The sequence below is a fragment of the Saccopteryx bilineata genome, chromosome 4 (assembly GCF_036850765.1).
Source record: "Saccopteryx bilineata isolate mSacBil1 chromosome 4, mSacBil1_pri_phased_curated, whole genome shotgun sequence".
Lineage (NCBI taxonomy): Eukaryota > Metazoa > Chordata > Mammalia > Chiroptera > Emballonuridae > Saccopteryx > Saccopteryx bilineata.
Window position 1 is genome coordinate 158,265,662 of NC_089493.1, and position 71,659 is coordinate 158,337,320.

Sequence of the window (71,659 nt, forward strand, 5' to 3'; positions counted from 1 at the left end):
TCTGCAACCTCTCCCAGTATGAGCCAACCTGTGGCCCCCAGACACTCAGTGAGTGTGATGGGTAGACGTTGTCCTGGACCACTCAGCACTTTCCCTTTCCCATCAGGCACCCTCTTTTTCACCTCTCCTTCCAGGTGGTTTCAGGGTGGGCCCCAACTGCCAGATCCCAGGACTGGTCCATGACTGGGGGAGTAAATTCACTTCTTACCCCTTACCAGGGTGGCTCATTATATAGACCCCAGCCACCAGGACTGGGCACCCTGGCTGAGCCCTGAGATCACACAGAGTCAGGCTAAGTGAAAGACAGCACCATGAAGACAGTGTCTGAGCCCTGGGATCTATTTTCTCAGGAACAGTAAATTTCCTTTCTTTTTTTTACCTAAGCTGATGTCTTGGCTCAGGCTGCTATAGCAAAATAACCATAGATCAGGTGGTTCAAACAACAGACATTTATTTCTCACAGTTCTGGAGGTTGGGGAAGTCAAGATCAGGTGTCAGAAGATACGATTCTTTTGGTTCTTGTTGAGGGCTCTGTTCCTGACAGACAGCCACCTCCTCTCCGTGTGCTCACACAGCCTTCCCTCAGTGCACACATGCGCAGAGATCTCTCTGCTCCTCTTCCAGTAAGTGCACTAATCCCCCATCTAACCCAATCACTTCCCAAAGGCCCCCTCCCTCCAAAGATCATCACAATGAGGTTAGGGTTTCAACATATGAATTTTAGGGGAACAATAACTTTCAGTCAAATAGTTTGAGGGGCGTTCCTGCTCCATGAACTGAGCAGAGGTCTGAGACCAGCACAAGTGGGACTCCAAGCTGGCCTCTTGGTTGAGGTGGGGGTTGGGGGACAGAGAGGGTGGTGTATCTAGTCAGAGTCCTCAAGGTCCCGTCACAATAAGCCATTGAGGTCACTGATGTACAAAGATTTTCTTGACTGCAAATGGCAGAACACCGTGTCCAAATTATCTTTTGTCACCTGGGATAAAGTCACATAAAAGCCATGGGCCCTGGAACAGGGCGGTCTTCATGACCTACCTGTGTGTTTGGAGTCAGTGAGAGTTAAAACAGAGTTAGAGTGTCCCTTCCCAGAAAGGCTTCTGTGGTCTCTGGGTATCAGTATCTTTGCCACAATTCCATCTGCGCACACAGATATGCCAGACTGGATGGCTAGGAATCTGGATGTGGGTCTATTTTCATTTATTTTTGCTCACCAACATCTACAGACCCACAAGAAGATCCAATGCATTACAGTTTACTGACTGAGATTAGTCAGCTTTGTGAGTGGGACAATTTGCATTCCTAGAGGACACAGAGCCCTTGTTCTAACTGTCCTGGCTTTCCTGTGCCAAGAGGCCCCACACTTCAGCATAGCAGATGAGTGCAGGTGGATGAGGTACCAGGGGCCACAGACACTTCTGTCCTTCCAAAGAGCTTGTGAAGGCCCCAGAATGCAGGGACATGGTTCCCAGAGAGCTTGCACGTGCTCCATAGCCCAGAGTCTGAGTTACGTGCCTGTACCAGCCACTTTGCAGGCAAGACAGGAGGCCTACACTGCTCCTCCAGGCCAGGGCTGGAGCTCTGCTTCCCAGGACTCCAGGCCCTTTGGACTAAGTGCCTTTCCTGCCAGGCTTTGGAGGTTCTTGATTTGATATTTGCAGGAGGCTGATGAAAATGTTCTCAAATTGGTTGTGCTAATGGTCATACAACTCTGAATATACTACAACCATTGAATTGTGGGCTTTGAATGGGTGAATTGCATAATCCAGTGGTCAGCAAACTCATTTGTCAACAGAGCCAAATATCAACAGTACAACGATTGAAATTTCTTTTGAGAGCCAAGTGTTTAAACATATAGGTAGGTACATTCCTTATCGAGGTAGCGCCCGCACGTGGTATTTTGTGGAAGAGCCACACTCAAGGGGCCAAAGAGCCACAGTTTGCCAACCACTGGCACAATTGATGTATTATAGCTTAATAAAGCTATTACATATAAAACAATACACAATGATGATTATACACTCCACAGCAGCTTTGCAGCCCTCCTTCCCTACTAAACAGCACAGCCTGTGCACACCTGTGCGATCATCTGATTTTCAGGGCTGCCCATCATCTCAAGGTGGATGTGTCCTACTCTTCTGCAACTGGTCCCCTGAAGATATATATCTCCAGATTTCTCTGAAGAAGGTTGTATCCATTGACACCTTCTCGGGAAGTGTATGAGAGTGCCTGCTCTCTCAATTTTGTGGAAGCCCACACCTTGAGGCTGCAGATAGCCAGGGCTCAAACCTAGCCAGTCTACCCCAGACCAACGCACCCTCTGCCTCCCTCCCCCTGCTGCCTCTGTCTTGTGCTGGCGTCGCCGTTCCTCTCTGCTCTACACAGCTCCTGCTAGGACCTTGGGGCTGCCGCTCTTCCAGCAGCACATGGTCCCTGTACAGCATCATGCCTGCTCTGAACCTTGAAGAAGAGCCGTCTGAAGCAGCATCGTTATGCGGGTCCTTGCAGGGTATAAAAATAGTTGCTAATATCAGGCCATCCCAGAGCAATGGCATGAAGGAGGTGGTGTACATTTTATGAATTATATATTTAAAAGTCTCAGAGGCAGCTAAAGGCAATGTGTAGACACTGTTGGTATCCTGATTTGAACCCACAAGCTATATAAAAAGACATTTTTGAGACAATTGAGAAATATTGAATGTATTCCAGTATTTATCAGTCCATATTGATATGAAGTGAGTGTTAGATAATATTAAGGTATTGCTGTTAATTTTGTTTGGTGCAATACTGGTATTGCAGTTGTAGAGTCTGTATTGGTAAATACATATAGTAAATTATTAATCAAATCATATCATGACGTGTTCCAGCAAAACCAAACCAAGCAAAGGCTGAGGTAGGTGAGGCAAGGTGGAGTAATTGTCAAGGATTGTTGACTCCGAATGATGAACATTAGACCATTTTTGAAATTTTTCCTAAGAAAAATAGTTGTGTACATGCATGTGTGAGACATATCTGCTAAGATCAAAAAGATTTTCTAAAGATAATACTGCTAAGGGAAGGAAGTTAAAAACTGCACACTCTGGTTTCTATTTATAAGAAAAAAAAAGATGGTAGTTGGGTTAAGGTTAGAACATATGCAGGACATCATTGTGCCAACAGAACAGAAAGCACTCTTATTGTCTCTGTCATCTTGTCTCTGAAGGAGGCATTTAGCAACTAGAGACATCAAGGACCCCCCTCGTTTTGACTTGGGCTGGGCAGAGCAAACTTCTGTCCGTAGCAACAGAGGCAGCTCATTGTTGCAAAGAGGGCAGACACCAGCAGGCAGCCTTGCGTTCTTGGCAGGTTTCCTGGAATACCATAAGCTGTAGGACCCCCCCCCCCCACTCCCCACACTCCACTGAAGTTCCAAGTTATGGTAACAATGAGCTCACAGGTGATATAAACAGGTGATAGCACTACCCTCATTCTGTGAGAAACTCAATGTCTTCCACATAGATCAGTCCTTGACGGGTCCACCACCACAGTACACTGCATGGAAAGGTAATGCAAGCCTACTCAGTGACTGGGCAGGTTACCTGGAAGCCCCCAAACCCGGCCAAGCATTAAGCAGCTGGGGCCAGAGAAAGCACTGTAAACAGTGCAGTTGCCCCTGGGGGAAAGGGTCAACCAAACCAAGGAAGCTAGGAACCCCACCCAAGCATGAGCAAAAGGGCTGGACCCAGGTGCATAGATCTGTTTTCCTCTGTTTTATCTCTACACTTGGATTCTTCCCACTGTAGTCAAGCCAGCCACAGTGACATCTCAGTCTTACATTCTAATACTTTGGTAACTTCACTGGGGGGGAAAAAGCTCTTTTTTTCTGATAGGTCCAGCAAAGCTTCTCCAGAATGACAGTCACTGGACTCCCTGGCCTGATTTAGGTCTCTAGCCCAGCTCAAACTTAATTCATATGTTTCAGAGTATGGTGCCCTCATTGTCCAAGCCTGGGCCCTCCACCCCAGGAGCCAGGAGACAAGCCAGCCCCATGTGACCCAACAGGTTGAGAATAGAGAAAGGGTGATTCCACAGAGGAATTCAGGGTATTGTCCCCAGAGGGAAGAGAACCAGGCCAAGATGGCCCCTCTTTCCACTGGTCATTCTAGAGGGTGCCATTGCCTGCATGCCCGGTAAACATCCAGGCAGCCCTCTTGGGAGCCTCTTTCCCATATCAGCAGGGCTTGGAGGGTCTTATGTCCACACTGACTCAACAAACTTGGAAAGGAGAACAGGCATGCTCTGGGGCCCATACCCCTGCCCTGTGGGGCTGGGTGGACCTTTTGTAGGATCCCCTCTGTTGCCTTGTCTCTATGGCCCACCCAGAAGCTTTCTCTTTCCATTGCCTGATACAGAAGGACACCAGAAAAGTCTTAGACCTCAAACATTTGCCCTCTGCCCTTGCTGTGGGCCTGAAGAATCACAGACAATTTTGAGGGTACATTCACCACCACCCTCAGAGAACCCCTCCTCTGTCCTCCCTCAGGGAATCTGGAAGGGGCAGCAGTGTACAGAGTAGTGGCTCAGCTTCCTGCGGGCCAGGCAGGAAAACCAGGCTGGTAGGACAGCCATTATCAGCCTGAGGGAGGACAAGAGAACGTGGAGACAAGCCCCTCTAAGGACACAGACACACTCAGCTCCAGGCAACTATTGTCCCTCAGGTTGGGGCCAACTCTTCTAATTGGTTCTGAGAACCTGGAAGTCCAGGACACAGCCTGGAAACTTCTAAATCTCAGTTTAGGAGACAAGAAGGCAAGGAAGGAAGTGAGAATGTAGGGTCAGAGTCTCTGCAGGAATCGTCCCAGTTTACCCAGGACTCAGGTCCATGGGAACTTCGGTGCTAAAATCAAGACAGCCCGGGCAAACTCAGCCGGTCACCCTGGGTGACCCTCAGACTGGGTGATTGAGAGTGTTTTCTGAAGGGAGTGTGCAGGGTTAAGAGAGACCAGTGGATTGACTCAGCCTTGGGATGTCCAGGCAGAGAATAACCACCCCAAGACCTGAAGGTGCTGAACTCAGACAGGGCTGCTATGGGGGTGCCACCAGATAGAACCTGAGGCTCTGGGGAGATGGCAGCCCTGACCTCTAATCTCCTGCTGGCTGTCTCCATTCACTGGAGTCAACCAGAAGTCTGGGATCCTAATGAAGCCTAATCCCTGGGCCACAGAGGAGAGAATAAAGAGTAGACCTGCAGGGAAAAAGGTTTACTCTGCCAGAGGCAAAATCTACTTAGCCAGAAGCAAAATCTACCTAGCCAGAAGCAAAATCACCAGAGATGACAAGATTGGACACAGGCCCCACAGAAGGATGCAACTTGCCTAGGCAAGGTCCATTTGATCCTTGACCTCTATCCCTTTCAATCACGTGATGGCTCAGTGACCCAGGCAATTCTGTGCTCCCCAGCTTGCGTCAGAAAGCTCCTCTCAGGAGGATGTGCTCTGGTAAGCCTTGGGTTCCCCATACTTGGGGCTCCTTCCCCAGGGGTCTCCTGGACAGAGCTGCTCTGATTCCCTCTCCCAAACTGCCTGCAGAACAGGCTCAGCAGTATGCATGCACCTTTCTTGGGAAAGCACATAGACCTGGTCCTCTCCAGGCCATGGTAGCCCTTGTGCAGCCCAGGAGTCCGTTGGCACATTTGGGAAGACTCTGACAGCCTGGCTCCCCATGAACCCTGCTCATTTCCCGAGTCTGCTTCTCAGGACTTCCCATTGAGTATGTCAGCTCCTCACCCCACCAAGAGCAGCTGCAGTCGGTGTGGGCTGTACACACCATGCAGCGGACCAGTGCAGCCATGCTCTACTAAGCACTGCCATCACAGCACCAGGCAGCTAACCCATCCCAGAGGCCAAGCCCTGGCCCTGGCTTGTCTTCATATTCCCAGCAAGCTAAGAATGGCTTTCATATTTATAAAGGATCATAATAAGCAAACAAAAAGAATATGCAACATAGAGAGCTTCTGTGGTTCACAAAACCTAAAATATTTAGATAGTCAATTCTCTGCTGTGTCACTGCCCAGCTTTAAGCCACAGGCCAACCTTCCAAGTCAGGCCAGCCACAGCCTGGGATTGCACAGGGAAATGCCCCCAGCAAGGAAGAGGCTCTGATAGAGCAGGGGACCAGCGTGCACTGCCTGCCACCCCCAGCTTTCTGAGTGTCAAACTGCAGGGCTTTCCTGCTGCTCTTTGGGACAGCGCTTGCCACCAGAGCTCTGTTCCAGAAGCACCCTGCTTTGGCTTTCCAGGAAAGACCTGCTTATAAATAAAATCTGAAACACCTACTGTTGTTGGTGAAAACAGGACTCTTCCATGGCGTCACAAGAAAAGCATTTCGGTGATCCAAGCATGGGTGTAGACTGAGGATGTATTGGTAAGATTTATTGGAGTAGAAATAAAAGACTTCCTCCTGGTTCCCAGGATCTTGTCCATGGCCAGGTGGCTTAGTTCCATCCGCTGTGGAAGATGTTCAGCTCTGTCTTCACTAAGCCCAGAAAAGGACCAGCATCCAGAAATTCTGTGCCACTGGTTTGGCATGGGCAGGGTGTAGTTCAGTTCAGTCCATGCCAAAGCTTAGTCCAGCTCAGTCTCTGTCCCCATCCAGCTATCTTAGTCTCTGTTCTTGGCTGTGCTCTGGTCAGCTTTGTGTTGCTGTACCCAGGCCCACACTTGGGCCCACGCAGCTGCTACAGAGAGAGAATGCACCAATAAATGGGCGAACGCATGCTACCAGAGAGACCTTTGTTAGCTTTGTTATATTACCTCTGGCTTGAGAAATTAGGAAAGACCAGGTGCTTTTTCAAACTAACTAATCTTTCTCTTTCTCTCTCTCTCTCTCTCTCTCTCTCTCTCTCTCTTTCTCTCTCTCTCTCTCTCTCTCTCTCTCTCTTTTCTGAGAGAGCAAGACAGATAGGAAGGAGGGGAAATGAGAAGCATCAACTCATAGTTGTGGCACCTTAGTTGTTCATTGACTGCTTTCTTATACGTGCCTTGACTGGGGGGCTACAGCAGACCCAGTGACCTCTTGCTCAAGCCAGCGACCTTAGGCTCTAGCCAGCAACCTTGGGCTCAAGCTAGCAACCTTTGGGCTCAAGCCAGAGACCATGAAGTCATGTTTATGATCCCATGCTCATGCCAGCAACCCTGTGCTCAAGCTGATGAGCCTGTGCTCAAGCCGACAATCTTGGAGTTTTGAACCTGGGTCCTCAGCATCCCAAGCCCACACTCTATCCACTGTTCTACCACCTGGTCAGGCACCACTCTCTTTTTCAATCCTCTGTGAGCTTGTGCTGGGCTTTCCCCCTCATCAATCTGGTCTTTTCCCCAGATTGGACACCTCTCCTTTATGGCCACCATCTTGGTTCTTACTGCACATGCCTCAATAGAAGCACCTCTCCCTGTGTCCCTTTGGCTTCTACTTGGCATGTGCCTAGCAGAGTAATTTCCTCTTTATTGTTTTATCTCTCCCTCGGTAACCCAGGGTAATGGCCTGCTGTCTCACCCCCCTCAACGCCTCCACCCCCAGAAGATTAGAAAGCCTGCAGAGAGGATGCAGTAGTCTCCTGGGAAGCCTGAAACTATAACTTCCAGACTTAATTAAGCTTAGCCAGTTTTGCTCCCTTCTCTTTTGTTAATATCTAAGTAGCTACCTATGCTAACATTACCTTGAATTATTTTTAAAAAGAGCCTCTTACAAGCTTTTGGGTCCTCCTTTCCCTAGTTGAACTCTACATGACCAATGTGGATGAAAAAGGGCCGCGTGCCAAACCTGACAAGCTCAGGGGAGGCCTGCATAGTGGCCTTACAAACTCAGAGACCTAAAGTAACCACATAGGATGGTCTGAAGTTAAACCTTCTTAACTAAAAATGAATCATGGCAGGTGGTCATGTCCTAGATCAATAACTTCCCTGACAAAGATCAGTCTTTACCTTAACTGAGCTTGTCCATTGTCATTTTGCATCTACAATAACATACCTTTGGAATGTCAAAGTAATTTCTTTCTTGGACCTCTCAGGACATAATCACTGCACCACAGTGCAGACCAAAGAACCCCTTATTGCTGTTATCATGGTAATTATCCTATGTCACCAATGTAACAGAAGTACAGGGTGGGCAAAAGTAGGTTTACAGTTGTTCATATGAAAAATAATCAATAATTAATAAATAATAATACAAGAATAAATTCTGTGGTTTGCATACTCACAACTGTAAACCTACTTTTGCCCCCCATAACTGTCTCTCCATTTTACGTTTTATTGAGTCTCAGAGATTTCCCCTCTTTGCTTTCTCCCATCTCCCTAATCTATCACCAGTGGATTTCATATAACCTAGTTAACCTTCTCCTTTGATTTTAATGTATAAAATAAGGTACAAAACTGCTATTCTCAGGATCATTTTCTCAATTGATTGAGATTTTGCTTCCTGGCAATTGTTGTCAGTTTATGAGTTAAACTTATAAAAATTTTCTGCAGGTTTGGACAGTTCTTATGTGGACACCAGCTTCATGTCTTTTTTTGGTATCAGGAAACATTATTCTGGTGTCTACAGTTCCCACGGTTCTCCATCATCCCGTCATCTCCTTATCTCCATTCACCTTCCTTACTGCGTTACCTGCTTGGACCTGGTGCACTAGTCCTAAACAAGGTGTAGCAGATTAACGATTATGCAATCCTTACTTCTTATGCCTCATGTGCTTTTCCCACCCCTGGGTCTTTGCATGTGCCATCCCCTCTTCCTGAAATGTTCTTCCCCACTAACTTGCCAGTTCACTTTCTCAACTTATACAATTCAGCTAGAATCTGAACCCACCTGCTATTTTCTCTGTGTGTGTGTCTGTGCATGTGTATGTGCATGTGTGTGGTGGTGTATGTGTTTAACCATGAAGACTATGAGATCTTCCAGGATGGACACACAATTGGTCTCCCCTTTGCACCCCCTGGCTTAGCACAGAGCAGGCATGAGGAAGTGTCAAGAACATTTGTGGGATAAATGCCTAACCGTGCTTTATTTCACCTCATGGTCATGAATATGAGGCCTCCGCCAGCTCTGGCAGGATCCCCAAGATGTGCCTTTGACACTGAAGAGATATGTGTCTGAAAAAATTGAGCCTGAAATATTGCACTGCTTGGAGTGGGGTGAGTGTCCGTGGTACCATATAGGCAGGCACAGGCAGCCATCTCCAGCCCCTGCATTTCCACCAGAGCCTCGGGGCTTGTTTGACGCTCCCCACTGCTTCCCACTCAAGGCTGGTCCAGTGCTCAGTGCAATCTCAAATTTCTGATTGTCCCACTCAGACCTCCACCTTCTCCCAGCCAGCTGAGCTGAGCAGAGCAGAGCAGGGACCCAGGTCTCCCCGGGTGCAGTGGCGTCAGCGGTGCAGCGGAGACAGCGCTGGCATCCCTGGGCCAGGGCCAGGCTTTGCAGCCCAGCTTAAAATTCTAGTCAGAAACCAAACTCCAGCTTTAAGACAGTATTTACAGTATGACCATATTGTTGTTTAAATAATGACTCTGTGCAAAGAATAGCGTTTAGGGAGTATAAAAATTGACAGAGATTAACCTTAAATTTTTATTTTTTTCCTAAAATGAATATTCATATCTTCTGTGAGAAAAAAAAAAGTTATACAGGTTGATAAGTAGCCTTATATTTTTTTAAAAAAACTTAAAATCATAAAAGAACACTTTGGTCCGGCCTTGGGGCAGACCTCCTGTACTGAAGGGGAGGGAGGTCCTCTTTGGACTCAGGGCTGGGCTAGGCTGAGTGTGGGGTGGAGCCATCTGGAGCGAAACCCTGAGCTGTGTGGCTTTCCCCCTTTACTGTGTCCTAGTCAAGCTCCTGAGGCCCTCATTTTTTGAAAGAAGTCCTGCCTCAGTTTCCCACTCAACTCTCCATTTCTGGCTGTCCTTAAACCCTGGCCAATCTCTCAGACCTTCCCTAACCATGGGCCTTTTGCACCTCACCCACTGCCTACCCACCCCATCCCAGCTCCACAGGAGGGAGAGGGGAGAAGGCCAACAAGGTGGCTTCCTACCTTGCTATTCCTTGTCCTCCCCATCTGAGGTCTGAGCTAAGGGTTAGTGGCTCCATATGGGTCAGGACACTTGGGGTGTCTGGCCTGAAGTCCCCAAACCCCATGCACTGTGAACACCATTTGAGGACCCACTAGAACCTCCTGCTCAACCCAGATGAAGTGATCCAATGCAGGGCTCCCAGCTACAGGCCTCAGCACATTGCGTACCCATCCCCCTGAACCCTCTACTAAAGCCCAGGAAGCCTTGTGCTCCATGGCTTTGGGCTGAGTTTCTGGACTAAAGGAGCTGCCACTGAGGTCTGCCTGGCATTTATGCTTTCAGAGAGGTATAAAGAGATCAGGAGGAACAGGTGACCACCCCTGATTGTCCAGTAGCAATGCCCAGCTGAGGCAGTTGGAGACTGGTGGGATAGACTCTAATGACAACATAGGAACTTCAAAGCCCAGTCAGGACTCCCACAAGGAGTTAGAGGACAGTTCTCAACATCCATGGACCCTCCCCAAACCACAGTGGAAATGTCACAAGGAAAAACAGCTGAACAGGGCCTGCGGCAGAGTGATAGCAGGTACAGTCCATATCTATAGGACCGCCATGGGGCTTAGACAGACTAGGGGTAGATGTTAGGGGAATAGATCCCTGAGTGGTTTGGTAGAAGCCAGATCAATGAACAAATGTCCCAACTATATAAAATCTTTACTTGAGGTTTGAAAAAAAACTGCAGGTGAAAAAGACATGTCTGTGACTGCTATTTGAAATTCCCAGAGTGTGGCCCCACCCTCCTAGCTAGAGGGGTCAAAGGTCATTCTTGAAAGTGGGGCCTGAGCCAGACATGGAGAGCATCCTTGATGCCTACACCACAACCTTCCCCATCAGGTCTGTGGGGCCTCTGTCTCCAGCGGTTCAGGCTTATTCTCCTGGAAGCACGAGTGTGGGGCCAGGCTGGGGGAGGCATTGATACCTGGTCCCACGCCTGGCCTCCTGACCAGCCCAGCCCATTACTTCCCAAGCATATGACTTTGGGCAGATTGCTTAATATCACCAAACCCCAGGGTTTGCTTGGACTGTACCAGGACAGGTCCCTGAGAAGTTGGAGGTCAGGAAGGAGGCTTCAGCTTGTTGGACCTTATGGGTTGTTGCCACCACCTGCTTAACCAGTTTCCTTAGACCTCAGCTTGCAGTTCCAGTAGGTTGAAGGAATCAGGACTCTACTTGGTTGCAAATAATAGACGTCATTTCAGAGTGCCTCAGACAGACAAGAATTTACTGAGAAGTTCAGGGATGCATCCTGGCTTCACATCTGGCTGAACCCAGGGCCACCAAAAATGACAAGAAGATCCCCAGCATCACCACCTACTCTGCAGCCACCATGAAGGGGACAAGTTCATATTTTCTGCTGGTTTCCCTCATCAGAATAGCAGGGAGATCTAGTGGCTACGTAGCCCAGCCAGGCCACTGTCCTCCCAAAAAACTCTCAGGGGTTGGTCCCCATAGTCGGGGAGATGCTGGGCCAGCAACAGTTTCAGTTACCACCATAAGGGGTCCAAGCATTCATGCCACTCCCATTGGGGAGCTATGAATCCCAGAGAAAGATAGGGGACAGATCTGGACCCTGTTAGAACCTCAAGGTTCCTGGTGTCTGGGTTCTGGAGGAAGGCCTGCAGACATCATCCTGTCCTCACTCAGTCACAGAGAGTGGAGGCTGGTCTGGGGCAGAAAAGCCTGACAGCAGATTCCAGTTCTAGCCCCCAGCATGGGACCTTTGCACATGCCTCTCTCCCACCCCTCCATTCGGAAATCTCTTCCTCTGGTAACTGTCCTGGCTCAGCTCTCACCTGCACCAGCCTCAAATCTAGTCCAGTCCTGGAAGAACCTGGCAGCATCCCCATCAGCCCCACCTGCCTCTTACTTGTATTCCACCTGAAATTGTCTGGCTCTGTGTGACACTGGACTAGTGTTTGCTTCCCACCACTTATAAAGTGCCAAATGGGCCCAGGCTGGATCTATTTCCACTCAGTACTAAACCCCTAGCACCAGAAAAGGCATGAAGCTGCAGCTCAGGAATGAGGGTGACCCTGAAAATGGAGGCTGAGTTCGAATGCAGAGACTCCTGAACGAGCTGCGCCATCCCCCATCAGGATGATACAAACCAGACTCCCTCCTTACTGTCACCGAACCTCAGTTTCCTCGATAGGCAAATGTGTACAATAGGCACCTCCTCCCCCCAGGGCCTGTTGAGCCAACGTGAAGATAATTAGAGATTACATCGGTAAACGCTCTAGACACGACGCAAAGCTTCGTTTTGTTCTCTAACATGAATGGGAGGATCTGTTTAGAGTTTCAGGATTTTTTTTTTTAAGTAAAGTAAAAAACACCAGATGGCTTCAAAGTACGCAAGTGCTGGGCCAGTCCTCGTGACCTCCCACAGGAGACCGAGGCCCGGAGAGCAGTGGGGAGGGGAGGGGACAGCCGGGAACCAGGGCGGAGAGCGTGGGCCTCTGTGAGTCACCGCGGGAGGGATTGGGGCTTTTGGCCCTGGGATGGAGGAATCCCTGGTGCGCGCCGGACAGCTGCGCGGAGGGCAGCCCTCCCTGTATGCTCGGAGGTGGGGCGGCTTCCTGGGTCGTCACAGCCTGGCTCTGGACCGGGGAATCCCCGCCTCCGAGTTCCAGTTCGGCAGCAGAGAACGGGTTCGAATTCTGCCACCACCTCCACTGCCCAGTTTTGTCAAAGTCCCTTTCCGACTCCGAGGAGCCTCTGTTTTCTTATCTGTCGACCAGGCGCCGGAGTTCTCTTCTCAGAGGGTGAGGACCGGGTTAAAGGCCACCGTGTGCCGCATCTCAGGTGTCGTGAGGAGTCTCGCCCGCAGAGGGGCGCACACCGGACCCCAGAGCCCGCGTCTCATGCCCGACAATATGCTCTGTGTCTTATACAGACTGTCTCAATCCTCACCGCGACCCAGAGTTCGGTTCCATTGTCACCCCCTTTTACAGACCGGAAAACAAGCACCTCCCCAAGGTCCCGCGCCTTCAGTGTTTGAGGCCAAGTCCGCCGTCTCCTCGCCCTGCGTCCCCCAGCCCCTCTCCAGGACCCAGTGCCCAAAGCCCGCTTTCCAGACGGGATTGGCGCCTGCAGCGGCCCCTCGTCCCCTTCTTTGACTCCAGGGGGCCCAGTCCCGCCGTTGTCACGACAACCTGAGGCCAATGGGGAACAAGGAAGGGAGGAAGCTCCGCCCCGGCCCCACCCGGCCCCGCCCCTGACGGAGAGATCCTGGCCTTAAGGGCCGGGGCCAAGCGGCCGGAGCTAGTCCGAGAGCGCTAGGCGTGCGCTGAGTGCAGAGTGTTTACAGAGCGCAAAAGCCGGGAGCCCGGAAGGGCGCGAGCAGCGGCCACCATGTGCGGTGAGTGCGACCCCTCCTCCCTGGTAGCCACGAGTTCCGGCGCCCCAGCTTCTCAGCGCTTGAGCCCGAGAGTGGGTTGCCGGGGACCTGAAAGCGTCGCGGGACAGGGGCGTCGATAGACCTAGGCCCCCGAGGGCGTGTCCCAGGGTGGTGGAGTGAGGGGAGTGCCCAATCCCGGTCTTGCATTGGTGAGGGCCACCCGGCTTGGTCCACACAGAAGGGAGGGAATTGGTTCTATCCTGATCCTGGACGTTTGCAACACAGTGGAATCCGCATCCCCTATCCAGTGGCGCTTTTCTCTGCTTGCCCCAAGTCTCCCACAAAGGCAGCCGCGCGCATCTCCGGCGCGGGGTGTCCAAATCAGCTCTCGGTGTCCCGCGCCCATCCCGATTCATACTTGCCTCAGTGACCCCATATGCGCCCTCGCGGCAGTGTTGAGAGCAGCCTCTGGTGCGCTTGGGACAGGCCTATGCGCCCTCCTTGCGTCCCAACATGAACCCCTTGTCCCAAGAAGTGTGGATTCTGTGTTGCTGCCTCTTTGCTGGAACGGGCTCTGGGCGAGACACGGGGAAGAAGTAGCAATGATCGCGAGCCCAGGACCAGGAAGGGGTCGGGCTCTGGGCTTCCTGATCTGTCCGGCGATGTAGCTCTGCCTTGGGGAGGGCAGTCGCGGCCCTGCGTGCACATCTGCAATCCCTTACTCCTCTGTATGTGCCGCCTCCGTGGACGGCACATAGAGCTGAGAACTTCTGTTGGGACAAAAGGTCACTGTGCCCTTTTTTTTCCTTGAGTAGGATTCAGTTACCCATTCCAGCCTCTGGTGGCTGGAGGACCTGGTGGAACTTTTGAAGCCATGAAAGGCCTCTGTTTCACTTCGCGGAGGCCTGCGGGGTGCGGTGTGCCAGCCTGAGCCTTGGGCCAAAGTCTGTACAGACCTTGTTCTGAGACCAGACTCTTCTGAAAAAAGTGAAAAGGGAACAACCAACCAAGGAGCAGGCATCCGGCCCTGGGTTGTTACCTTCCCCAGGCTGAGGAGGTATCAGTTTCAATTCCTGAAGCCTCCACTGAACTCTAGGGACTCCCAGCATCATCTGTAATTTGTAGAGCTGTCTGTGGGTAATTGTGGGGAGAGAGATGAGGCAAAGGTGGTAGTTTTGTCACCATCAGGTTCTAAATCCATCGATGTGGCATTCGAGGCCCTTGGCCAACTGGTAACCTGAGAACAAACTAGTGTACCAAGACCCTGGCACTAGGAGGATCCGTTCTCTAGTACCAGAAGCTACTGTCCTTCCTCTTCCAATGCCCTCCACCCCCATGACAGCTTAACCTTCCATCCTGATTCATAACTTGCATCCACTTTTCTCCCTGTTTTTCTTTCTGAGTCCTGGGTGGGGGGAGGCTCTACCTTGTCCAACTCTCAAAATCAGAAGTTTTGTTCTGCTTTTTAAAAATGCTACACGTTTTGTCTGCTGGGGAAAAAGATGAATGTGAAGTCCAAACTACCTGTGTCCTTACATGAGAGCACCATGCCAGCACACCCCACCCTGCAACCCTCAGGGAAGTCAGGGAGCCACTGTGGAATTCCCACATGATAAAGTTATTTGCCTTTCCAGTAGCCAGGAGAATGTCTCAGCTGGGTGTTCCTGTGTCTTTTACATCTCTCTGACACCCGCCTAGCACAGAGGAAGCTCCCCACTCAGAGCTCACAGCAGCAGCTGGCTACACTTGGACAAACTGGTTTCTTTGCATTATGGTTTGTGTATGAATGGCAAATGATGTTGCTTTTCCTTTTACGTTTTTTTTTTTTTTGTAATGAATCCATTTAAGTTTTCAAAATACAGAAAATCATTGGTACAAGGATACTGCAAAATTGCGAAGATGCACCTGGAAATAACGACTTACACTCTTCACCTTACATTTGGGGAAATTGAGGCTCAGAGAGGTCTCCGCACACCTTGTCTGAGCAGGAGTGGTTTGAGCTCTTTTTTCTGGGTTGGCAGTGGCCATGCTGAGATCTGCTGTTTCTGGGATGTTCCCACAAGGATCAGCAGGAGTCCCACCCATGGCCTTTCCTTGGTAGGTACTGATGACCATGCTCAGACTGGCCCTGCCTGTCCCTTCTCTTCACTGCTTCTCCCACAGACAGCTGGTCCCAATACTACTTAGTCCCCCACACACTAAGCAGATGACCCTCAAAGCTTTCAGTGCATTGAGCATGTAGTTGAAATGGCAGCTAGAAATTCATGGTGGTTTTGTTTACATCTGAGAGTTGCTGGCATTTTGCTGGCTTTTTGCCAATGGATAGGTTACTATAGTTCCATCCTACCTTCGTTCCCTCCTTTCTTCCTTCTTCACTCAGCCACTACTGGCTGAGACCCTGTGTTTTCCAGGCCCTGGGGCCTCATGGGCATGATCCCCCCCTTGGAAAAGGGATAGGCAGTTGAAGGGGGATTCCAGAGGCGGGTCACTGAGCAGGAACCAGGGAGCTCCTGAGGTAAATGCCATCACAGAGGCAGACCTCAGGATGAGCCACAGCCTGGCAGCCCTGTGCCAAACTAGCAGGCAGACCTCTCTCTCTTTGGTGCATAGGACTTAAACTTCATTTTTTAAATTAGTTACCAAATTATAGAATTGGGAAGATTTCACATGAGAAGGTGGACTTTTCTACTTCTCTTTAAAAAATTTAGAGGTGAGCAATCCTGAGTTTATCTTTCTGACTAGTGCACAGTGACCCTTAAGGGGGGGAGGTGCAAGCTCCTTAACTCTCCCAGCTCCCACCCTGCAGATGGTGTCCATGCAGTCTGAGCTTGGGACTCTAGCATGGTGGAGGTAGGGAGCGCCGACTGGCCTAGGCAGAGAGGGGATACCAGGGGCACTACCATAAAGGACTAGCTTCAATTCAATAAGAGCTCCACAGAAAAGAAAGAGTGACAGACTGGTATGCCAGGACAAGGGTTGTAGCATGTGCAGGGTCATGGCAGCATGGAGCATGCACGCATGGAGGGCTGGCTGACTTAAAAGGATTTCAGTTCCTAGCCATTAATTCTTAAGTCTTGTCCTTCACTGCTGAGGGGGGAAAAAAAAGACTTGGTTATGGAGAATTGGTGAATTCTTAGTTTTTGCTAAAGGGTAAAGCCCTTGCCTTGAATTCATCATCTTTGATCTTGTTTAGTATGTTAGTTTCCTCTGGCTGCTGGACAAATTACCACAAACATGCTGGTTTAGGTCCTGGCCAGTTGGCTCAGTGGCTAGAGCATTGGCCTGGCATATGGATGTCCTAGGTTCAACTCCTGGTTAGAACACACAGGATAAGTGACCATCTGCTTCTCTTCCCCTCCCGCTCCCCCTTCTATCTCTTTTTTCCTCTCTCGTAGCCAGTGGCTCAATTGGTTTGAGCGTGGCCCCAATTGCTGAGGATAGCTTGGTTGATTCAAGCATTGGGCGCAGACAGGGGTTGCTAGGTAGATCCTGTTTGGGGCTCATGCTGGAGTCTGTCTCTCTCTCCCTTCCTTTCACTTAAAAAAAAAAAATATATATATATATATATTTTAAAAACAACAGTTGCTGGTTTAAAGCAACATAAATTTATTCTCTCACAGATATGAAGACTAGAAGTTAAGAAATCAGTTTTACTGGGCCAAAAGCAAGCTGTCAACAGAGCCCCACTTCCTCTGGAAGCTCTAAGGAAGAATCTGTTCCTTATCTCTTCCAGCTTCTGGTGGCTACCAGCTTTCCTTGGTTTGTGGTTACTCACTCCAATCTCTGCCTCTGTGGTCAAACCACCACCTTGTCTTGCAGGTGGAATCTCCCTCTTATAAGGACACTTGTGACTCTATTTAGAACCCAACCAGATAATTCAGGATACTCTTCCATCTTAATATCCTTACCCTAATCACATCTTTAAAGACCTTTTTTATATAAAATTTCATATAGAGATGCTAGCAATTAGGACCTGATGTCTTTGGAGGGCATTAATCATCCTGCAACAGTTGGGTTCTTGCTTTCAAGTGCCTTTCCCAAGAATAGCAGAGGGCTGCCAATTCCAGATGCTCAAGCCATGGCCACAGAGACATTGTCGGGACCCTGCGCCCTCCACCTGTCCCCAAGTACACCAGGCCCAGCACTGTCAGAAAGTGAGCCTAGGCATCTGTTAAACACCCTGTCCTTCACTGGAATGGTATAACATACACAGTTTGACCAAATAGTTTGTCTCTGTGTCATAAATGTGGCTGTCACAGCACCTTGCCCTTCAAACATGTACATACCCTTCCCACTCATCTTTTCCCTGCAAGAAGCAGGCATAGTTTTATCTCTCAGAATCAAGTGGGCCAGGACGCCCACACACAGTCTGTTGCTTGTACAGCGGTCTTCAGGGAACTTGTCAGGAGTTCACGGGGTTTCGCGTCTGGGCTCAGCTGAGGAAACAGCAGTCCACGGAGATGACATGACTCAGGGGAGAGCTCACCCTTTTGTTCAAACACTCGGGAAAAAATTTTGAAGATTAATTCAGTGCGCAAACAGTTAAGCAATTTAATCTGATCATCTGCTTTTTCATTTGCAACGGAAGTATTTCTCTCACTGAAAATAAAGTCTGGCTTATTTTATAACCAAATTTTGGCAGTTTAAACAAGACCTCTATTTTTTTTTCTTTACATTTTAAAGTATATGTTGCTTCCCCTTTGATGTTGGTGAAATCCTAACCTGACAAAGACACTAAGAGCTTTTTTATTAAAAATAGAAATGCCTTGCCCATGCTTACTACAGGAAGCAGTCTCCTGTTATCTTAGGGATTCCTGTGGGGCCCTAATGTTAACCCCTGGAGTCCCAAGGAGGCCTGGGGCAGTGCAAGGCTGTCCCTAGAGGGGCCAACCCCCTCTTGACCCTGAGCCACTGTATAAGACCCCCTCCCCCCCACTTGTGGGCCCTTTGCTCTCTATTTGAGAGGATGCAGGAGGAATTTTCCCCACTTCATGAAGACAGTAGCACTCCCCAGTCTGTGTGAGTGAAGACTGGACCGCCAGAGAGCCTGCAGCCTCCTCTGCAGCCCTTGCGTTTAGCCCAGTAGCCTCCCCTTCCTGGGGCCTCACCCAGAAGAGTAGATAGCCTTACCTACCCCGGCATGCTACACACGTACACACTCACACACATACACACTCACATACGTACACTCTCATACACATACACTCACACCAGGCATCCGGCTGTCTCGGTCCTCAGCCACCACAGACAGCACAGAGCAGCTGCCTTCATGGGAGCACACTGGTGTCTCTGCAGAGGTATCTGTTGGAGACAGTCCTAAAAGTACAACAGCTACAACAGCTCTGGTCAGCAGATGTGCACCTTTTAATTTTGAGAGATTGCCAAATTGCCTTCCCAAGAGGGTGCACAAATTTAAACTCTCACTTACTGTCAAACTGATCTGTACTGATCTCATAGGTAAAAAATGGATTCTCATAGTAGTTTTTATTATAGACGGAAGGGATTTTAGCAGGGAAGGGATTCTGATGTTAATAGTACTGAGAAATTCCCGGGAAGGCAGCTTTATTTCATTATTTTTTAAAAAACAGTAAGAGCACAGTGTAAAAAGGCTTGTTTATTCACTTCATCACAATAGAGGGCAGGGACAGTCAAGAGGGTGAGCTGCAAGGGGAGAGATGCCGTGCTTAGTTAATGAAAAGACTTACTGAATAGAAGTCGGCATGCCAGAGAGTTTATGTTGAAAATTATATTAATGGTTCCTTGTGCAAAGACCTCAAAAACCAATCCTTGGCAGTAATCTTTCAAATGGTGCCCTCTTTGCTGCTGAGACTCCCAACTAGGTGTGGACACACCTGGTGATCCCAAGGACAAGGACACTTTAACTGTCCCAGCCCACAGGGGGCTGTGGTGGCAACCCCACCCCCAACAAGGAGGCTGTTCTGGGTCTGAGAGCCAGAGCTCTGTTGAAGAACATACACGCCTGCCGTGAGTTCAGAGTGGAGTTTGGCCCAGAAGGAGGGAAGCGCCAGGGAGAACAGGGGAGCAGTGTCATGGAGCGCTCTTGTAAATGCATCAGATGTAGAGCCTTTCCAGAGTTGGTGCATGGGCCTCTGAACCATCTGCAGTGTCTTTCAGCTCCCCTTCTTGAGGTGCAGGGGTAATTCTAGAACAATTTCTAGAAGACCAACAAAGATCCATAGCTTAAAAATGATCTTCAGAAATGATCTGAGTTGCTCCTTCCTTCCTGTAACCATCTCCCAGAGCTAGGTGGTCTTTATAAGTGATTGGAATTTGATCATGTCACCCCAGTGAACTTTCTGAATTTTTTTTTTTTTTTGTATTTTTCTGAAGCTGGAAACGGGGATAGTCAGACAGACTCCCGCATGCACCCGGCCGGGATCCACCCGGCACGTCCACCAGGGGGCGACGCTCTGCCCACCAGGGGGCGATGCTCTGCCCCTCTGGGGCGTCGCTCTGTCGCGACCAGAGCCACTCCAGCGCCTGGGGCAGAGGCCAAGGAGCCATCCCCAGCGCCTGGGCCATCTTTGCTCCAATGGAGCCTCGCTGCGGGAGGGGAAGAGAGAGACAGAGAGGAAGGAGGGGGGGTGGAGAAGCAGATGGGCGCTTCTCCTGTGTGCCCTGGCCGGGAATCGAACCCGGTACTTCTGCACGCCAGGCCGATGCTCTACCACTGAGCCAACCGGCCAGAGCCTGAATTTTTAAAGAAACGTTAATGGTACACAAAGTTTCACCTAAACATAGATTATACTGATAGTTGTACAACTTTGTGAATATGCTAAAAAACCATAGTGTCTTTTTTTTTTTTCATTGCAACACCTTAGTTGTTCATTGATTGCCTTCTCATATGTGCCTTCACTGTAGGCCTTCAGCAGTCAGAGTAACCCCTTGCTCGAACCAGCAACCGTGGGTCCGAGCTAGTGTGCTTTTGCTCAAACCAGATGAGCCCACGCTCAAGCTGGCGACCTCAGGGTCTCGAACCTGGGTCCTCAGCATCCCAGTCCGATGCTCTATCCACTGCGCCACCACCTGGTCAGGCAAACCATAGTGTCTTGAGTTTTAAATAGGAAACCAGTATGGTATGAGACCTGTATCCCAATAAAGCTCTTAACATTTTTAAAATGTTTATATTAAAAGATAATGCCTGACCTGTGGTGGCGCAGTGGATAAAGCGTCGACCTGGAAATGCTGAGGTCGCCGGTTCGAAACCCTGGGCTTGCCTGGTCAAGGCACATATGGGAGTTGATGCTTCCTGCTCCTCCCCCGTCTCTCTCTTCTCTCTCTCTCTCTCTCTGTCTCCCTCTCTCTCTCCTCTCTAAAATGAATAAATAAAAAAATTAAAAAAAAAAAAAAGATAATTACCATTTTTCTCTAAGTGAAATTACGATACATCCCCTGCCCAGCTGTGTTCAGGTTTGAAGTGTAGGGCAGAGGGTGAGCTCCTGAGAAGCTCAGCAAGCACTTTTGTTGGGGAAGCATCCGAACTGCACATACAGCCCTTATATTCTGCACCTCTCACCTGAGCTCCAGTCAGCCGGGGAGACAAAAATAGCAGACTGTCAAAATTACCCGTGGCCATTTTTTAACAGAAAATGTCTGTAACTGCTCAGAAAGCACAGTGTGCATGTTTTTAAATATAAACTCTGTCCCTTAAGATGTGTGTGAAAATATATTCTGTGCACAGTAATGTACAGTACATAAAAATGCAAAATATTTTAGTACTGTTTAATTTTATCACCTATTTTTAACTGAGTGTGTCTAGATGAATTTTAGCAATTTAAATGTTCATGTGATTTGACCGTACTTAACTGCTTAGACATATAACACTCATTTAGTTGAAATTTAATCATTCATTCAGATATACCATATTGACTTAAATCAACAACTGGAGATATTACAGTTGGTTTTTCAGCCCTCTAGTAGCTTCAGGTAGCCCTCGGGTAGATAATCCTCTCTGAAGTCATCAAAATAATTACCACATTGCGATTATTTAACATTCATCACCTAACATAGTTAAGATTTTTTTCCTTATTAGAACTTTTAAGAGCTACTCTTTCAGCAACTTGGAAATGTATAGTGAAGTATTAACTATAATTACCATGTTGTACATTACATCTCCAGGACTTATTTATCTTAGAACTAGAGGTTTATATCTTTTGACCACCTTTACCCACTCCCACCTCTGGCAATCACCAATCTGATCTCTGTATCCATGAGTTTGGTTTTTTTAGATTCCATATACATGTGAAATCATAGAGTATTTGTCTTTCTCTAATTAGTTTCACTTAGCATTATACTTTCAGTGTCCATCCATGTTGTCACAAATGGCAGAATTTTTTTCTTTTTATGTCTCAGTAATATTCCATTGTATATACAGTGTGTCTGTAAAGTCATGGTGCACTTTTGACCGGTCACAGGAAAGCAACAACGGACGATAGAAATGTGAAATCTGCACCAAATGAAAGGAAAACTCTCCCAGTTTCAGACCTATTCAGTGCAGTTCGATGTGGGCTCACGCACAGAATTTTTAGGGTTCCTTGGGTAGCTATCCCGTATAGCCTCTACAGACTCATCACTGACTGATGGCCTTCCAGAACGGGGTTTCTCCACCGAACTGCCGGTTTCCTTCAACTGCTTATTCCACCAAGTAATGTTATTCCTATGTGGTGGCACTTCGTTATAAATGAGCCGATATTCATGTTGCACTTTGGTCACGGATTCGAATTTAGCGAGCCACAGAACACACTGAACTTTCCTCTGTACTGTCCACATCTCGACTGGCATGACCGTGGGCTGCTCTGCTGTATACACGGTGTTACGTCATCTGCGCATGCGCACATGCTGCCACATCACCCTACAGAAATTGGAAGGGTTTTCCTTTTATTTGGTACAAATTCCACATTTCTGTCGTCTTTTGTTGCTTTCCTGTGACCGGTCAAAAGTGCATCATGACTTTACAGACACACTGTATGTACCACATTTTCTTTATCCATTCATCAATGGACGTTTACAATGTCTTGACTATGTTGAACAGTGCTGCAGTGAACATGGGGGTGCAGATATCTGGCAGGTTTTTAATTTTGGTCAGATTTTTTTGTCATCCCAGAAAAATATTGGGAAAATAAATAAAAAATTGTCAACCAATGGTCATTGGCACCAATTCAATGCCAACAGAATCCCTAATTTGGAGTGCAATGAAGAAAATTTTATTTAGTGCAGACAGCACAATTGTGATACAGCACAGCTGTGGAACAGCTCAATAATATTACAGCGCAATTATGTAACAGCGCAGCGTGAGGTGGTCCTGGGAGGCAGCCTTGGGGCAAGGTCCGTCTCTGGCTAGACAGTTCTACTCTGGTCTGCCTGCTCTGCTCCACAAATCTGAGCCAGTCTGCTCTGCTCTGCTCAGCTCTGGTCTAGTGAGACAGTTTGGTATTTCAGCTCCAGCCAGGAAACTTGGTCTTCAGTCTTCAGTTGAAAAGGAAAAGTGCCCTCTTGGAGCCAGAGGGGAGCTGGCTTATATAGACAGAAGTCTCTACCCCAGTCTGATTGGTCCATCCTCATGCAAGTAGGAACCTAAATCCTTGGAACTTTAATGGTCCAAAAAACACTGTCCTGACTCATCAGAACGGAGCTGCTCTGATTGGTTGTTGAAGATGCTAATGGCGATATAGCTGCACAGCTCTGATTGGAAGAGGAAAGCCTCAGTCCTATTGGTTGAAATATGATTCCAGGAACTCCTTTATAAGGGTTGGCACAGCCAGTAACACAGTGCAGGCAGGCAGTTCAGTGCAAGCTACTTTCTGAACTGTAGCTTGCACGAGAGGCCCCTGTTTGGAAATGACTACTAGGCTCTGTTTTATTTATTTTTAATTTGACCCCAGTTAGCCACCAGAAACCCTTTTTAGTAGGTATCATCTTTCCCAAAATTAAAATTGGGAAAATAAAACTTTTAACTCTACCCATCCCTTAGGCAGTGCAGTCCAGTGCTGGGAACATTTAAGTCTTTTTTTTTTTTTTTTTTTTTCCATTTTTCTGAAGCTGGAAACAGGGAGAGACAGTCAGACAGACTCCCGCATGCGCCCGACCGGGATCCACCCGGCACGCCCACCAGGGGGCGATGCTCTGCCCATCCTGGGCGTCGCCATGTTGCGACCAGAGCCACTCTAGCGCCTGAGGCAGAGGCCACAGAGCCATCCCCAGCGCCCGGGCCATCTTTGCTCCAATGGAGCCTTGGCTGCGGGAGGGGAAGAGAGAGACAGAGAGGAAAGCGCAGCGGAGGGGTGGAGAAGCAAATGGGCGCTTCTCCTGTGTGCCCTGGCCGGGAATCGAACCCAGGTCCTCCGCACGCTAGGCCGACGCTCTACCGCTGAGCCAACCGGCCAGGGCCAAAGTCTTAAAGTCAGGTCTCCTCGGTTCTCTTCCTGATTCTGGCCCAGTCATAGCCTTCCAGGCTTCTAAGTTTGCAATGAGCTTTAATTGACATCTGTGTAGGAATGCTTGGCCCAGTGTCTGACACATAATAAGTTCTCAATAAGATGAGGTACTACAAATATGCCTGAAGCCCAGTAACTTTCATGATCCATACTATTCCTTCCCTAATTAATACAGATTCAGGGTTGCTCTATTCCACAGTTATTGAACAAGGACCATGTGCTGAGATACAGTAATAAAGATAGGAGTGCCAGCCTGTGTCCCTGTTGGGGTACATTGATGTCCCAGGATTTCAGAGCACTGAGGTGGTCCTGTGAGTGTAAGAGCCAGGGCCTAGACAAGCCCGCCCTGAGAGGTGGGGTTGGAACTAAGCTTTGAGGAGGGTAGGAGGATGCAAGACAAGGATGACCAGATGGGACACTCACAGGGCAAGATAGAGACAGACCAAGAGTCTGTGGAGGAATTTGGAAAGACCTAGCATGACAACTGTTACTTCCTATTTAGGACAATATTATGTTGCAATAGGAATACAGAAAATAAAGCCAAACAAAATCTTCTTGGCTTGTGGTCCTCCCTGAAAGATAAGGATTCTCTAGGGGCCAAGAGATGGTTTTACTCTTGCTGTTGTCAAGTGGTGCTGATTGATCCAAGCAGCGGGGCTGAGTGGAAAGTGGAGCAAAGGCCACAGGGCCAGTTCCCTCCTACTACAGGAGGCTGCTGTGGCCTCTGTATGACTTTTCCCCGGTGTAGTCTGTGCCAGCCCAGGAGTCCACGTAGGTGGGAACTCCCAGATGTCCACGGGTTGTTGGGTTGTTTTGTTGCTATTTGCTGTTATAAATGTTGCAGTGAAAGCCTCATCTCCTCCATCCATTGAAAGCTTCTCCTTGGTGGAATGGCAAGTCCAAGAGGTGTGCAGGTGTTCTTCACCTGCCGCATAAGTCTTTTTGTCACAGAGGAAGGGATGACACCCTTCCCAAAGCAGGAGGAGAGCGTGACTCTTCCTCTGTGTGCAGCCTGGCTGCACTCTGGGGTGCTGCCTGCGGCCACAGGCCCAGACCATGTTCTAAACACAATCCAGTGTTTAGTAAACGTGTAGTGTCTCCCTCTTTTAACAGGAATCTTTGCCTACATGAACTACAGAGTCCCCAGGACCAGAAAGGAGATTTTTGAAACCCTCATCAAGGGCCTGCAGCGGCTTGAGTACAGAGGCTATGACTCGGCAGGTAAGCCCTGCAGGCATCCTGCAAAAGAAGTCTCATCCAGAGTACCCCGATTGGTATCTTATTGGTATCTTTGTGTCCCTCTTCTAGTCATTGTTAGGGTGGTCTCGGGGTGAGGGTGGATGGTGGAGGTGTGATGCATAGAGATTTTTGTTTTTACCTAATCATAATTATAGAATTTTGTATTTTATATTTCTTCCACTTATCTCAACATTTTCCATTATCCTAAATTCCTCCTAACGATCTTCCTAAGTGACTGCATAATCTGCTGGGCGACTGTCTCCGAGTTTACTTTGCCACAGCTGCCTGACTGGTGGACATTTAGTCTGTTCCTCTGTTTTTAATTAACCTGCCTCAGAAGAGAGAGAGTCAGATCATTCTACATGCCTATCAGTGCTTAGCAGAGGCAGGCGGCCCTGCGAAAGGCTAGGGAGATGCCAACAGCAGAGGCACCAGCTGAAACTACAAGGTGCCCACTGCCCTCACTGGTGGCCGCGGTGGTACCTGTCCCCACAGCTCCCAAGGGCCTCCCCCAGTAACTGCCGGGGTCCAGGCACACATTGCCTGCTGGCTGTTAAGTGTTGCCACAGTTACAACCTCCTCTTTCCAAGTCAATTAAGCGACATTTCTGGGGAGCCAAAACTAATAAATCATGCAGCCCTCACCCTGGATGGTGCCCTGTAACAAAGTCTGCAAGACAAACCCTAACTTCCAATACAGAAAATCATGTTTGCCTACAGGTGTGGCAATCGATGGAAATAATAATGAAGTCAAAGAAAGACATATCCAGCTGGTCAAGAAAAGGGGAAACGTCAAGACTCTTGACGAAGAACTTTACAGTAAGTGGGAAACACGCCTCTTCAGAGCAGTGAGCACAGCGTGGGTCACTTGGAAACCTCTTTTTCCCGACAGTATTTGAAACAAAAACTGACTTGTCTGAGCATGGATAAACAGAAGGAGGATTAAGCTCATGCTGTAAAACTGTTTCCCAAAGTACGGATGGTTTCTTTTAGGTGGTGGTGCATGAATAAATGGTATTTAAAAAAAAAATTGGGGCCCTGGCCGGTTGGCTCAGTGGTAGAGCATCGGCCTGGCATGCAGCAGTCCCGGGTTTGATTCCTGGCCAGGGCACACAGGAGAAGCGCCCATCTGCTTCTCCACCCCTCCCCCTCTCCTTCCTCTCTGTCTCTCTCTTCCCCTCCCGCAGCCAAGGCTCCATTGGAGCAAAGTTGGCCCAGGCACTGAGGATGGCTCCATGGCCTCTGCCTCAGGCGCTAGAATGGCTCTGGTTGTGACGGAGCAATGCCCCAGATGGGCAGAACATTGCCCCCTGGTGGGCATGCTGGGTGGATCCCGGTCTGACACATGTGGGAGTCTGTCTGACTGCCTCCCCGTTTCCAACTTCAGAAAAATGCAAAAAAAAAAACAAAAAAAAAATTGGTACTTACGTATTTTTTCAATTTTTCTGGCAAGTGATACTGCTTTTTTCTACTTGTAGTAGTGATATATAATTTTCTTCTTAAAGTAAGTTTATTTCAATTAAGTGAGTTAGGTTACTAATAAGTGCTATGAAACAATAAGGGGTCTGGCAGCAACACCAGGAAGGGCAGGGCCCTGTACCATGGCTCGTAGGGTGTGCTGATGGGTCTCTGTGTAGTGATTCCACCTCCGCATGTCAGTACTGTGTCAAAGGGATTTTTCTTTCATCTAGAGCAAGACAGCATGGACTTAGAGGTGGAGTTTGAGACCCACTTTGGCATTGCGCACACACGCTGGGCCACCCATGGGGTTCCCAGTGCTGTCAACAGCCACCCGCAGCGGTCAGACAAAGGCAATGGTATGTATCAAGGCCCTACTCCCTGTCCTGAGGGTTCTGCCTGGCCCTGACCCATGCCAGTTTGATCCATGCCCACCGCCAGAGGGTTTCTCAACCATCCTATCATCCCCAAGGATCCAACTGATGGCACCAGCCCCAGATAGGAGGCAAATTCAGCTGATTCCGCTAGGCACCCACAGGAAAGTGAAGGCACTCCTGAGAGTCCTCTGGCTCTTGGGAACCCAGCCTGAGGGGACTTGGCATCATGAGTGGGTGAAAGGCCTAGATGTTGTTCCAAAACAAAGGACTGAAGTGTCCTGGAGGACTGGGCCCTTGAGGAAAGATAGGGTTTCGTCCTCATCCCTAAACGCACCCTGCTGTGGAAGAGCGCAGTCCTGGGCACAGGCAGGGGGCATGGCTCACTGAGGCTTAGGTGCCCGCTCTAAACTGGCCCCTGCACTGAGGGCTTGAGGTTTGGAGGAGAGGCTACAGCTGGCAGCCCAAAAGCTCCTCCCAGCAGCAGGACCCTCCATGTGACTTGGTTGACATTTATAAAAAATGAGGATGATTGTGTGGGAAAGTCCAGCCTTCTGGCACCCCTTGACAAACTAGAAGGTATGGTAACTGGCTCACAGAACTTCAGACTTCCACTGACAGGCCAAGGTCACAGAGCAGGGACCCACCACTGCTCATAGCAATCATAGGGACACCAGACCCTCTTTGGTGGGCTGTAGGCTCCCCAGTTCTCCCAACTGACCCCACCATGTGCCAGGCCAAGCTCATGGGTCCTCAGCACTTGCCTGGTCCTTCAGGACAGTTCTCCATGCCATGGTTCTTTTAAATGATGCCCCACCCCCTTTCGTGGGGTAGATTGGTAGATCTGGGGCTCCTGGTGGTAGCTCTTCGGGACTCTGTGGTTAGCCTCAGGGTTGTTGGTCTTTCTGCAATAGGACACAGTAGGCATGTGAGATAGGGACGAGCATAGCCCTTGACTCCTCCCAGAGCCCAGGCAAGAGCTTGAGAAATCGTTTAGGCCTTCATGGAGGTCTCCACTCTAGGTTGGGCCTGGTCAGGTCAGGAGCACCAAATGCTCACACCTGGGCATGACGGAGGAAGGTGTCCAATAGAGATAATGTTTCCTGGAGTCAGCTGGGACCCCGCTCTGCAACATCCCCTGGCATAGTGCAGATTCTTGTGGAGCCCTATAGCAAAGTAAGGATCAGACACATCAGACAAACTCTGGGTGCTGTCAGTAGGCACTTAGTTGAGGATCAAGAACCACTGCAGTTAATCTTCTGGAAATCGAGCCACAGGAGGGAGCCACACCTCCCTGCTCAGTGTCCTTTGCCCCCTGTGGACACTGGTTTCCCAAGGTAGTTCGCCCTGCCCAGCTGGGAAAGGAAGGCCCCCTCTGGACAGCAGGAGAGCCCACTGCACCTCTCTCAGCAGAGCAGCCACTGCAGCGCTGGGGCAATGCTACATCTGTGTCCACGTACTCAGTTCCCGGCAGTGAGGTTGTTGCTGAGGACTTTTCCCTGGATCTGGTCCATGCCCTGGACCATAGGGCATTCCACTACTGGGACAGGCACCTTATACCCAGGAGGGAGGCAGCAGACCCCATGTTGCTAAGGACCTAGAACATATATCCAGTCAAACCCCGAGCTAGACACAGGGGTTGGTCCCTGGAGCAGCAGTTTTGGAATCATTTCTAGGTAATGAAGGATTAATCGTCCTCACCAACATAATAGCAAAATTATTTGGTGGCACTATAGGCCACAATTAGAGCTGGGTGTGTGGTCAAGTTGGTGGGTGCTTTCTATTGCCAGAGGAATGTGTATTTCCTCAGGAGGAACAGTAGTCACAGCAGACGTCAGCCCTAGTAACCATAAGTGATATTTGCACAACAGACATCCTGTAGGAGTGAAGTTTGCAGGGTTTCAAATTGCATAATTGTTTCCCTTCACATCTGACTTGAACTTCGCTTCTTTGTAGCATTTCTTTCTTGACAAAACTTTTCTTCTAGAATTTGTTGTCATCCACAATGGGATCATCACAAACTACAAAGACCTGAAGAAATTTCTGGTAAGATACTTCTCCTGGGTAGCATCTAAGTCAGGTGGTATTGATTCCCCAGAAACTTTCCAACCAGCTCATTTCCCTCCGGAAACAAAGGCAGAAGCTGAGTGAGAGCCACTTTTGGCCCTGACACCACACTGGACACAAACCTCAGCCCAGTTCAGCCACCTCTTCAGATGTTAGTGGAGGAGAGAGCAGGGCATCCATGTTCGTGGGCTACTACAGAGTCACCAAATCAAAAGGACATGAACTTTCTCTTATTAAAGTGTCTCCACTAAATTATCAACTCATATACCAAATGGAATGTGGGGTGGGAAGGCAGATGGCTAGTGTCTAAAGTATGAATAGGTTGTGTTGACTGGGATGTGGGTGGATTTGACTCAACTCATTTGATCACTCTGACTGCTATTATTTTGCAATGTCCAGATTCATGGCAGGAACAAGCTTCTGAGGTGGGGCGATCTTGGGGAATATTGAATGACTCAGCTGTGTTGCACTGGGTGATTCTGGCAAACATTTCCCATCCTTTTCAAATTTTTCTTATTCTCTTTTTAAATCACTCTGAAGGCAAGTCATAAGGGGAGAGAGGGAGCTGGGCAGGCCAGCATTTCACAATGAACATTATGTGACACTCTGTCCAACTAAATATTCCAGGAAAGCAAAGGCTACGAGTTTGAGTCAGAAACAGACACGGAGACCATTGCCAAGCTGATCAAATACGTGTTCGACAACAGAGAGGTTGAGGACATCACATTTTCAACACTGGTTGAGCGAGTCATTCAACAGTTGGTGAGTTATGAGTCCCACTTGTCTAAATCATCCCTTCATTTTTCAGAAGCATTTATTAGGTACTGAGGATTCAAGCATCTGGTTTTAAGGTGTTACATCCTTAAAACATTTGGACAAGTTCTGAGGTTTGGGTGGTAAACATCAAATGGAAGTGCTTGCTTCATTTTAACTACTCTGAAGTTGGGAGCGGCCTCCAAACTGTGCTTTCTTACAATCTCAGGTTGTGTGCAGGACCTTGGTGGTGGTGGTTCACATTGGCATCTTTTCAGTTAAATTGTGCCATCAGTTACATAACCCAGATGCATTTCACTGACGTTGACTTAGGATTTTAGTCTTTTGTACTGTTCCAGTAAAGCGATTATCTGTCCTGGGAGAGAAATGGCCCACGGTCCTTTCTGAGTGCATTGAAGGAAGGAACAGAGGGAGGGAGGGGAGGAGGAAAGGAAGGAAAAGGAAAGGAGGAGGAAGTCAAGAGAATTGGTGCAGATTGTCAAGAAGTGTGATTGGAGAGGAAGGGTCTAAAGATCTGGCCCAGGGACAGGGAGGCTTTCTGTTCTAAAAGAGGTTGTGCTTTTGGGATACACATCAGGTCAAGTCTGTGTGCAGAAAGGAATGATCCAAGAGAGAGATTCATGACGTCCCAGAGGGTTGGAGCCACAGAACAAAATTCCTGCTAAGGGGCATATGCTGAGGGAATTATTCAAAAGAGGCCCCTCCTTGAAGGAGGAGGTAGAGCAGATCCAGGGCCCTCAGAGGATAATGGGGAAGAAGAAGAGGTCTCCAGACTTTCCAGAGCCCATTCTTGGGCATCAGTGTTGCCCAACTGCCCCTCCAAGATGGGGCCAGCCTGGAGACAGTGTTCAGACTGAGAATGTGGAACACCTGCAGTCAGAGGCTACTGTGGCTGCAACTGTGGTTTAAAATATATTACCCTTTGCTGTTTTCAGAGTCTTTTTTATAATTTTTTAAATTTTTTTATACAGGGACAGAGATAGAGTCAGAGAGAGGGATAGATAGGGACAGACAGACAGACAGTAATGAAGAGAGATGAGAAGCATCAATCATCAGCTTTTTGTTTTGACACCTTAGTTGTTCATTGATTGCTTTCTCATATGTGCCTTGACCATGGGCCTTCAGCAGACCGAGTAACCCCTTGCTAGAGCCAGTGACCTTGGGTCCAAGCTGGTGAGCTTTTTGGTCAAGCCAGATGAGCCCGTGCTCAAGCTGGTGACCTCGGGGTCTCGAACCTGGGTCCCCCGCATCCCAGTCCAATGCTCTATCCACTGCACCACCGCCTGGTCAGGCCGGAGTCTTTTTCTTTTTTTCTTTTTTTAATAAGTCTACTGTGGAGCTCTTTGCTCTGTGATTCCCATTTGGGGGGTTATAATTTAGAGAATGTGCTCATGAGTAAGAATATGACCCGTATGTAAAGTACAGTACACTGTGTAATGTGCGGTAGGATGATCTGGCGTGGCAGCACAGTGTTCTCTCCTTTCCATTTGTAATTCTAAATTTCAGAAATACTTCCTCAGTGGTGGCACTTTAAACCCCAGGGAATGAGAAGCATATTCTATTCAGTCTTACTTTGTTTGCAGACCAGTAATTTTCAACCAGAGCATCACAAGAATTTTTAAAACATGCAATACAGATGGTGCTTGACTTACGATCACGATTGGTTTCGACAGACCGGTCGTAACACGATTTGGTCATAAGTTGAGTAGGCTATATGTACAGTACTGTGAAATGATGTTATAAAATTCTTTAAGTCATATTTTATCATAATTTTCTTTCGTCATTGTTATATATTATAATTTTCTTTGTTCATTTTATGCCATTTATATCATCTCTACACCATTTTGTTTCTCAGTTTTACATTTGTCAGGTTTACGTAAAACATTCCCAGTACAACTGGTTTAATATTTGCAAAGACAATTTTCTCTTGGTAGACATCTTGGGAGGGGTTTGATGAAAAATATCCAAGACACAAAACACAAATTGCTGTACCGAGTCTGGGATAATAGTTGAAATGGTGCACGCAGAGATGGTAGTGCTGCCGGAAGCTGGTCCTCACTGTCGTATGCCCAGCTGGGCAACACTTGCGCTGCCAGACGCGGAGCAGTCGTGGCTAGCGATCGTGGTTGTAAAGTCGAATGGTCGTAGTTGCATAGGTCATAAGTCAATCAATATTTATACCTGACTAGTCAGGGCACTGACGTCTTTTCCCTTAGCTTGTCAAATAAAAAAATGAGAACAGCCAATACAACAATAGCCACCTGGTATGAATGAATCGGAATACCTACTTTTAAAAGATTTTATTTATTGATTTTAGAGAGAGGTTAGAGAGAAAAGAGAAAAAGGGAGAGCAGGAAGCATCAACTCACAGTTGCTTCTCATATGTGCCTTGACCAAGCAAGCCGGGGTTTCAAGCCAGCAACCTCAGCGTTCCAGGTCAACTCTTTATCCACTGTGCCACCACAGGTCAGGCAAGATTATACATATTTTTGTTGTCATGTCAGCAAAAAATATATTTTTGGTGTGCTGCAGAATTTTAGTAATTAGTTTATGTGTGCCATGAGATGAAAAAGGTTGAAAATTGGTGGTGTAATGTCAGGCTGCTGATGGTCTGCCTGACGCCCCTTTGTGTCAGGCTGTGTGAAGCCCTTACAGGCCTGAGGACACTGGCGGAGATTGTTTGACTGAAATGGCAAACCGGCTATCGCACGCTGGCTGCACGGGGCCTCGGATCTACCCAGGGTTCCAAACCTTGAAGGGTTCCACATCAAAATGCAGATGTATAGCCGCTCATTCCAACCAAAGTCGGCTAGGGTCATGGCAAATGAGTGCAGGATGGTCAAAATGTAAGAGAGAATTATGCACCAAGGATTTAAATGGAAAGCATTTGGAGTCTTGAGGTAGGAGAACTGGATTCCAGTTCTGGTTTGTACTAACCAACAAACGGAAACATAGGGGACAGTTCTCACCATAGAAATAACAATAATTACAGTAATAACAGTTCATGCTTCTGTTGGGTTCTCTATGTGGCAAGCCCTGTTATAATGCACTGGTTCACAGGAGCCACACAAGGTAGAAATAGTCTCATTGTCACTCAGCCCAAGGAAAATGGGGCACAAAGAAGGCCACAGTATTGCCAGGTTGAATCCAGGCTCCCATCTGAGTTGAGCTAAGCACAGGTCCGGAGCATTAGCCCCTTTAATCCTCACAGGAGCTCCCTGAATAGGTACTGTCCCAGGTGGCAGAGGCCCTGGCCTTGGCCCTCACCTGGTCACTGGTTCTGATGCACCAGTCCACCCATTTTATTGCAGAGCTGGGACTCATTTCTCATGGGCCTTGACAGGTGTGGTTGCCATTGCTCACAAGGAAGTCCACAAGATCTGTCTTTGTAATTTGGCATGGAACTGTCTGTCACTTTCCTCCTAATGTCATCCTGCTGTCCTGTATTTGGTGCCCCGAGTGAGCATTGCCAGTGTGACCCCAGGAGCACTCACAGTGAAGAGGGCTCAGGGAGACCGGTTGGGCACAAGCCAGGCTGCAGTGGCCTGGCTTAGCCAGCATGAGTTGTTCCTCACTTTCTTTCCCTGTGTTTCAGGAAGGAGCATTCGCATTGGTTTTCAAGAGCATTCACTACCCGGGAGAAGCTGTTGCCACAAGGTAAGGCAAATGCATTGGTATTTCCAATAGCAAATAACTAAAATATAATCACTTAGCTTGAAGCACAAGGGGCCATAGAGCCTCTGGAAAACTGAAAGGTACCTGCTATATCGGAAGGAGAGCTTTAGCCTAGCCACAGAGAATGCACCCCATCGTCTCTTTGGGCAAAGCTTCTGCTTTTTTAAAAAGAAAACCCAGAGTAGGATTTTTATTTGAAATCTTTTATTTTTAGAAGTTGACAAAATATTCAAATTTAAGATAAAATGATATAGTAAAGGCTGATCCAGCTTTCATGGGGCTTAAAGCCTATATAATTCCTTTAGGAAAAGCATGCAAAATTATGAATATGAAACTAGGAACAAAAATGAACGTTGGTTTGAATCCAGTAAAGAAGAAGCCTTACAGGTCCAGAGCTCAGGTTTCATCACCTTCACGGCAGGGTGTCCAAGCAATCAGCCAAGAGGCCAGCTTCAGCCTACATGCCCTTCTGTTAGAGCCCCCCAGGGTCCCCAGCACCGTGGATTTACACAGGCAGGTGTGTGAATGCATTCTGTTGTTTTATATTCAGATGGGTTGGTTATCTGTCTGTCCATCCATCTATTCATTCATCCATCCATATCCATCTTTCCATATATCCATCCATCCATCATCCATCTGTCCATTTATCTATCCATCCAGCTAATATTTGTTGAGCATTTACTATGTATGTGTTGGACCCTGGAGACCTGGTGACACCAGACCTGGTCTTTCCCTTAAGGACTAGACATTTGTACAGGAGGCCAGAGCTGGGCAGAGATGGTGATGCTCTGTGATAAGGGTATGGGGCAGGAGGAAAAGCTCAGTGGGTCTTGGGGGGAGCCGTGTCAGCCTGGGGGAAGGGAGCAAGGGGACCAGTGTGAGGAAAGGCAAGGAGGCCAGAGCAAGCATGGCCCTGCTGGGACCTACAGTTAGGCCAGGATGGGGGTGGGACTAGTGGGACTCGCTCTTGCGGCCTCAGTATGTACTTAATGACATCTGCCAGGCATGGGGGACAGCAGCGAACAGAACAAGGTCATGTGGACACTCAAGGGTTGGTGGGAAATGGGAATGTGGGCAGAGGTCCTGCTCTGCAGGGCCTCAGGTGCCCAGTGGGATGCAGACTTTTTCCAAAGCCACTGGGGAGCCATCAGTAATATACATACAGCCCTGGGAGACTGGGCCAGAGAAGGAGAGTCTCTCCCTTGCAGACTGTCAAACTCTCTAAGCAAGAAACGTATCATGATTTTATTTTTTTTCTAAGACAGGAATTAATTTATCATTTGGAATTTCATTCCCTCAAATCATAGAATTGTATACAGTGGGTCCTCCGGTTACGACACAGTTCTGTTCCTACGACAGTTAACATAACCCAAATTTTGGTGAAGGTCAAAACTCACCCTAGCCTGAGTCACTTAGCTAACCTAACACAGTTGTAAAATCATAATCTAGCCCTGGCCGGTTGGCTCAGTGGTAGAGCATTGGCCTCGTGAGTGGATGTCCTAGGTTCAATTCCCAGTCAGGGCACATGGGAGAAGTGCCCATTTGCTTCTTCACCCCTCCCCTTCTCGCTTCTCTCTCTCTCTCTCTCTCTCTCTCTCTCTCTTTCTCTCTTTCCTGCAGCCATGGCTTGATTGGAGCAAGTTGGTCCCAGGTGCTGAGGATGGCTCCATGGGCTCCACCTCGGGTGCTAAGAAGAGATTGGTTGCTAAGCAACAGAGCAATGCCCTGGATGGGCAGAGCATCACCCTCTAGTGGGCTTGCCAGTTGGATTCCAGTTGGGGTGCATGTGGGAGTCTGTCTCTGCCTCCCCTTCTCTCACTGAATTTAAAAAATAAAATCATAATCTAGAACATAAAAACACAACTAAGTCACAGAAAAAGGAAAAGGACATGAATATACTGTACTGTACACTGTACTGTACTGTAGTAAAAGGAAAAAAATGACGAAAATGAATGTAAAAAAAATTCCTCACCTTTATTCCCGTGGTTGGCTTGCACACTGGAAGGGGCATTGCAAGGTGGGAGAGAGTGACCTATTGGGAGGAGGGAGCTGAAGAGGCAGGAGGACCTGAGAAGGTGCTGGAGATACTGGGTCAGTGAATCAGGTTTGCCCAGGGAACATGCAGGAGATGCTGGAGATGATCCTACCTGTACTACAGGTGTTTCAGCTGATGTAGAGGGTACAGGATCTGTTGCAGGCCTCTCTACCTTCTCAAAGAATTGTTCCAGGCTAGTCTGGAAGGTTGATGACTACTTCTCTTCCAAAATATGCCTATAGCATTGCAAGGCATCCATAACAGCTCTGTAGACCTTTCTGAATCTGTCATCACCAGGGTCCTCAGCCTGAAATTTTGCTAACCCATCCTCTACCACAGGAAAACCTTCTGCCAAACCCTTGGTAATACTCTAGGGTTCTGGGGTTTTTATCTCTTCCTCTTTAATCAGCTGCTTCTCCAGCTGAATGAGATCCACAGCAGACCAAATTAGTTTGCCCACATAGTCCGTAAGTGTGACGCTAACAGTGTAAGCCGAAATACTCACGTCTCAATTTTTTTTAAGTTTTTATGGGAGTGAGCATCATAAACTCGAAACATCATATGTCAAGACTGTAACCCGAGGACCCCCTGTAATGCTAGTTGATCCTTATCAAGTTTAGAAACTTCTTTTAAAATCTGATATTATCATATTACTATTTCAATTGAATATAGAAGACAGTGTAAAGAAGCAACAAAGCTTTATTTTTCTAAATTGCTTGTAACTAATGGCTCTATAACCTGCAGGACAATCTTTGGAATGTGTTGGGAACATTACATGTCACAAAGTCTGAAGAAGCCACAGAGCTCAATCCATAAAAAGACATTTAGGGGAGACATTTGCCAAGAAATATAGATAACCACAGTACTTTCTCACTGTCATTATTATTAAGACTATTTATGCTAGTTCCCCTTTGGACCCAGAACTATGTGTCTGATACGCTTTTTATATGATAAAAGAGCATCCAAAATATTCAGGGTGCTTACAGCACCTTTTGCAAAAACAGACTTTGTTCTTGTATTTGGAGAAATCAGAGAGGGGCCTAAAAGGGTGTAACACTACTGGAATACAAGATCTGTTACTGATGAAGAAATATTTAGAACCTGTATTGAGTCAGGTTAACAGACCAAATGGGTATAGATGAGCTGGTCTGGAGTATGCGAGTTACAAAAGTGAACTCATTACATTGCACACCCACTTTGAATTTGATTTGCATGCTGTAATATATGAGAAAGAGCAAATAAATAGGTTTTGGAAGCAAGATGCCATTCAAATCATGGAATAATACCTTATAAACACATTAACTACAGAAGTTGCAAGCCAGAAGGGAATACCATAAAGTACTTTATTGAAGATTGCTTTCTGGCACTAGTGGCTGAGCTGGAGTCGGGGTCCAGAAGACCTGAGTAAGGTGCCCTCACTCAGATCAGCTGCAGGAATTGCCTATCACTGTCCCCTTGGTGATGGAGTCTGCCTGTGCAGCTTGGAGATTAGAAACTTCACCAAGGTGTTCCTCAGGCAGAGACAGAACTGCCCTGGAAAGTGCTTTACAGCAGTGGTCCCCAACCTTTTTTGGGCCACGGACTGGTTTAATGTCAGAAAATATTTTCACAGACCGGCCTTTAGGGTGAGGCGGATAAATGTATCACGTGACCGAGACAAGCGTCAAGAGTGAGTCTTAGACGGATGTAACAGAGGGAATCTGGTCATTTTTTAAAAATAAAACATCATTCAGACTTAAATATAAATAAAATGGAAATAATGTAAGTTATTTATTCTTCCTCTGCGGACCGGTACCAAATGGCCACGGACAGATACCAGTCCGCGGCCTGGGGGTTGGGGACCACTGCTTTAAAAAGCCCAGCCTAGACGGCACCTGAGCTAGATGAAAGGGGGCAGATCCTGGCCCTTGAGGGCTCCCTTTTTAGAAATGGGCAGGAAACGGAGGCAGGTGGAGACTTGAGTGCACCCGCTGCTGCCTGGGCCGACCAGGGACTCAGCCTCTGATGCCGGTACTTCATGGGGACTCGCTGGGCGGGCGGGTGGCACCACAGAAGCTGGGGTTCTCATGTTACCTGACGGTCCCTACTCCAAGCCTTGGGAACATCTTCTCGTGGTCTAGGAGTCCATGGTGTGAGACCTCAACAGGACCATTGGCCTCAGGGAGCTTGCTAGATGTGGGACCGTCCTCAGTGCGCAGAGGACACTCAGCCGTCCCAAATGATGAGGTGATGGCTAACTCAGTCCTCTCTTGTCCTCACAGGAGAGGCAGCCCCCTGCTCATCGGAGTGCGGAGCAAATACAAGCTCTCCACAGAACAGGTCCCCATCCTGTATAGAACACGTAAGTCCCTTTAGGAGGACCAGACGGCGTTGCAGCACAGGCAGCCTTGTCCCTAGAGGCCTGATGCCCTCACCATGCCCGAGTGGCCTGGACATGGCACCAGGTCTAGAAGGTTCTCAGGCAACTAAGAATTGGCTCTATTTTTCCAAAAGCTTTTTTATTATGGCTATTTTAATACCCGAGTCAAGGGAGCAGCATGCAGTCTGGTGCATGTAGGCACCGTGCCCAGCTCCCAGCGTTGATTTGGTGTGTTCTCTTTGTGGCTGTTTAAATGCTCTTGCTATTTGGGGATCTTTCCCATGATTTGGCTGATGCAGCCAGAGCTAAAAATTGCAGGTTTCTTCCACATATTCAAAGGAAAAATGGGCTCCATGCTTCATGTTATTTAAACAGAAGAGAGTAACAGGATGTGCAGTTCTCTCTTTCATTTGCTAGGTAATATTGAGAATGTAAAGAACATCTGTAAATCGAGGATTCAGAGGCTGGACAGCTCGACCTGCCTTCACGCCGTGGGCAATAAAGCCGTGGAATTCTTTTTTGCTTCTGATGCCAGGTAGCCAAGCTTGTTCCCTTTCTTTCCTAACACTGTGTAATCAAGATTGACTGGCTGCACCCACTGCTTTTTACTCATTCTCCCATATGAACTGTTTCCTCCCAGCTCAGCAGGGGCAGGAGCAATGGCAGATTTCAGTTCTTGGTGGCCCTCCTCCAGGAAATAAATAAATATGTGATGTCCCTTCCCTCCTCAAATGCCATCCAGTGCACTGGGGAGGCAGTGAGTGACTGCCATCTTGCAGCTGTTGGGCCGTCCCCACCTGTGATGTCTGTGTTTTTCTTGCCCCAGTGCTATTATAGAACACACCAACCGGGTCATCTTTCTCGAGGATGATGACATTGCCGCAGTGGCTGATGGGAAACTCTCTATTCACCGGGTCAAGCGTTCGGCTGGTGATGACCCATCTCGAGCCATCCAGACCTTGCAGATGGAATTGCAGCAGATTATGAAAGGCAGGTGTCCTCAGAGGGTCCACAGCAGCAGCCTTGGGCCAGGCATCCCCTGGGGAAGCTCCTGAGACTCTCTGACCTGCCTTGTGTGGGTGGCACAGCCCTGATGCCTGCTGGGGCCTCCAGGAAAGGGCTGCAGGTGGTCTCAGGTTATGTAGGGAACCTGACCTGCCTCCTGTAAGGGAGTGTATGACTATATCCAGGCACCAGGTCCATCTGACCAGTCCATCAGTTGCCTCCCTTCACTGACTCTGGGGGACACATTCCTATGCCCCAGGAGTCATTCTTCTCTGGGCAGGAGACCTGTGATAACAGGGAAACTGGACCATTTTCTCTTTTCGAAGAGAGCCTCTCTCCCTGCACCCACAGTTGTCTCCCTGCACCCTTTTCTACACCGGGCAGCCTGAGTAAACTTTTAAGAACATGAATCAGAACCTTTGTTCTGCTGCTTAAAGCCCTCCAATGGCTTCCTACCATTCTGAAAATAAAATGCACAGCCTCCACATGCGGCCTGGCCCCACTGCACCCCACTGCACTCTTTCCCACTGTGCCCTGCCCACCATGTCCACCCTGTTACTCAGACAGGCCCTGGCTTGCCCACTGGGGGTCATTGCCTTTGCTGCTCCTCTCACAGGACAGGGTCCTTTTGATCATGTCAGCTGAAATGTCACCCCCTCAGAGAGCCCTTCTCTGTCTCGTGTCTGTAGTGGTCCCGTCTCTCCTCAACTGTCTCATTTGCTTCGTGGCACCTTCTGTACACGTCTTGTGCTAAAGGCGGCAGACAGGGACCCTGAATGGCATGTGTGTGTGTCTCAGAGAACATCTCCACCCTGTCTGGGCTCCTCCAGTTCCTCACGCAGTACCTGTCTGGGGCCTTGACATGCGGTGGCCACTTTGGGGCTTATGGTCACTTTGACCTCAGCCAACCCCATTCAATTCAGAGCCCTGAAAATGCCTGTGCCACTGAAAAGGACTTTCTTTCATACAAAAACTAGGAGGATATTTGTTACAAAGAAAATGGTCTCTTTCTCTGGGCTGGTTTACTTTGTACTTGCCAAAGTAGGTGAGGCTGGGAAGTGAAGCATTTTACTTCCTTCTGGCCTTGCTAAGAGGAGTGCAGCCCAGGGACACCAGCCCTACATTTGTTATCCTTGTCCTTCCCTCCCTCAATGGGAGGGCCAGGTGTATAAAATGAAATAGTAGTTGAACCTGACCTGCTTCCCTCTCACTTGTCACCATGGGAAAACACAGTGGTCTTTACATGTGTCACACAACCACTGCATAATGACTTTTGTCTTCATTGAAAGTTAAGCCGTGAACATATAGCTGAATGATAACTGACCTGTCTTGTTGATGCTTATTTGAGCAGGTAACTTCAGTGCATTTATGCAGAAGGAGATCTTTGAACAGCCAGAATCAGTTTTCAACACCATGAGAGGTCGGGTGAACTTTGAGACCAGCACAGGTAATCCCTGGGCCTTGCCCCCGGCGCCTGTGCAGTTCCTGGGTGACGGGTCTCACACTAACACCCTGTGTGTGCCCTACAGTGCTGCTGGGCGGCCTGAAGGCCCACTTGAAGGAGATTCGACGGTGCCGACGGCTCATCGTCATTGGCTGTGGAACCAGCTACCACGCCGCTGTGGCTGTAAGTGTGAGCGCTGGACCTTGATGGGGCCAGGGAGGTGGTGGCAGTCAGGACAACTGGCGTCTTCATGCAGCCATGCACTTGGCCTTCCAAGTTTGGTTCCTGTGCGGCAGCGTGAGAGCTGGCGCAGAGTCCATTCCCCTGCAGTGCTGCCCAGCGTGCCTGAAGTCCCTCCCTACCCAGACACGGAGGCTCCCTTCACACCTGTCCCTAGAAGGCTGCTGCCGGTGTTCCTTTAGCGTCATGACTGACTTTGGTCCTCGTTCTTGTTGGCTTCAGACACGGCAAGTTTTGGAGGAACTGACTGAACTCCCCGTGATGGTTGAACTTGCTAGTGATTTCCTGGACAGGAACACTCCCGTGTTCAGGGATGACGTTTGCTTCTTCATAAGCCAGTCAGGTAAGGGGTACAGGTTTGTGTGAGGTCACCCCAAGCTCTGTCCTCTCAGTAACCCACCACCCTCCTTCCTCTGTCATGCAGTGACGTGCCCTGTGCACCGGCCACATGTTGCTTTCTCATGAACCTGCTTAGTTAACCCTCAGCCATCAGTTACTGTCCCTTTTCATGGGGAGGACCATGTTGCCAGGGCTTCTTCCTGCTGGTATTTCACATCCAGGCTTACCCACCAAGGTGCCATAAATGTGTGCTGGGTTTAATTGTGAAAGTTCTTCCAAAATCTGCTGGCTCAAGGGCTGTGTGGTTGCCATGCGATGCACATGCTGGCCAGCAGGGGGAAGCATGGAGATATACGGCTCCTGCGTGGGGCCCACGGCACCTCCAGCTCCACAAACTCCACTGGGCACCATCCTAACACTAAGCTTGGGCATTTGCTACAGTCGAGCTAAGCAAAGGGTTAGAGAGGTTACTCATGGCCATGTGCATGGAGTCCCTGAGAGCTCTAGGATGATTTTTTAAATTTTTTTAATTATGGAAGATTTCCAAGCCTTTATAAAAGTAGAGATTCCTCTAGCCTTAGCAATGATCAGCTCAGCAGACCTTGTGTCATCCATACCCACATGAATCCCTCCCTTTCACTGGTTTGTTTACAAGTCAATCCCAGACATCCTCCTAACCATCCATAAGTACTTCAGAAAGTACCTCTTTTTGATAAAATGGGAAAAGATGTAAGCACTGAATGGAAGCAGTATCGAAAGTTCCAATAGGTGTTAGGCCTTCTATTTTGTATTTTTAATCCTACTCCTATTTCAATGACAAGTTAAGAACCACTAATACAGAACCACCATCCGCTGGGCACCTCATACTCAGATGCTGCCCTGTGACATCAGTTGCCAGCATTGTGTTTGGTTTATGATCCCATCAAAACCTTAAAATGTTTCATGAATTGGTGGGAGCTACTGAGCAAAGAGCAGAGGTGGATTTACTCTGAAAATAATGTAGTGACAGCTCCTGAAAATTTTCACAGAGGGGTTTGAAGTTTTATTTTGTTTAGACCTTTCCATTAAGTTTAAAAAATACTGTACCAAATACTGGGGAGCAGGGCTGAGGAAGATAGAGCCATCCTTCCCCCCACCGTCAAGTCCAGAGCTCCCCTGGCACTGAGGGAGGACTGGGTGACACCCCGTGTGCTAGATACAAGTCTGAAGAGGAGAAGGAGAGGAGAGGAGCCATACGAGAGCACCAGCAGGCACTGCAGAAGAGCTAGGAAGGGCACACCAGGAGCAGTGCTCGAGTGGACATTTGAATGAGTTTGATTTTATGGTCGGGATCATATTTAATTTAGTTTGAGTTCTTTAGGATTTGCGAATGTAGAGTTTGTGCTGGCTTATGGGTGGACCTACTTAAGTAGTTTTATTATAAAAATAAGTTTTGTCCACACTGGGAGACTGCAAGAAGTGTTTTGTTTTGTTTTTTTTGAAACAAGATTGATTTGAGAAATGCCATTTGGGAGCATTCTTGATTTTGTTTTTGTTTTTTAATTGAGAAGAGGGGAGATAGACTCCTGCATGTGCCCCAACTGGGATTCACTCAGCAACCCATGTCTGGGGCTGGATGCTTGAATCAACCAAGCCATTCTCAGCTCCCAAGGCTGATGCTTAAACCAACCAAGCCACTGGCTGTGAGAGAGAGGTGGGGGGAGGGGAGAAGCAGATGGTTGCTTCTCCTGTGTGTCCTGAACAGGGATCAAACCCAGAACATCCACATGCTGGGCCGACGCTCTATCCACTGAGCCAACTGGCCAGGGCAACATTATTGCTTTTTAAATACTAAATCTCAGCACATTCTGAATAAGGCAGCTTAGAGCTCCAGAAGAGGCATTGTGCTGACTCTGTCATCTGCAGCACATACCTTGAGCGAGCAAGGCATTGATTTCCTTTCCTGAGTCCCTCATCCTCAAGGGGAAAATGGGGAAGATGGCCCCTACGGGATTGCTATGAGACTCAGTAAGACAGTGGGTGAGAAAGAGCTTGCCATAAATAATAGTGAAATCTTGAACCTAAGAGTCAACAAACAAAACTGTAGAGCATGTTTATTTTTTCTGGCTGCGAATTGGCTGTCTGGGCACCAATTTTTGTGTAAAAGCGGGAAATAAATGAGTGAGGGGCTGGAGGTTCGGGGGCCAGAGCTGTGCACCTGTGAAAACAGCTGAAAAGGTCTGTGTGGCAGGTGAGACCGCAGACACCCTCCTGGCACTGCGTTACTGTAAGGACCGCGGGGCCCTGACCGTGGGTGTGACCAATACTGTGGGCAGCTCCATCTCCCGAGAGACCGACTGCGGTGTCCACATCAATGCAGGCCCGGAGGTCGGTGTGGCCAGCACCAAGGTAAAGAAGCTGCGTGTGCCCCAGTGGGAGGGCCTCAGCTGGCGGTGGACACAGGAGGGCCCTGGTGATCTGCCCCCCTCACATGGTTGCCACATGCCCATTTGCCCCTGTGCCAGTGCTGCCATTTGTCCACAGGCCTACACCAGTCAGTTCATCGCCCTGGTGATGTTTGGCCTGATGATGTCTGAAGACCGTATTTCTCTACAAGACAGACGGCGCGAGATCATCCATGGCCTGCAGTCATTACCTGGTATTTTCCAAAACGACACTGTCTTTAACTTTCAAACCCAGTGGACTATTCTTGGCGCTTCCTTCCTAACTCTGTCAGCAATGCTGTTAATCACACCACCTCTTCAAAACTTCCTCCTCACCACTGCATGCCTGCAGCAGCTCCCACTGCACCACGATTGAAGTCCACACTCTTCACCAGGTGCTGGAGCCCTGCTGGGCCCTTGCCATCTTGGACCCCATTGAATGCTCTGCCCTTGTCCCCTCTCAGGGGGGCCTCACTGACCTTTGATCCTCAGCAATGCCAAGCTCTTTCCACCCCAGGGCCTTTGCACTATCTCTTTCCTTTAGAAACACTCTTCCTCCAGCTCTTCAAACAGCTTCTCATCACAAGTCTCAGCTCAGATGTCACCTCCTGGCACCCTTCCCTGTCCACCTTAACAAACAGAGGTCCCACTACCCTAACCCAGCTCTCTATGAAATGTTAGCCAATTTCTTTTCTTTATAGTTCATTCTTTTTTTTTCTTTCTATTTTTTCGAAGTTAGAAGCGGGGAAGCAGTCAGACAGACTCCTGCATGTGCCCGACCGGGATCCACCCGGCATGCCCTCCAGGGGGCGATGCTCTGCCCATCTGGGGCGTTGCTCTGTTGTGGCTGGAGCCATTCTAGTGCCTGAGGCGGAGGTCATGGAGCCATCCTCAGCACCTGAGCCAACTTTGCTCCAATGGAGCCTTGGCTGCGGGAAGGGAAGAGAGAGAGAGGAAGGAAAGGGGGGGGGTGGAGAAGAAGATGGGCGCTTCTCCTGTGTGCCCTGACTGGGAATCGAACCCGGGACTTTCACACTGGCCAACACTCTACCACTGAGCCAACCGGCCAGGGTCTCTTTATAACTCATTCTGTGATCCAAAATTACCCATCCATCTGTGTACTGGCTTGTTTCCCCCAACTAAGTCAGCTCAGTGAGCACACAGCCTGTCACAGTCACTGCTGGATGCTTGGTGCCTGGCCAGGACAAGTGCACAGTAGATGCTCAGGAAATACCTGAGAAGGAGCACATGGCCCTGAGTCTCTTCCTGTCCCAGATAGCTCTTTCACAGCCTCACCAGACTCCTCTTTTGCTAGGTTTCATCTTTTACCATCCATGAGATATGGTGTCTGTTGCATAAAATCACAAGTTCTTTGGAAAAACATGGTTCCAATCACTCATTCCTCATTAACTCACTGCACATACATGGATTCAGGACCAGCTGGCCTGCCCTGATGCCATCCTTGGATTGCCAGGATAAGCAGCAGCTCCTTCAGCCCACTTGCATTCCAGGGAAGGAGAGAGACCTCTTAGGTTTTCTTTGTGCAGTCCTGAGAGTGTGAAATTAATAGACTTTACCCCAGGAACCAGGAGCCAATCCCAGAGAAGGGAAAGCCACCATCTAACCACACAAAGTCTAGGGACCTGAATCTGGCCAAGGCAACACACTGGAAATGCATGGTCAAGAAAAGCATTCTTAACTCTAAGCAGGTAAAAACCCTGCAAAACAGGACTCTATCCTGATGTCTAAGTCTGTGGTTCTTACAATGTGGTCCACAGGTCCTAGGGCTCTACAAGGACCTTGCAGGCAAAAATATATTCATGGTGTACATTATTATAATAAATAAGACATGTTTGCTTTTTTGCCATGTGGACATTTGCAAAGGCAATGGTGGCTACCATTGGCACTTTATCACATGCCACAGCAAAGGCTCCACAATCTTCAAATACCTCGCACCCAGCTTCACTTATGAATGTCCTTGATGAAGCAGTAAAATACATTAGTCTTAGGAAATTGCAATACTTTTTAATATTCTATGTGACCAAATGGGACATATATGTAAAGTACTTCTGCTAGACCTTGAAGCACAAGGGTCATTTAAAAAATAAGTGATTGAATAGCGAGCTGACTTGCATATGTAGCAGACATTTCCTCAAAAATGAACAAAGCCTGACACTTTGAGAAAAACAACTGACTGTATTTGTTACCAATGATAAAATTCCAGCTTTCAATCAAAATTTAAGATTTTGGAAAACTGATAGCTTGACTACATTCCCAGCACTTAAAGACATCTCTGATGAGATCATGGTGATTTTTAAAAATGTGATTTTTTTAAAAATGTTTTATTATGAAATGTGTCCATTTGCATAACTCAGTGAATCAATAGTTTCCAAATGGCCAACATATAATGTTACAAAATTATGCATGTGTAAAAGATCTATTTAAATAAATGCAAGGTATACCCAACACCTTTTAATGTAACAAGGGAGGAAAAGTTATTGATAGATTTCAAATTTCACATTTGCAACTACCCTTTTAAGAAAGTGTTGCTTCTTGGGTTTAGTATCAAAGAAGAATATTCACAATGATTTTGGAAAAAGATTCCTTTCTTGTCCAACTATAAGTTTTCTGAGATCACATATTCCTATACTTTAACCAAAAGATCATTATCTCAACAGATTGAATGAGGAAACAAATATGAGGTTCTGATTTTTTTTTCAAGGTCACACAACACCTTTAAAAGATTGCCAAAAGCAATATCACTCTTCTCACTGATATATATATGATTATTTTTTTAAGTGAGAGGAGGGGAGCTAGAGAGACAGACTCCCACATGCATCTTGACCAGGATCCACCCCCCAACCCCCCAACTGGGGCCGATCCTCTGGTCAGCCAAGCTATCCTCAGTGCCCAAGTCTGACGCTCAAACCAATTGAGCCACTGGCTGCGTGAGGGAAAGAGAAGGAGGAGAGGGAGGGAAGAGAAGCAGATGGTAGCTTCTCGTGTGTGTCCTGATTGGGGGTTGAACCAGTGATGGGATTCAAATAATTTAACAACTAGTCCTCTGCCCTAATGACCATTTTAAGTATAAAAATATATATACCAAAAGGCAGTTTACTATTTCATGCATTTAATACTTAAATAAGAACAATAAAAGAGGTACACAAAACTAGATTATAAGAAAGTTTTAAACTATTAATGAAAAAATATTAAATAATACCTAATAATGAACAATGAAACTGTTATTTAAGATATTTCCATATTGCTTCTTGATTGGCATCCTCACTTGCAATTCTTTTCACTTTTATCCGAGCATCATCAGCTGTGTGATTTATCCTTAACCATCTTTTCACGGTAGGAGTGGGATCCCATTCCTTAGATGTAGGCTGACTAAACTAATAGTCATTCTGTTTGATATATTAGAAACAGGCCACTGAAGTAACAAACATGAGGGAATTAAAATGTAGTATTTCATCAAAGGTATAATGAGTTTTATGAAATGAATAAATAAATATTACAAGCATAGTTCCGTCAAGTTTTTTTCACCTATGGATGGAATGAACATTACTAAGGGCGCTTAGAATATGCTGTTGCGCAGGTGAACATTAAAAAAGAGTAAGGAATGTCAATTTGTCATTTCCACATTGGGCGCTGCCCAGGTGCCCACCTTGGAGAGAACCCTAAAGACAAGTGCCATTTTAACAACCGGTTCACTGAACTCAACAAAAAAATAGGTATCAGTTCTGCCAAACCGGTGCAAACCGTTTGAATCACACCTCTGGATCGAACCCAGGACGTCTACACGCTGGGCTGATGCTCTATACACTAAGCAAACCAGCCAGGGCCTAGTTACCATATTCTGAATTTAAAACTCTTTTAAATTAATACAAGGAAGGCAAGTGTACTAAGTGATAGGAGTTTCCAAAACCTTGTCTTATGCATTATAATTTTTGTTTATGAATCTTGTTTTAAAATCCATATAACTGGCTCTGCCCCTCTACTGTGTGTATGACTTAGAGCTGATCAAGGAAGTGCTGTCACTGGACCAGAAGATCCATGACCTGGCCCTGGAGCTCTACACACAGAGGTCTCTCCTGGTCATGGGGCGGGGCTATCACTACGCCACGTGCCTGGAAGGAGCCCTGGTGAGCCCCCTTTGCCCAACCCCCACACCACCGGGCCTGCATGAGGGCAGGCATGGGAGACACCCAGATAAACCAGCAAGGAGGGCCAGGCATTGGGCTAGGGTATGGGAGCGCTTGAGGGCCTGTTTTTCACCATTGAAGGCGGCACTGAGCACCAGCTCATTACCAGGTGTTCTAGCCCTGGGGCCATAGAGATAGAGGTTCCCAATCTTTATCTCCCAGGACAAAGGTTGCGGCACCCTAGGGTGAGCCCCAGAGGTGTCACCCTGGGCCAGGCTCCATGTGGATTAGCACACTTATACCTCATGAACATGTGAGTGATTGATGGTCGTTCCATCTTACTCCGGAGGAAACAGCCTCTAAAAAATTCATCTTGCCCAAGATTACATAGCAGAAGTGATCAGCCTGAGATTCAAACTCAGGTTCACACGGGCTTTGCTTTTTCTCCACTGCTACAAGCTGCCTGCACAGGAAGATTTGGGCAGACCACAACAGCGGGGTGGGGTTTCAACAGAATTTTCCGGTTATCCCTCAGACTTTCAAGGGGGACTGGAAATCCTGCAGGAATGAACCGCACAGGCCTTGCATTGTTTAAACCAGTGGCTGGCTGTTTTGCTCCCTGTAGCAGTAAAGACCCGCACTACCTAGCATGAGAGGGAGCTGATGGGGCAGCAGCGAGATGTAAGACATGGACACGGGGCTACTGAGAGGATGGGCAGTATTGTCCAGGGACCTGGGCCTAGTGCTTGCCCTTTACTACCTGTCCACTTACTATTGATGCTCAACCATGGGAAATGGGAGACAGTGCTACAGGGGAGGCAGCAGTTGGTACCCAGACAAGGGCATCATCCATGACCCAGCTCAGCTCCCCTCTTGTGGGAGTAAATGCTGCCCCTTTCCCACTACCCTTTCCCCCATTCGAAAGACAATGCCATTCGCAATTGGTTCACAAGAAACATTCAGATAATAACGGTAGCCGAGGGTAGGGTAGTGCAAACCACAGGAGCCTGAGTAAAGTGTGCTCCCACTCCCGCAGCCTTCAGTGGAGGTTCTGACCCCTGCCAAAGGCAGTGAGGGCATGCTGCCTCTCAGAGAGCTCAGTTAAGCAAGGCCCAGGTGAGGTGTGCTTTCAGCTCCCTGCCCCCTGCATGCCTTGGCCATCTCAGCTACAGTGCCTGAGTGCACTGGTGAAAGATGCATATTCAACTGCGTCTCCAAGGTCATCTTTGGGGAAAGAAAAGAGCTTTAAAACTGCTGCTGGCCCAAGTCAATGACCTTCTATGATCAGTTGGGGCCAGCACTCCAAAAATCTGCAGCATTCAGGATGGGGCCCCACTTATAACTGTTTTCCTGACCCAAATAAATAGTTCCAAGCAAGGTGGGAAACCTGTTCTTCATCAGTCTTACCAGTCCAATGACAAGGGTTTAATAGAAACTGAATAGAACGAATCCTCCTAAACACAAGGAAAATCCAGTAACAGCCCAGTGCAGGGGTAGTCAACCGTTTTATACCTACCGCCCACTTTTGTATCTCTGTTAGTAGTAAAATTTTCTAACTGCCCACCAGTTCCACAGTAATGGTGATTTATAAAGTAGGGAAAAAACTTTACTTTATAAAATTTATAAAGCAGAGTTACAGCAAGTTAAAGCATATAATAATAATTACTTACCAAGTACTTTATGTTGGATTTTCACTGTTTGGCAGAATAAATCTTTATAAAACAACTTACTATAGTTAAATCTATCTTTTTATTTGTACTTTGGTTGCTTCGCTACCACCCACCATGAAAGCTGGAATGCCCACTAGTGGGCGGTAGGGACCAGGTTGACTACCACTGGCCCAATGTGTGTGATTTTGCTTGGTATGTAAGTTGGAGCAATCCTTTGCAATTTATTAATAGACTAATGGTCTAGAAATGATTAGTCATATAATTGAGTGGAAGCATATCTAGATGGTATACAATTCTGTCATTATAAACGCCAGCTGTGGGGAAGGCTAAATTGATGCTGACTTGTCCATCCAAGGGGGGTGCTACACAAGGAGCTGGTCTGGGGACACAGGCTGCGTGCTGGGCTTTGTATATGCCCTGGACAGCAGCTGGCCCTCTCCCTTGGACCTGGCCTTGTCAGCAGCCTTCAGTGCTATTTGACTGCATCCATCTGTCCTGTGGTTCCCAACTTCCTGCCTTCCAGAGTCCCTCTCTCCCCGCTGATCTTTCCTCAGACTGCTGTGCACTGTGACACTGATCCCACCTCGTGTTTTCCCAGAAAATTAAAGAGATAACCTATATGCACTCAGAAGGCATCCTGGCTGGTGAACTGAAGCATGGGCCCCTGGCACTGATTGACAAGCAGATGCCGATCATCATGGTTATCATGAAGGACCCTTGCTTTGCCAAATGCCAGAACGCCCTCCAGCAAATCACAGCCCGCCAGGTGAGAGCCCTCAGCTGGGCTGGGGCTACCTTCCTCTTCCTCTGTTCCACACATGCCACCTCACCTATTACCTGCCAGAACCAGCTATGCGTGGGTCCTGCCAGTGAGCAAGTGCAAACACACGCTCTCTCCTAGGCCCCCTCATGAGTGGTGCACACATTCAGAAAGGGACTGTCCAGCTTTCGGCCACGCCCACCACAGCTCTTTAGTGAGGCCCAGTGACCCAGAGTGCCTGGAGCTGTCCTGGATCCCAGGCAAGGAGACAGAGGAGGTACGGCTGTTGGGGAGCCCTGAGGGCCATCCTGACACAACCCACCTGGAGTTAGGTCTATTTCACAGGTAGAGGGCACTGTCCTCCCTCAGACTGCCTTCACCTCAGACACCAGCTACAATTCACACTTCTGGATTTCCTGCTAACCCCTCATGTTCAGTAATTCCGTAGAACAACTCATAAAACTCAGGAAAACACATATGACTATTTCAGTTTTATTATGCAGGGTACAAATCAGGGCCAGATAAAAGAAGAGACTCAGAAGAAAAGGGCTCCAAAATATGAAGCTTCCATGTCCTCAGGATGTTCATCTTCCCTGCAGGAGTGTGCAGCACCAGCCAGGGAGCCTTCCATAGCATCTTAGCTCCAGGGTCCAGAGCTTTTATTGGGGTTTCATTATGTAGGCACAATAGATTGCATCATTGGCCGTGACTAAAGTCCATTTCCAACAACTCTTCTGTCCCTGGAGGTCAAGACGTCAGACTGATATCACATGACTCAAAGCCCCAACTCTCCTAACTACATGGTTGGTATTCCTGGCATGGTCAGCCCCCATCCTGAAACTACCCTTGGGCCCACCATGAGTTGCCTCATTAGCATAAACTCAGGCATGGTTCAAGGGACCTAACATGAAAAACAAACACACTTCTATCACTTGGGAAAGCCCAAGAGTTTAGAAGTCCCCCATCCCAGGAACCAGGGACAAAGGTCAGCCAAAGTGTTCATTATACCACAACTCTCCTGAGGTGGGAAGATGGAGCCCCCACACATCCATCCAGGAGGGCTCATGAAGTTACAGAGATATAAATATCCAACAATACACATGAGCCAGCTGCTGCCACTCTTGGCTCAGCATGGTGGTCAGAGAGAAGTTATAGAATACGTCACTTTGTTGCTTAAAACCTTCCAGCGGCTTCTGACAAACTGCAGTGGCCACAAGCTTGCATTATCTGGCCCCTTCCTTCTGTTTCCTGCTCAGGCCATCTCCTAGCCTCCAAGCCTGGTGTTGGCTGTTCTCTCTGCCCCACGTGTCTTCCCACATGCCTACAGGGAGCTGGGATCTCATCATCCAGCTCTCAATCCCAATGTCTCCATTTTAGAGAAGCCATCCCAGGCTCCACCACTGTCCCTCAAACATATTACCTGTTTTATTGCCTTTGTGGCACTTTCCTGAAGTTTCTTTTCTGTTTCTCACCACTCAACTGTGAGCCCCATTAGAGCCAAGAGTGGGTGTGCCCAGCCCTCTGCAAGGCACATTGAAGCCACTCAAAAGTGTGTGCTGAATGATTGAAGCAGGAGGGTGATCACTCTGCCAGGAAAGGGAAAGAGACTCACCGAAAAGCATCAGACACTGTGTCCTCTTTATCAGTGGTCCCCAACCTTTTTTGGGCCATGGACCGGTTTAATGTCAGAAAATATTTTCACGAACCGGCCTTTAGGGGGGGACGGATAAATGTATCACGTGACCGAGACAAGTGTCAAGAGTGAGTCTTGGATGTAACAGAGGGAATCTGGTCATTTTTAAAAATAAAACATCGTTCAGACTTAAATATAAATAAAATGGAAATAATGTAAGTTATTTATTCTTTCTCTGCAGACAGGTACCAAATGGCCCACGGACCAGTACTGGTCCGCGGCCCGGGGATTGGGGACCACTGCTCTACATGAATCATACACAGCACCTCACCCATAATTCCAACACAAACAAAAGAGCACTGTCTTTATTGCAATAATGTTGATCGCAGAAACTGCTGTGTGTGAGGATGCTTCTTTCAGAGATGACCTGCATTTTGTGATCACCTTCTGTTTTAGGGCCGCCCGATTATACTGTGCGCCAAGGATGACACCGAGAGCTCCAAGTTTGCGTATAAAATGATCGAGCTGCCCCACACAGTGGACTGCCTGCAGGGCATCCTCAGCGTTATCCCCCTGCAGCTCCTCTCTTTCCACCTGGCTGTCCTCCGAGGATATGACGTAGGTCTAGAAACTGCCTAACCCAGTGAAGGACACATGTAATGTTTTTAAATACTTGATGTGTCAACTAGGTGTTTCATCAGCAGAAAGGATTTATTTGGGGGGAAAAGAAAGGATTGCAGCTCAGTGCAGGCAAACATGGCAAGCCATGTGCACACTCTGGCTTGTGCGCCAGAATGGAGGGGTATTTTATATAAGGAAAACAGGTTTAGGAAAAGGGAAATTAGAACCACAGAGCTTTATTATAATATATAGTATTTATAAACATAGAGTTCTCCGCACAGGGTTCTTGTGTGTAGGGTTCTTGCGATTACATAGAGTGTGAGAGCTTCCATAAGCCCTAGCTCCTCCCACAGACCCTCCCAACTGATATATTTTCTTAAAGTTCCAATTAGTCTTTATCAGGTATAAATATCACAGAGTAATTTTTTTTTCAGAGACAGAGAGAGATAGAAGGGACAGACAGACAGGAACAGAAAGATGAGAAGCATCAATCATCAGTTTTTCATTGCGCATTGCAACACCTTAGTTGTTCCTTGATTGCTTTCTCACATGTGCCTTGACCATGGGTCTTCAGCAGACTGAGTAACCCCTTGCTCGAGCCAGCAACCTTGGGTCCAAGCTGGTGAGTGTTACATCCCAGGAGACAGGCCACAGCAGACACAAAGTGAATTTTGTAAGTTTTATTGCAAACGTGCGCAGGGACTGCAGGCAACCCATGCAGGGAACACTGCAGCCCCCCAAACCTGCATAGGGACTGCAGGCAACCCACGCCTCCGAAGAGACTAGAGCACTGCAGCCACGAGCTTCTAAAATGGCTCCTTTTTATAGGGTGGCTATCTAGGATGAGCAAGCAAGTAACGTTTACAGGGGTGGGAGAGGTCGTGCGCAGCATAGCAACAGCGGGGGGGGGGGGGGGGGGCGTATAGCTCAGTGGAGAATTTCAAACATAAACTTCTGATAAGGGTCTCTGACTCATAGCCTGTTTTTCTAAGAGTTAAACAGCACACTTCCTTGAACCTAACAGTGAGCTTTTGCTCAAACCAGATGAGCCTGAGCTCAAGCTGGCGACTTCGGGGTCTCGAACCTGGGCCCTCGGCATCCTGGTCAGGCATAAATATTTTCATTTAAAGTAACTCTTTTAAGCCTGACCAGGCAGTGGTGCAGTGGATAGAGCATTGGACTAGGACGTGGAGGACCCAGGTTCGAAACCCTGAGGTTGCCGGCTTGAGCGTGGGCTCGTCCAGCTTGAACGCGGGGTCACTGGCTTGAGCAAGGGGTCACTCACTCTGTTGTAGCCCCCCGTCAAGGCTGATATGAGAAAGCAATCAATGAATAACTAAGGTGCCACAACAAAGAATTGACGTTTCTATCTCTCTCCCTTTCTGTCTGTTCCTATCTGTCCCTCTCTCTGATTCTTTCTCTGGCTCTCTAAAAAACAAACAAAACAAGACAAAAAAAACCCTCTTTTTTTTTTTTTTTTTTTAATAAATTTTTATTAATGGTAATGGGATGACATTAATAAATCAGGGTACATATATTCAAAGAAAACATGTCTAGGTTATTTTGTCATCAAATTATGTTGCAAACCCCTCGCCCAAAGTCAGATTGTCCTCCGTCACCCTCTATCTAGTTCTCTGTGCCCCTCCCCCTCCCCCTAACTCTCTCCCTCCCTCCCTCCCATGTCCTCCCTCCCCCCCCCACCCTTGGTAACCACCACACACTTGTCCATGTCTCTTAGTCTCATTTTTATGTTCCACCAATGTATGGAATCATGTAGTTCTTGTTTTTTTCTGATTTACTTATTTCACTCCTTATAATGTTATCAAGATCCCACCATTTTGCTGTAAATGATCTGATGTCATCATTTCTTATGGCTGAGTAGTATTCCATAGTGTATATGTGCCACATCTTCTTTATCCAGTCTTCTATTGAAGGGCTTTTTGGTTGTTTCCATGTCTTGGCCACTGTGAACAGTGCTGCAATGAACATGGGGCTACATGTGTCTTCACGTATCAATGTTTCTGAGGTTTTGGGGTATATACCCAGTAGAGGGATTGCTGGGTCATAAGGTAGTTCTATTTGCAGTTTTTTGAGGAACCACCATACTTTCCTCCATAATGGTTGTACTACTTTACAGTCCCACCAACAGTGAATGAGGGTTCCTTTTTCTCCACAGCCTCTCCAACATTTGCTATTACCCGTCTTGTTGATAATAGCTAATCTAACAGGAGTGAGGTGGTATCTCATTGTAGTTTTGATTTGCATTTCTCTAATAACTAATGAAGCTGAGCATCTTTTCATATATCTGTTGGCCATTTGTATCTCTTCCTGGGAGAAGTGTCTGTTCATGTCCTCTTCCCATTTTTTTTATTGGATTGTTTGTTTGTTGTTGAGTTTTATGAGTTCTTTGTAAATTTTGGATATTAGGCCCTTATCTGAGCTGTCGTTTGAAAATATCAGTTCCCATATAGTTGGCTGTCTGTTTATTTTGATATCAGTTTCTCTTGCTGAGCAAAAACTTTTAATTCTGATGTAGTCCCATTCATTTATCTTTGCCTTCACTTCTCTTGCCATTGGAGTCAAGTTCATAAAATGTTCTTTAAAACCCAGGTCCATGATTTTAGTACCTATGTCTTCTTCTATGTACTTTATTGTTTCAGGTCTTATATTTAGGTCTTTGATCCATTTTGAATTAATTTTAGTACACGGGGACAGGCTGTAGTCGGGTTTCATTCTTTTGCATGTGGCTTTCCAGTTTTCCCAACACCATTTGTTGAAGAGGCTTTCTTTTCTCCATTGTGTGTTGTTGGCCCCTTTATCAAAGATTATTTGACCATATATATGTGGTTTTATTTCTGGGCTTTCTATTCTGTTCCATTGGTCTGAGTGTCTATTTTTTTGCCAATACCATGCTGTTTTGATTATTGTGGCCCTATAATATAGTTTAAAGTCAGGTATTGTAATGCCCCCAGCTTCATTCTTTTTCCTTAGGATTGTTTTGGCTATTCGGGGTTTTTTATAGTTCCATATAAATCTGATGATTTTTTGTTCCATTTCTTTAAAAAAATCTCATAGGGATTTTGATGGGAATGGCATTAAATTTGTATATTGCTTTGGGTAATATGGCCATTTTGATTATATTTATTCTTCCTATCCAAGAACAAGGAATATTTTTCCATTTCATTGTATCTTTTTCGATTTCCCTTAACAATGCTTTGTAATTTTCATTATATAGGTCCTTTACGTTCTTTGTTATGTTTATTCCTAGGTATTTTATTTTTTTTGTTGCAATCGTGAAGGGGATTATTTTTTTGAGTTCGTTTTCTAATATTTCATTGTTGGCATATAGAAAGGCTATGGACTTTTGTATGTTAATTTTGTATCCTGCGACCTTACTGTATTGGTTTATTGTTTCTAATAATCTTTTTGTGGAGTCCTTTGGGTTTTCGATGTATAGGATCATATCATCAGCAAAAAGTGATAGCTTTACTTCTTCTTTTCCGATATGGATGCCTTTTATTTCTTTGTCTTGTCTGATTGCTCTGGCCAGAACTTCTAGCACCACATTGAATAAGAGTGGAGAGAGTGGACAACCCTGTCTTGTTCCTGATTTAAGGTAGAAAGTCCTCAGTTTTATGCCGTTTAATAGGATGTTGGCTGATGGTTTATCATATATGGCCTTTATCATGTTGAGATATTTTCCTTCTATACCCATTTTGTTGAGAGTCTTAAACATAAAATTGTGTTGTATTTTATCAAAAGCCTTTTCTGCATCTATTGATAAGATCATGTGGTTTTTGTTCTTTGTTTTGTTGATATGGTGTATTACGTTAACCGTTTTGCGTATGTTGAACCATCCTTGAGATTCTGGGATGAATCCCACTTGATCATGATGTATTATTTTTTTAATATGTTGTTGTATTCGGTTTGCCAGTATTTTGTTTAGTATTTTAGCATTGGTATTCATTAGAGATATTGGTCTGTAGTTTTCTTTCTTTGTGCCATCCTTGCCAGGTTTTGGTATGAGGGTTATGTTGGCCTCATAAAATGTGTTTGGAAGTATTGCTTCTTCTTCAATTTTTTGGAAGACTTTGAGTAGAATAGGAACCAAGTCTTCTTTGAATGTTTGATAGAATTCACTAGTATAACCATCTGGGCCTGGACTTTTATTTTTGGGGAGATTTTTAATAGTTTTTTCTATTTCCTCCCTGCTGATTGGTCTGTTTAGGCTTTCTGCTTCTTCATGACTCAGTCTAGGAAGGTTGTATTGTTCTAGGAATTTATCCATTTCTTCTAGATTGTTGTATTTGGTGGCATATAATTTTTCATAGTATTCTACAATAATTCTTTGTATATCTATGATGTCTGTGGTGATCTCTCCTCTTTCATTTTGGATTTTATTTATTTGAGTCCTGTGTCTTTTTTCCTTGGTGAGTCTTGCCAAGGGTTTGTCAATTTTGTTGATCTTTTCAAAGAACCAGCTCCTTGTTTTATTGATTTTTTCTATAGTTTTTCTGTTCTCTATTTCATTTATTTCTGCTCTGATTTTTATTATCTCCTTTCTTCGGCTGGTTTTGGGTTGTCTTTGTTCTTCTTTTTCTAGTTCCTTAAGGTGTGAAGTTAAGTGGTTTACTTTGGCTCTCTCTTGTTTGTTCATATAGGCCTGAAGTGATATGAACTTTCCTCTTATTACTGCTTTTGCTGCATCCCAGAGATTCTGATATGTCGTATTTTCATTTTCATTTGTCTGTATATATCTTTTGATGTCTGCGCTTATTTCTTCTTTGACCCATTCATTTTTTAAAAATATGTTGTTTAGTTTCCACATTTTTGTGGGTTTTTCCCCCTCTTTTTTGCAGTTGAATTCTAGTTTCAAGGCTTTATGATCAGAAAATATGCTTGGTACAATTTCAGTTTTTCTAAATTTGCTGATATTGTCTTTGTGGCCCAACATATGGTCAATTCTTGAGAATGTTCCATGTACACTAGAGAAAAATGTATACTCTGTCGCTTTGGGATGAAATGTCCTGTAGATGTCTATCATATCCAGGTGTTGTAGTATTTCGTTTAAGGCCACTATATCTTTATTGATTCTCTGTTTGGATGACCGATCTAGAGCCGTCAGCGGTGTATTGAGGTCTCCAAGTATGATTATATTTTTGTTAGTTTTTGTTTTAAGGTCAATAAGTAGCTGTCTTATATATTTTGGTGCTCCTTGGTTTGGTGCATATATATTAAGGATTGTTATGTCTTCTTGATTCAACTTCCCCTTAATCATTATGAAATGACCATTTTTGTCTCTGAGTACTTTTTCTGTCTTGTAGTCAGCATTATTAGATATGAGTATTGCTACGCCTGCTTTTTTTGGGGTGTTGTTTGCTTGGAGTATTGTTTTCCAGCCTTTCACTTTGAATTTGTTTTTATCCTTGTTGCTTAGATGTGTTTCTTGTAGGCAGCATATAGTTGGATTTTCTTTTTTAATCCATTCTGCTACTCTGTGTCTTTTTATTGGTAAGTTTAATCCATTTACATTTAGTGTAATTATTGACACTTGTGGGTTCCCTACTGCCATTTTATAAATTGCTTTCTGTTAGTTTTGTATCTAGTTTGATTCTTCTCTTTTGTTTTTCTATCATTTGTTTTTGTTTGTTTGTGTTCCATACTTCTTTCCTCTGTTGCTACCTTTTTTAAGTCAAGTGTTTTTGTGGTGGTTTTTTTAAGGGTGGTTACCATTAAGTAATGAAAAGGGTACCTACCATATTCATTGTAGTACCCTATCTTATAAGTATTTCTGCACTTCATCATCCTTTGCTACTGTTAATCTCCATCCTCTCCCCCCTTTTTTTCCTTTGTTGTCACAGTTTAAGTTTGGTTTTATTGTGTTCTTGGTGGAGCTGTTACTTGTGGTGTTGTTTTCTTTTGTTCTTTGAATCTGGTTGGAAAACCCCCTTTAGTATTTCCTGGAGTGGGGGCTTTCTGTTGATAAATTCTCTCATCTTTTCTGTATTTGTGAATGTTTTTATATCTCCTTCATACTTGAAGGATAGCTTTGATGGGTATAGTATTCTTGGCTGAAAGTTCCTCTCTTTCAGGGCTTTAAATATTGGGGTCCACTCTCTTCTAGCTTGTAGAGTTTCTGCTGAGAAATCTGATGATAATCTAATAGGCCTTCCTTTATATGTTGTACTCTTCTTTTCCCTGGCTGCCTTGAGAATTTTTTCTTTGTCATTGGTAAAAAACCCTCTTTTTAAAGGAACTTATACCCCCTTGAAACAGCTTAGGAACTGTAAGATATACACAGACCATGTCATTAAACCATAAGCTCATCACCCAGAGATTAATAAGCAAGTTTAATCTTTTATTCCAGTCTTTTCCTTGTGCATATTGAATTTCTTAACATTTTTCAAGATTATATCAAGGGTGAAATTTTACATCTTCCTTTCTTTAAAGATTTTATTTACTGATTTTAGAGAGGGGAGAAAGAGAAAGGAGAAAGGATCAGGAAGCATCAACTCATAGTAGTTACTTCTCATGTGCCTTGACTGGACAAGCCCAGGGTTTTGAACTTGTGACCTCAGCATTCCAAGTCGGCACTTTTTCCACCACACCACCACAGGTCAGGCCTACATCTTCCTTTTTGAGATATGAGTATTTTTTTATATCTTGAACTTGTTGCAAGCAACATTTAATCACTGCATAATATTCCACCACAATCTTACAACATCGATTTTAACAATTACTTAACCAGTCTTCTACTATTTCTAAGTTTTCAGATCATCTGTATAAATAACACCTGCAGTGAACATCTTTGTACATACATCTTCATCCCACATTCAAGATCTGTCCTCAGTCTAGCATATAGGTTAACATTTTGAGACTCCTGACGCATATTGTGAACTTATGTTCCAGAAAAGAATCAATTTATGATTTCCCCAGTAAGTATGTAAGAATACACAATTCATTATGCAAAGCAATAGAAGTTTGATTGTAATTTATCTTGAGAAGCTTTAAAAAAATACATAACACAAAAAACAACATAAGAAACACCTAATAGTGTATGTCATCCAGAAGTGACATGTGCTAACATTTTGTCCCATTTCCTCTTTACGAACATTATTATGAACGAAATAAGACACTGCAGATAAAGCTGAAGCCACTTTATCAGCCATCCCCAGTCATATTTCCTTCCCAGCCCCCACCTTGCACTAAGTCTCATGTGTTTTGTGCATACCCTTTCAAGAAAAGTGAATATTTAACAGTACAAATTGGGCTAGCTGTCTTTAATAACATGAATCATATCCTTTTAATAATGCTACTGCTCAAAACATATCAGGTGTACAAATCACTGTTTATTGATTGTACTAAATATTATACAGTTAATTGAAGTTTCTGCAGTACAGAACCACTTCTAAAATGCAGTTCCTAAGGGAGCCATGGTTGGAAGTGACCGGGAACACTGTCTCCTTCATGTACTGAGATAATAGGTTTTACAATACTACAGCATGCTAATGAGATCATTGGGATCCTGAACAGTTACTTTCTATCATTTTAGGTTGACTTCCCCAGAAATCTGGCCAAGTCTGTAACCGTGGAATGAGAAGAACGTGTGGAGACCATTACCACATTTAATCTGGTTCAACACCTGTCCCAGTGATGCCATTCTCATCTCCTAGATCCCAGTAGAGCTTGACAGCTTCCACGTGCCTTGTACCCAAGTGCTTTGCTTCCAGCAGATACTGTTTCTCTGTGTCCTGAAGTTGCCAGAGGAGAAGGGACTCATTGTTTACACATGGGGATCAGAGCGGACTTGACCACTACTGTGCAATATAAAGCTCTCTTCCGAGTAACTGTGAACCTTTTTTAACCAACACTAGTTAGTTTTAAAAGACAAAATATTTATGACAACTGTATAGCTTTTAAGTTATTTTTCTAGTATGTGGCTTTCTGGTGCTGAGGTCATACCCAGACTGTGCCCGGCTACCCAGTGCACCCAGCTTCCTGGTAGGGGGCATTCATCTCAGATTTGGACACAAGCACTGCCTCTTGACTTCCTTTTCCTTCCTCTTTCTCTCTCTCTCTCTCTCTCTCGGCTGCTCCCGAATCCAGTCCCCTGATGTCATAGAAACTCTTCCCACTCTTTCCTTGCCTCCTGTATGTCCTGTTGAAATCTCAGCTTCCTTTAGTGGTTACTGCTTGTCTAAATTCCTCTAATTTTCCAACTTCTGTTTCATTTGCTCATGGTTCTTTTTAAGCCCAGGCAGTATTTTTGTCTCTGCTCCTGCCCATAGTATAAAAAAAAAAAAGAAGCTTGAACTATCTCATGTGAGAGAGTTTCAAGTGGGTTCCCTTGTCCTCCATTTAAAAGTGTGCACAATCAAAGAACTCTGCAATTTTAAGACAATAAAAACTATAAGTTTTTTTCCTGTGTATTTGGATTTCTGTTGATCTCATTCTATTTGTGTATAATCTCATTCTTTTTGTGTACTCGGATTTTGAGAGCTCCTCAAAGCAGGACTCAACAGTGTCTGGTGGGAGCAGCCCCATCTGTGGGTACCCACTCTCATGAGCTGCGTGCTTCCAGTATGAAGATGAGGACTATTTCACAGACTGAACAAAAGGCGGGAGATTTGGGACTCTCTGCTGAGAGTCCACTGAACAATTGTTGGAGGGGGTTGGGCCACATGATGCTGCTTGAGATGGTTTCCCAGAGCCTGAAGACAGCAGACAATGTGAAACTCTCAAATTTGTACTTTTTTCCCCCAATGACCCTATTCTTACCAATTTTGTTAATACAATCAGGCAGGAAAGTAGAAATCCAGAGACAGTTTGGAAGGCTTGTAGGGTCGGGATTTAGACTCCCTGTGAAAGTGCTGTCCCGGAGGCTTGTGTGGTGTCTTCATGGCAGCTAGCTAGTGTGTGTGCTCTGGTGCCTCATCAGACCTTTGTCCTGTATCACCTTGAGCCACCGACCAACCGTCCCATTTCTTCTGTGCATTCCTCTGTATCACAGGAACTGGAAACCTGGATCTACATTTCCAGGTTGAGCTCCACCAGTGAAAGTCACTACTGGAAGATTTGGAAAATAGTTTAGAAATGATATTATTCATTAAGAAATTATATTATTTGTTTCTCCTCTGGAAGAGGCAGGCAGAAGAAGCATGGCTTCAGCAGACAGGAGGTGCCACTGTGTTGGTGCTCCCCCCAACCCCAAACTCACCTGCCACCCAGTGCTCTAGGCAGCGGGACCACCAGCAGAGGTTTCCTACAGCTCCTCCAAAATCCCAAGTCTGGAGAGCGGGAGGAGCCCGGGCTGCGGTGCTGTGCTCTGACTTTCATTCCCCTGCTCGTCTCATAATTTAACCAGGGTGTGTGTCCTGCTGGGAATGCCTGCCTTGGTTTCTGTCTTTCTGACCAAACCACAGCCAATATGACTCCTGAGGTTGGGAACTTTTTTTTTTTTTTTTTTTGCAGATTCTGTCTTTATTTACAATATACTTAAACCGCAGCGATGTGCTGGCCTCGTTAGCAATGGGACAGCTGATGGCAGGGCCAACCCCGAGGCTGGTGGGTGCACCTCCCGCCCAGGACCTAGGGCTGCAGTCTGGATGGTTTTACACTCCTTCAACCCCGCTTTCCACAACACTCGGACGCTCTCCTCAGACAGTGTGGGAACTTTTTACAAATTAGCTAGACTATTTTTATTTGGACAAGAAACAGAAAAATGAACTTCACCCTATGCCTGAGAGGTGATGACAATCCTGACTTTTCTGTTCGTTGTTTTTATTTATTGCTCTTTCACCCTCATGTAATCTATCCCCAAACAACAAACCACCTAGTCCTGAAGGTGGAGGGCAAGCACACACCAGCCGTGCAAGGAGAGGCCAGCACTGCCGTCCTGGACACAGGCTCCAGGAGGAGGTGAGTGCAACTGTCTCAGGGTGGTGGTCTGACTTCCACTTCTCTGGGAGGTGACAAGACCCCTTCTGGGGAATTCATGAGCTAGGTCAGGAGAGAGTATTGGGAAACAGGGTTCTCCACCTTCAGGCACCTGGCAAGACTACAGGATAGGCCAGCGTGCTGGACATGCAGCAGAGAGGCGGTCAGGGGGAGTGGGCTGCTCTGTACTTCGTGCTCCTGAGCACACGTAGCCTACCTCCAGCTCGCAGAAAAAACTGAGGGCTTCTGTGAGTATCCTCAAGAGAATCTGGCCCAGGTTCTCCTGGGCATCTGTCCTCAGGTTAGGAAGATGGCCTGATGGAACTGGGGGTCTTGGTGGTGACAGTCAGTCTCTAGAGTGACTGCCACAGTATGGCTCAGTTGGCCCAGTCTAGTGCAGGGCTGTCATCCTGGGATCACCTTTCACCACCATTGACCCGAGGATCTCCTGTCATTTCTCATATTGGTCTCCTGCTTCCTGTCTCTCCTGTCTTCCTTCTGAGTTATTTTTTTAATTTTTAAATTTATTGTGTTGACATGGTTTCAAGTGTCCCACTCAATATAACACTGTCTGCACACTGCATCATACTCCCATCCCCCTGCAAAGTTTCCTTTCACCCCTATTTCCCCCCCTTTGCTCCCTACCTCCACCACTCCCACCCCTACCCCCACTTCCTCCTGCTACTGTTGCCCTATTCTCTGTATCTATGTGTTATGTATATGTGTTTTCTGGCCAATCTCTTTACTTTCTTTGATCCAGTCCCCTCTTTCCCCTTCCCTCTGACAGCTGTCCATCTGTTGTCTGTCTCTATTTTGTTCCTCAGTTTATTGTGTTCATTAAATTCCACATATATGTAAGATCATACAAGATTTGTCTTTCTCTGCTTCCTTATTTCACTTAGCATAATAATCTTCAGGTCTATCTGTGCTGTTGCAAAAGGTAAGATTTCCTTCTTTTTATGGCTGTGCAGTATAATGCTGCAATGAACATGGTAGTGCGTATCTTCTTTTGAATTAGTGTTTTGAGATTCTTAGAATACATTCCTAGAAGTGGGATCGCTGGGTAATAAGGCAGTTCCATTTTTAATTTTTTGAAGAAATATCATACTGCACACAGTACTTTTACAGTGGCTGCACCAGTCTGCATTCCCACCAGCAGTGCAGCAGGCTTTCCTTTTCTCCACATCCTCGCCAGCACTTGTTTGTTGATTTGTTAATGAGCTCCATTCTGGTTGGTGTGAGGTGGTATCTAATTGTGGTTTTAATTTGCATTTCTCTGATGATTAGTGACATCGAGCATTTTTTCATCTGCCTATTAGCCATCTGAATGTCCTCTTTGGAGAAGTATCTATTCAGGTCCTTTGCCCATATTTAATGGTGTTGTTTGTTTTCCTGGGGTTGAGTTTTATAAGTTCTTTATAAATTTTAGTTATTAACCCTTTATCAGATGTATCAGTAAATATGTTCTCCTATGCAGTGTGTTCTCTTTTCATTTTGTTAATAGTAGTGTCTTTTGCTGTGCAAAAAGCTTTTTAGTTTGATATAGTCTGATATAGTCTCATTTGTTTATTTTGTCCTTTATTTCACTTGCCTAAGAAGATATATTGGCAAAAATATTGCTATAAGACATATCAGAGAGTTTACTGCCTATGTTTTCTTCCAAGATTTTTATAATTTCACAACTGACATTTAAGTTTTTTATTCATTTTGAATTTATTTTTGTGAATGGTTTTAGGTTGGTAGTCTGGTTTCATTTTTTTGCATGTACCTGTCCAATTTTCCTAGCACCATTTATCAGAGAGACTGTCTTTACTCCATTTTATACACTTGAATCTTTGTCAAATATTAATTGAACATAAAGGCATTGGGTTTATTTCTGTGTTCTTTCTTTTGTTCTATTGTTCTATATGCCTGTTCTTATGCTAATCCCAAGCTGTTTTGATTATAGTGACCTTGTAGTATAGCTTGATATCAGGATTCCACTTTGTTTTTCATTTTCAAGATTGCTGAGGCTGTTCAGGTTCTTTTATAGTTCCATATAAGTTTTTGTAATATTTGTTTTAGATCTGTAAAGTATGCCATTGCTATTTTAATAGGAATTGCATTGAATCTATAGATTGCTTTGGGCAGTATGGACATTTTAATGATGTTAATTTTTCCTATCCATGAACATGGTATATGCTTCCACTTGTTTGTATCTGAGTATAAGTCTTTACCTCCTTGGTTAAATTTATTCCCACATACTTTGTTTTTGTTGTTGTTGCAATAGTAAATGGGATTTTTTTTCTTAATTTCATTTTCTTACAGTTCATTATTGGTATCTAAAATGCCACTGATTTCTGAATATTAAATGTATATCCTACCACTTTGCCCTATTAATTTATCAGGTCTAGTAGTATTTTTGGCTGAGACTTTAAGGGTTTTTTTTGTTTTTATGTACAGTAGTATTAGGTCATCAGCAAAGAATGACAGTTTTACTTCTTCCTCTCCAATTTGAATGCCTTTTATTTCTTCTTGTCTGATTGCTGTGGCTAAAACTTTCAGTACTATGTTGAATAAGAGTGGTAAAAGGGGGCACCTTGTTCCTGATCTTAAGGGGATTGCTTTTAAGTTTTGCCCATTGAGTATGATGTTGGCTGTCAATTTGTCATATATGGCCTTTATTATATTAAAATATGTTCCTTGGTTTCCCACTTTGTTGAGAGTTTTGATCATAAATGAGTGCTGGATTTTATCAAATGCTTTTTCTGCATCTATTGATATAATCATGTGGTTTTTATCCTTTATTTTGCTATATGTGATAAATTGTGTTTATTGATTTGTGAATATTATACCTTGCTTCCCTGGAATAATCCCACTTGATCATGATGTATGATCTTTTTAATATATTGCTGGATCCCACTTGCTGATATTTTGTTGAGAATTTTAGAATCTATGTTCATCAGGGGTATTGGCCTGTAGTTTGCACTTTTTTTTTCTTTGTAGTGTCTTTACTTAGTTTTGAAGTGAAAATTATGCTTGCCTCATAAAATGGTGTTGGAAGTCTTTCTTCCTCTTGATTTTTTTTGGAGTAGTTTGAGAAGGATAGGTGTTCTTTGAATGTTTGGTAAAATTCACCTCTGAAGCCAGTCTGGTCCAGGACTTTTGTTTGCTGGAAATTTTTTGATTACTGCTTTGATTTCATTTTAATAATTGATCTGTTCAGGTTTTCTGATTCTTCCAGATCAGTTTTGGAAGATTTGTATGTTTCTAGGAATTTATCCAGTTCACCCAGGTTGTCCCAATTTTTTGGCATATAGCTCTTCACAGTGTTTTCTTACAATCTTTGCATTTCTGTGATGTCAGTTGTTACCTCTCCTCCTTCATATTTAATTTTATTTATTTGGGTCCTCTCTCTTTTTCTCTTGATGAGTCTGGTTAGAGGTATGTCAATCTTGCTTATTTATTCAAAGAACCAGCTATTGGTTTCATCAATCTTTTGTATTTTTTTTTAGTCTCTATGTCATTTATTTCAGCTCTGATCTTTATTATTGCCTTCCTTCTACTTCATCTGGGCTTTGTAGTTATTTTTCTAGTTCTTTTAGGTGCAGGCTTAGGTTGTTTGTTTTAGATTTTTCTTGCCTCTTGAGGCATGCCTGTAACACTATAAATTTCTCTCTCAGGACTGCCTTCTCTGTGTCCCATAGATTTGGGGTTGGTGCATATTTATTTTCATTTGTTTCAAGGAAATTTTTTATTTCTTCCTTGATCTCATTGTTAACCCAGTCATTATTTAATAACATGTTATTTAACCTTTAAGTGTTTCAATGTTTTCCAGTTGTTGTTGTTTTTATTGTAGTTGATTTCTGGTTTGACGCCACTGTGGTCAGAGAAGATGGCTGACATGATTTCAATCTTCTTAAATTTAATGACAGTTGTTTTGTGTCCTAACATGTGGTCTATCCTAGAAAATGTACCATGTGCAGTTGAGAAGAATGTGTATTATGCTGCTTTGGGGTGAGATGTACTGAAGATATCAATTAATTCTAGTTGATATAGTGTGTCAGTTAAGGCTGCTATTTCCTTGTTGATTTTCTGTCTGGAGGATCTATTCATTGATGTCAGTAGGGTGTTAAAATACTATTACTGTGTTGCTGTCAACCTCTCCCTTTGTGTTCATCAAAATCTGCTTTATATGTTTGTGTTCCTGTATTGGGTGCATAAATATTTACAGTGATTATATTGTCTTATTAGATTGCTCCCTTTACCATTGTGGGGTGACCTTCTTTGTCCCCTACTATAGCCTTTGTTTTTTTAAATTATTATTTATTTATTTATTTATTTATTTATTTATTTCTAGAGAGGAGAGACAGAGAAAGAGACAGAGAGACAAGGGGGGAGGAGCAGGAAGCATCAACTCCCATATGTGACCAGGCAAGCCCAGGGTTTCAAACTGGCAACCTTGGCATTCCAGGTTGACACTTTATTCACTGCGCCACCACAGGTCAGGCTATATAGCCTTTGTTTTAAAGGCAATTTTGTCAGATATAAGTTTTGCTACCCCAGCTCTCTTTTTAATTTTTATTTGAATAAAAAATTTTATCCATCTTTTCACTTTCAGTTTGTATGTATCTGTTGTTCTGAGATGGGTCTCTTGTACACAGCATTTATATAGGTTCTATTTTCTTTTTATTTCTTTTTCTTTTTTTCTAAGTGAGAGAAGCGGAGATACAGAGACAGAATCCTGCATGTACCCTGACCAGGACCCACCCAGAAACACCCATCTGGGCCTGAGTCTCTGCTCATCTGGAGCCATGCTTGCCACTGAGCTATTTTTTTTTTTTTTGTATTTTTCTGAAGCTGGAAATGGGGGGAGACAGACAGACAGACTCCCGCATGCGCCCGACCGGGATCCACCCGGCACGCCCACCAGGGGCGACGCTCTGCCCACCAGGGGGCGATGCTCTGCCCCTCCGGGGCGTCCAGAGCCACTCTAGCACCTGGGGCAGAGGCCAAGGAGCCATCCCCAGCGCCCGGGCCATCTTTGCTCCAATGGAGCCTTGGCTGCGGGAGGGGAAGAGAGAGACAGAGAGGAAGGAGGGGGTGGGGGTGGAGAAGCAAATGGGCGCTTCTCCTATGTGCCCTGGCCGGGAATCGAACCCGGGTCCCCCGCACGCCAGGCCGACGCTCTACCGCTGAGCCAACCAGCCAGGCCACTGAGCTATTTTTAACACCTGAGATGGAGGTTTCACAGAGCCACCCTCAGTGCCCAGGGCTGATGCAATTGCGAGCCATGGTTGTGGGAGGGGCAGAGAAAGAAAGAGAGAAAGAAGGGGGAGAGTGAGAGAAGGGGAGGGGAAGAGGTGGGAAAGCCGATGGTCACTTCCCCTGTGTGCCCTGACTGGGAATCAAACCTGGGACAACTGGACCAGTGCTCTATCACTGAGCCAACTGGTCAGGGCAGGTCATGTTTTCTTATCCATTTAGCTACCCTATGTCTTTTGATTGGAGTATTTAATCTTTTTACATTTAATGTTATTATTAATGTGTACTTATTTATTGTCATTTTATTCTTTAAACTTACAGTCCTCTTTCTCTGGATTTCTTTTTTCTTCTTCTTCTTCTTCTAGCAGGCCCTTTCACGTTTCTTGCAATACTGGTTTGGTGGTAATAAACTCCTTTAGCTTTTTTTTTGTCTGAGAAGCTCTTTATTTCTCCTTCAATTTTAAATGATAGCTTTGCTGAGTAGAGTAGTCTTGGTTGTAGGTTCTTGTTTTTCATCACTTTTTAATATTTCTTGCTGATCCTTTCTAGCCTGAAGTGTTTCTATTGGGCAGTCAGATGTCAGACTTATGGGGTCTCCTTTGTAGGTAATTAATTGCTTTTCTTTTTTTTTTAATAATTTTATTTTTTTAATGGGGCGACATCAATAAATCAGGATACATATATTCAAAGATAACATGTCCGGGTTATCTTGTCATTCAATTATGTTGCATACCCATCACCCAAAGTCAGATTGTCCTCTGTCACCTTCTATCTTTGTTTTCTTTGTGCCCCTCCCCCTTTCCCTTTCCCTTTTCCCCCTCCCCTCGTAACCACCACACTCTTATCAATGTCTCTTAGTCTCACTTTTATGTCCCACCTACGTATGGAATAATGCAGTTCCTGTTTTTTTCTGATTTACTTATTTCACTTCGTATAATGTTATCAAGATCCCACCATTTTGCTGTAAATGATCTGATGTCATCATTTCTTATGGCTGAGTAGTATTCCATAGTGTATATGTGCCACATCTTCTTTATCCAGTCATCTATTGATGGGCTTTTTGGTTGTTTCCATGTCCTGGCCACTGTGAACAATGCTGCAATAAACATGGGGCTGCATGTGTCTTTACATATCAATGTTTCTGAGTTTTGGGGGTATATACCCAGTAGAGGGATTGCTGGGTCATAAGGTAGTTCTATTTTCAGTTTTTTGAGGAACCACCATACTTTCTTCCATAATGGTTGTACTACTTTGCATTCCCACTAACAGTGTATGAGGGTTCCTTTTTCTCCACAGCCTCTCCAGCATTTGCTATTACCTGTCTTGTTGATAATAGCTAATCTAACGAGTGTGAGGTGGTATCTCATTGCAGTTTTGATTTGCATTTCTCTAATAACTAATGAAGATGAGCATCTTTTCATATATCTGTTTGCCATTTGTATTTCTTCCTGGGAGAAGTGTCTGTTCATGTCCTCTTCCCATTTTTTTATTAGATTGTTTGTTTGTTTGTTGTTGAGTTTTATGAGTTCTTTGTATATTTTGGATATTAGGCCCTTATCTGAGCTGTTGTTTGAAAATATCATTTCCATTTACTTGGTTTTCTGTTTATTTTGTTATCAGTTTCTCTTGCTGAGCAAAAACTTCTTAGTCTGATGTAGTCCCATTTATTAATTTTTGCCTTCACTTCTCTTGCCTTTGGAGTCAAATTCATAAAATGCTCTTTAAAACCCAGGTCCATGAGTTTAGTACCTATGTTTTCTTCTATGTACTTTATTGTTGTAGGTCTTATATTTAGGTCTTTGATCCATTTTGAGTTAATTTTAGTACAGGGGAACAAACTGTAATCCAGTTTCATTCTTTTGCATGTGGCTTTCCAGTTTTCCCAGCACCATTTATTGAAGAAGCTTTCTTTTTTTCATTGTGTGTTGTTGGCCCCTTTATCAAAAATTATTTGACTATATATGTGTGGTTTTATTTCTGGGTTTTCTATTCTGTTCCGTTGGTCTGAGTGTCTATTTTTCTGCCAATACCATGCTGTTTTGATTGTCGTGACCCTATAATATAGTTTGAAGTCAGGTATTGTAATGCCCCCAGCTTCATCCTTTTTCTTTAGGATTGCTTTGGCTGTTCAGGTTTTTTTATAGTTCCATATAAATCTGATGATTTTTTGCTCCATTTCTTTAAAAAATGTCATTCGAATTTTGATGAGAATTGCATTAAATTTGTATATTGCTTTGGGTAATATGGCCATTTTGATTATATTTATTCTTCCTAACCAAGAACAAGGAATATTCTTTCATCTCATTATATCTTTTTCAATTTCCCTTAACAATGGTTTATAGTTTTTGTTATATAAGTCCTTTACATTCTTTGTTATGTTTATTCCTAAGTATTTTATATTTTTTGTTGCAATCGTAAAGGGGATTATTCTTTTGAGTTCGTTCTCAAATGTTTCATTGTTGGCATATAGAAAGGCTATTGACTTCTGTATGTTAATTTTGTATCCTGCAACCTTACTGTATTGGCTTATTGTTTCTAGTAGTCTTTTTGTGGATTCTTTGGGGTTTTCCATATATAGGATGATATCATCTGCAAAAAGTGATACCTTTACTTCTTCTTTTCTGATATGGATGCCTTCTTTTCTTTGTCTTGTCTCATTGCTCTGGCTAGAACCTCTAGTACCACATTAAATAAGAGTGGAGAGAGTGGACAACCCTGTCTTGTTCCTGATTTAAGGGGGAAAGCCTTCGGTTTTGTGCCATTTAATATGATGTTAGCTGATGGTTTATCATATATGGCCTTTATCATGTTGAGATATTTTCCTTCTATACCCATTTTGTTGAGAATCTTAAACATAAAATTGTGTTGTATTTTATCAAAAGCCTTTTCTGTGTCTATTGATAAGATCATGTGGTTTTTGTTCTTTGTTTTGTTGATATGGTGTATTACGTTAACCGTTTTACGTATGTTGAACCATCCTTGAGATTCTGGGATGAATCCCACTTGATCATGATGTATTATTTTTTTAATATGTTGTTGTATTCGGTTTGCCAGTATTTTGTTTAGTATTTTAGCATCTGTATTCATTAGAGATATTGGTCTATAGTTTTCTTTTTTTGTGCCATCCTTGCCTGGTTTTGGTATGAGGGTTATGTTGGCCTCATAAAATGTGTTTGGAAATATTGCTTCTTCTTCAATTTTTTGGAAGACTTTGAGTAGAATAGGAACCAAGTCTTCTTTGAATGTTTGATAAAATTCGGTGTTATAGCCATCTGGGCCTGGACTTTTATTTTTGGGGAGGTTTTTAATGGTTTTTTCTATTTCTTCTCTACTGATAGGTCTGTTTAGGCTTTCTGCTTCTTCTTGACTCAGTCTAGGAAGGTTGTATTGTTCTAGGAATTTATCCATTTCTTCTAGGTTGTTGAATTTAGTGGCAAAAGTTTTTCATAGTATTCTACAATAATTCTTTGTATATCTACGGTGTCCGTGGTGATTTCTCCTCTTTCATTTTGGATTTTGTTTATATGAGTTCTTTCTCTTCTTTCCTTGGTAAGTCTTGCCAAGGGTTTGTCAATTTTGTTGATCTTTTCAAAGAACCAGCTCCTTGTTCTATTAATTTTTTCTATAGTTTTTCTGTTCTCTAATTCATTTATTTCTGCTCTGATTTTTATTATCTCCTTTCTTCGGCTGGTTTTGGGTTGTCTTTGTTCTTCTTTTTCTAGTTCCTTAAAGGGTGAAGTTAAGTGGTTTACTTGGGCTCTCTCTTGTTTGTTCATATATGCCTGAAGTGATATGAACTTCCCTCTTATCACTGCTTTTGCTGCATCCCATAGATTCTGATATGTTGCACTGTCATTTTCATTAATCTGTATATATCTTTTGATCTCTGCACTTATTTCTTCTTTGACCCATTCATTTTTTAAAAGTATGTTGTTTAGTTTCCACATTTTTGTGGGATTTTTTTCCTCTTTTTTGCAGTTGAATTCTAGTTTCAAGGCTTTATGATCAGAAAATATGCTTGGTACAACTTTGATTTTTCTGAATTTGCTGATGTTGTTTTTGTGGCCCAACATATGGTAATTCTTGAGAATGATCCATGTACACTGGAGAAAAATGTATACTCTGTCACTTTGGGATGAAATGTCCTGTAGATGTCTATCATATCCAGGTGTTCTAGTGTTTTGTTTAAGGCCACTATATCTTTGTTGATTCTCTGTTTGGATGACCAATCTAGAGCCATCAGCGGTGTATTGAGGTCTCCAAGTATGATTGTATTTTTGTCAGTTTTTGTTTTAAGGTCAATAAGTAGCTGTCTTATATATTTTGGTGCT

General features: G+C 45.4%; 1 protein-coding gene and 1 non-coding gene across 2 annotated transcripts; both read left to right on the top strand.

Annotated features, from left to right (window-relative positions):
- Nucleotides 1–13,328: 13,328 nt before the first annotated feature.
- GFPT2 (glutamine-fructose-6-phosphate transaminase 2) lies at nt 13,329–60,577 on the top strand. Its single transcript, XM_066272435.1, has 19 exons — nt 13,329–13,455; nt 25,002–25,109; nt 25,847–25,945; nt 26,818–26,943; nt 28,946–29,004; nt 29,653–29,787; nt 33,395–33,456; nt 37,771–37,850; nt 38,286–38,403; nt 38,695–38,858; nt 40,225–40,320; nt 40,403–40,500; nt 40,780–40,900; nt 43,127–43,284; nt 43,420–43,534; nt 47,337–47,464; nt 49,733–49,900; nt 51,984–52,145; nt 59,701–60,577. The coding sequence occupies exons 1-19, from the start codon at nt 13,449–13,451 to the stop codon at nt 59,743–59,745; spliced, it is 2,049 nt and encodes a 682-aa protein (XP_066128532.1). The 5' UTR covers nt 13,329–13,448; the 3' UTR covers nt 59,746–60,577.
- On the top strand, nt 34,923–34,998 carry TRNAT-CGU (transfer RNA threonine (anticodon CGU)). The gene has a single exon. It is a non-coding gene; the product is annotated as a tRNA-Thr (tRNA).
- Nucleotides 60,578–71,659: the final 11,082 nt, after the last annotated feature.

Excerpts from the sequence above, each read along its gene's own strand:
- GFPT2 (XM_066272435.1), top strand. Across the intron at positions 37,851-38,285 it reads CCCCATCCTGTATAGAACAC|GTAATATTGAGAATGTAAAG; the intron begins GTAAGTCCCTTT and ends TTCATTTGCTAG. Across the intron at positions 47,465-49,732 it reads CGTGCCTGGAAGGAGCCCTG|AAAATTAAAGAGATAACCTA; the intron begins GTGAGCCCCCTT and ends GTGTTTTCCCAG.